The following is a 58,464-nucleotide window of genomic DNA, read 5'->3' as shown; positions in this document are numbered from 1 at the left end:
AAATCTTTTTAGTTTCCTGAGGGGGAAATCGCTTTGTTGTGCCCTCTTCACGACTGTCTTGGTGTGTTTGGACCATTCTAGTTTGTTGTTGATGTGGACACCAAGGAATTTGAAGCTCTCAACCTGCTCCACTGCAGGCCCTTTGAGGAGAATGGGGGCATGCTCGGTCCTTTTCCTGTAGTCCACAATCATCTCCTTGGTCTTGGTTATGTTGAGGGATAGGTTGTTATCCTGGCACCACCCAGCCAGGTCTCTGACCTCCTCCCTATAGGCTGTTTCATCATTGTCGGTGATCAGGCCTACCACTGTTGTGTCGTCTGCAAACTTAATGATGGTGTTGGAGTCGTGCCTGGCCATGCAGTTGTGGGTGAACAGGGAGTACAGGAGGGGACTGAGCACGCACCCTTGGGGAGCTCCAGTGTTGAGGATCAGCGTGGCAGATGTGTTGTTACCTACCCATACCACCTGGGGACGGCCCGTCAGGAAGTCCAGGATCCAGTTGCAGAGGGAGGTGTTTAGTCCCAGGATCCTTACCGAAGTGATGAGCTTGAACGCTGAGCTGTAGTCAATGAATAGCATTCTCACATAAGTGTTCTTTTTGTTCAGGTGGGAAAGGGCAGTGTGGAGTGCAATAGAGATGGCATCATCTGTGGATATGTTTGGGCCGTATGCAAATTGGAGTGGGTCTAGGGTTTCTGGGTTAATGGTGTTGATGTGAGCCATTACCAACCTTTCAAAGCACTTCATGGCTACGGACATGAGTGCTACTGGTCTGTAGTCATTTAGGCAGGTTGCCTTTGTGTTCTTGGGCACAACGACTATGGTGGTCTGCTTGAAACATGTTGGCTGCTTGCTGTTTGGGGCTTTAGGCTGGGTTTCTGTACAGCACTTTGAGATATCAACTGATGTTCGAAGGGCTATATAAATACATTTGATTACAGGCTTAAATCAGGGACATGTTGAAAATGTCAGTGATGACACATGCCAGCAGTTGGTCAGCACATGCCCGGAGCACACGTCCTGGTAATCCGTCTAGCCCCGCAGCCTTGTGTATGTTGACCTGTTTAAAAGTCTTACTCAGGTCGGCTACGGAGAGCGTGATCACACAGTCGTCCAGAACAGCTTATGCTCTCATGCATGCCTCAGTGTTGCTTACCTCGAAGCGTGCATCGAAGTGGTTTAGCTCGTCTGGTAGGCTTGTGTCACTGGGCAGCTCGTGGCTGTGCTTCTCTTTGTAGTCTGTAATAGTTTGCAAGCCCTGCCACATAAGACGAGCGTCAGCTGTGTAGTATGATTCGATCTTAGCCCTGTATTGACGCTTTGCCTGTTTGATGGTTCGTCGCAGGGCATAGCAGGATTTCTTGTAAGCTTCCGGGTTAGAGTCCCGCACCTTGAAAGCAGCAGCTTTACCCTTTAGCTCAATGCGAATGTTGCCTGTGGCTTCTGGTTGGGGTATGTACGTACAGTCACTGTTGGGACAACGTCCTCGATGCACTTATTGATGAAGCCAGTGACTGATGTGGTGTACTCAATGCCGTCGGAAGAATCACGGAACATGTTCCAGTCTGTTAGCAAAACAGTCCTGTAGTTTGGCATCTGCTTCATCTGACCACTTTTTTTTATAGACCGAGTCACTGGTGTTTCCTGCTTTAATTTTTGCTTGTAAGCAGGAATCATGAGGATAGAGTTGTGTTCAGATTTACCAAATGGAGGGCGAGGGAGAGCTTTGTTCACGTCTCTGTGTGGAGTACAGGTGATCTAGATTTTTTTTCCCGTCTGGTTGCACATTTAACATGTTGATAAAAATTTGGTAAGTTTCCCTGCATTAAAGTCTACAGCCACTAGGAGCGCCGCCTCTGGGTGAGCGGTTTCCCGTTTGCTTATTTCCTTATACAGCTGACTGAGTGCGGTCTTAGTGCCAGCATCTTAGTGCCAGCATCTGTCTGTGGTGGTAAATAAACAGCCACAAAAAGTATAGCTGGAAACTCTTAGTGTGGCCTGCAATTCATCACAATATACTCTACTTCAGGCGAGCAAAATCTAGACTTCTTTAGATTTTGTGCACCAGCTGTTGCTTACAAATATGCAGACGACCGCTGCACCCCCCGTGCCATTCTATCTTGCTGGTGCAGCATATATCCGGCTAGCTGTTAGCATTTGTGGCTAATGTTAGCAGATAATGTAGTGAGAATTCACGTATCGGTTAGGAGAATAAGGAAGGTTAGAAAACGGTTAGGTCAAATAATTCAGTTGTCCCCGACAAGATTCAAACACAAACTTTGTGTTGCCAGACAGTCACATTATACTCCCGACCATCATCCTTTTATTTCATTTGTAACGTAAAATACATTTTTTATACATCATACTAAATGGAGGTGCACAAATATCCAACGTATGGCACTGATTTCAGGCTGCATGAGCACAATCCTAACTAGAGATTTAAATTAAGGATTCTTCCCTACGACCATGATCCACTCACCAGTGGCTCCTGGCTTTTGAACAGGCTTATAATCTTCACAGAGTCCTCATCCTCTTCTTCAATGTTATCAGGTAGGGGTGGCAGCTCGGGGTCATAACCTTTCTGTGCTACTATGTCGTGAACAGAGAGAAGGCCCTGGACAGAGGACGTAAGAAAACAGCAAGAGTAGCTTTTCATATACAGCGAGGTCTGAATTTATTGACACCCTTGATAAAGATGAGCAAAAAGAACTGTATAAAATAAAAAAGTCAAATATTGAGCTATAATGTATGTTAAAAAAATTGTGAATTCATATTATTTTATACTAATACAGTTGCTCAGAGAAATAGATTTTGTTTAACAAGTAAAAAAATGATTGACACCCTTGTTTTCAATACCTCACCATGCGAGGTTAACGGCACTGAGCCTTTTTCTATAATGCATTCTTATATCGAAGTCAAACCCACCACTGGTGTGCATGGCAGAAGAGCTCTATTTTCATGGCATCTGACCAAAGCACCGGTTGGGCGCCAAAGACGTGGATGTCGATTAAAGCAGCCCTCGATTAAAGCAGCCCTCTGATTCAGAAGGGGTTGGGTTAAATGCGGAACAAACATTTCAGTTGAATGCATTCAGTTGTACAACTGACGAGGTATCCCTCTTTACCTTTCCCTTTATAATCCAAGTGCCAATGCCTTTTAGCAAACTTCAGGCTTTTACATTTGTTGGATGACATGAAAATAGAGCTCTTTAGTCACACACACACCAGTGGTGGATTTTGTGTGGAAATGAGAATGCATATGAGCAGAAAAGAGCCCCATACCTACTGTAAAATATGGTGATGGATCTTTGATGTTATTGGGCTATATCACTTCCACTGTTCCTGGGGCCCTTGTTTCAGGTCAGCGGCATCAATGGCTAGAACTTTACATAGTTCCAAGACATTTTAGCCAAAAATCTGGTTGCTACTGCCAGACGGCTGAAACTTGTCCGCAAGTGAATCTTCCAGTAAGACAATAACCCTAAGCACACATCAATTATTTGAATGATTTATTTTATACTTTTCATTTTGCACATCTTTGTCAAGGGTGTCAATCATTTTGCACCCTGTGTCTATTAGTGGCGGTCGGTCCAGGTAGGAAGAAAAGAATACACATATCTGTCTGTCTCTTTGCGATACGTCTGTCCATAGTGATGAAAATAAAAAGGCCAATACAATACTGGTCAGCTCATAACAGGTTTTATAAAAACAACATCCAGTAACGTTAACAGTAACAAGCATACGTGTGAGCCACCAAGTGAGAGCCAGGAACAAACAGGTCGTTAAAGCTATCCAAATAAATCTGCAGTGAAATCCTGGGTTGTCCCAAATGACACCTTTTACCCTATATAGTGCACTACTTTTGATCAGGGCCCATAGGGAGTAGGGTGCTATTTGGGACGCATTCCTGGGCTGCCAACAATCCCTCGTTAATAAAGGAGCTCCACTGCAGCCCTGGAAAACCAGGCACTCTGCTTTTTAATTAGACTGAACAGTTCCAAAATATTAGTGCTTCTGAGATACTGTCAATAGGATTGAATAGAAGCACATGCAAAAAAAGGGCAATATGGGATTCAAACAGGTTGTTATTTTTCAAGAATCAATTGGTATATATAATTAAGTCCAAAAATCGCTGCATCAATCCTAGATGGCCCCTTTATTCGCTCAGTTTCTTTCTCTGCCCGATGCAGACTGGCTGCAGTTGTAATGACAAAAATGAACATGTCTTGACAACATGAAACACAAATTTAGGCTGACTTCATCTAGTGTCCAGAAAAAGGTATTTCCGTAATGTGCAAATACCGTATATACAGATATCACCAAATACAACATTTCAGAAGAATTGCAATACCCAAAATTATTATATTTGTGTCCACATTCTGGTAAAAGTTGATTTTGAAATGATTAAGGTGGGAAAAAAATACCTTATTAGGGTGTGGTGCCTGGCCTTAATGTGTGTCTCTAAAAGAAACGGAATGAGGCGTGTGTTTATTTACTTTCATATCCTTTATGGGAGACTCACCTTGATGTGCGGGTTGGAGAGCAGGCTGATCAACTCTGAACATTCAGCACTAGCCACTTGAGTCCACAGCTCCTCAGCCAACTATGACACACAGACACACACACAGTATGCAGCCTCTGATATAACAATGAGGATGGCGTGTTGTCAAATCAAATCAAATTTTATTTGTCACATACACATGGTTAGCAGATGTTAATGCGAGTGTAGCGAAATGCTTGTGGTTAGATGTCTAGGGGGATACCGTTGTAACTTATTGCTTCAAGACAGTTGCAATGTTTCCCCATAGATGCATCCAAGGCAGATAAGAACAGCCTCCGGGGGGGGGGGGGGGGTATCTAGAACCTAAAAGGGTTCTTCGACTGTCCCCATAGGATAACCCTTTGAAGAACCCTTTTTGGTTCCAAGTAGAACCCTTTTGAGTTCCATGTTGAACCCTTTACACAGAGGGTTCTACCTGGAACCAAAAAGGGTTCTCCTATAGCAGTGGTTCCTAAACTTTTTATAGTCCCGTACCCCTTCAAACATTCAACCTCCAGCTGCGTACCCCCTCTAGCACCAGGGTCAGCACACTCTCAAATGTTGTTTTTTGCCATCATTGTCCTCATTGTAAGCCTGCTATATGATACATTTATTAAACATAAGAATGAGTGTGAGTTTGTCACTTCCCACGAGCCGGGTTATGACAAAGAGCTCTTATAGGACCAAGACACAAATAATAATAATATCAATAATTTTGCTCGTTATTCAGCCATTGTACATATAAACGCTTATTTGTTCATGAAAAATTGTGAATAACTCACCACAGGTTAATGATAAGGGTGTGCTTGAAAGGATGCACATAACTCTACAATGTCAGGTTGTATTGAAAAGAGCCTCAGTCTTAAATCATTTTCCACAAACAGTCTGTGCCTATACTTAGATGTCATGCTAGTGAGGGCCGAGAACCCACTCTCACACAGGTACATGGTTGCAAAGGGCATCAGTGTCTAAACAGCACGATTTTTCAAGGACAAGAAACTCTGAGCGCAGCCCTATCCAGAAATCTGGCAGGGCTTCTGATTAAATAACATTTTTACAGAACCGCTTGTTGCAATTTCAATGAGGCTCTCTTGATTTGTTTGATCGTAGCTAGCTACATAGCTAGCTACATAGCCGTCTGTGTATCAAAGATAATTGTGTAGTCTAGAGCGATTTTCTAGGTTAGCTAGCCAGCTATTGTCGTTCTTTTAACGCAACGTAACGTAATCAACACTGCTAGCTAGCCAGCTGGCCCCCGAATAGCAGCACTGTAGAAACTATTACACTCAACGGAACGACTTGATTAGTGTAGTGTCAACAACGCAGCCACTGCCAGCTAGCCTACAAAGTCAACAACGCAGCCACTGCCAGCTAGCCTACTTCAGCAGTACTGTATCATTTTAATCATTTTAGTCAATAAGATTCTTGCTACGTAAGCTTAACTTTCTGAACATTCGAGACGTGTAGTCCACTTGTCATTCCAATCTCCTTGCATTAGCGTAGCCTCTTCTGTAGCCTTTCAACTATGTGTCTGTCTATCCCTGTTATCTCCTCTCTGCACAGACCATACAAGCGCTCCACACCGCGTGGCCGCGGCCACCCTAATCTGGTGGTCCCAGCGCGCCCGACCCACGTGGAGTTCAGGTCTCCGGTAGCCTCTGGAACTGCCGATCTGCGGCCAACAAGGCAGAGTTCATCTCAGCCTATGCCTCCCTCCAGTCCCTCGACTTCTTGGCACTGACGGAAACATGGATCACCACAGATAACACTGCTACTCCTACTGCTCTCTCTTCGTCCGCCCACGTGTTCTCGGCACACCCCGAGAGCTTCTGGTCAGCGGGGTGGTGGCACCGGGATCCTCATCTCTCCCAAGTGGTCATTCTCTCTTTCTCCCCTTACCCATCTGTCTATCGCCTCCTTTGAATTTCATGCTGTCACAGTTACCAGCCCTTTCAAGCTTAACATCCTTATCATTTATCGCCCTCCAGGTCCCCTCGGAGAGTTCATCAATGAGCTTGATGTCTTGATAAGCTCCTTTCCTGAGGACGGCTCACCTCTCACAGTTCTGGGCGACTTTAACCTCCCCACGTCTACCTTTGACTCATTCCTCTCTGCCTCCTTCTTTCCACTCCTTTCCTCTTTTGACCTCACCCTCTCACCTTCCCCCCTACTCACAAGGCAGGCAATACGCTCGACCTCATCTTTACTAGATGCTGTTCTTCCACTAACCTCATTGCAACTCCCTCCAAGTCTCCGACCACTACCTTGTATCCTTTTCCCTCTCGCTCTCATCCAACACTTCCCACACTGCCCCTACTCGGATGTATCGCACCGTCCCAACCTTCGCTCTCTCTCCCCCGCTACTCTCTCCTCTTCCATCCTATCATCTCCCTCCCTCTGCTCAAACCTATCTCCTGATTCTGCCTCCTCAACCCTCCTCTCCTCCCTTTCTGCATCCTTTGACTCTCTATGTCCCCTATCTTCCAGGCCGGCTCGGTCCTCCCCTCCCGCTCCGTGGCTCGACGACTCATTGCGAGCTCACAGAACAGGGCTCCGGGCAGCCGAGCGGAAATGGAGGAAAACTCGCCTCCCTGCGGACCTGGCATCCTTTCGCTCCCTCCTCTCTACATTTTCCTCCTCTGTCTCTGCTGCAAAAGCCACTTTCTACCACTCTAAATTCCAAGCATCTGCCTCTAACCCTAGGAAGCTCTTTGCCACCTTCTCCTCCCTCCTGAATCCTCCTCCCCCCTCCTCCCTCTCTGCAGATGACTTCGTCAACCATTTTGAAAAGAAGGTCGACGACATCCGATCCTCGTTTGCTAAGTCAAACGACACCGCTGGTTCTGCTCACACTGCCCTACCCTGTGCTCTGACCTCTTTCTCCCCTCTCTCTCCAGATGAAATCTCGAGTCTTGTGACGGCCGGCCGCCCAACAACCTGCCCGCTCGACCCTATCCCCTCCTCTCTTCTCCAGACCATTTCCGGAGACCTTCTCCCTTACCTCACCCCGCTCATCAACTCATCCCTGACCGCTGGCTACGTCCCTTCCGTCTTCAAGAGAGCGAGAGTTGCACCCCTTCTGAAAAAACCTACACTCGATCCCTCCGATGTCAACAACTACAGACCAGTATCCCTTCTTTCTTTTCTCTCCAAAACTCGTGAACGTGCCGTCCTTGGCCAGCTCTCCCGCTATCTCTCTCAGAATGACCTTCTTGATCCAAATCAGTCAGGTTTCAAGACTAGTCATTCAACTGAGACTGCTCTTCTCTGTATCACGGAGGCGCTCCGCACTGCTAAAGCTAACTCTCTCTCCTCTGCTCTCATCCTTCTAGACCTATCGGCTGCCTTCGATACTGTGAACCATCAGATCCTCCTCTCCACCTCTCCGAGTTGGGCATCTCCGGCGCGGCCCACGCTTGGATTGCGTCCTACCTGACAGGTCGCTCCTACCAGGTGGCGTGGCGAGAATCTGTCTCCTCACCACGCGCTCTCACCACTGGTGTCCCCAGGGCTCTGTTCTAGGCCCTCTCCTATTCTCGCTATACACCAAGTCACTTGGCTCTGTCATAACCTCACATGGTCTCTCCTATCATTGCTATGCAGACGACACACAATTAATCTTCTCCTTTCCCCCTTCTGATGACCAGGTGGCGAATCGCATCTCTGCATGTCTGGCAGACATATCTGTGTGGATGACGGCTCACCACCTCAAGCTGAACCTCGGCAAGACGGAGCTGCTCTTCCTCCCGGGGAAGGACTGCCCGTTCCATGATCTCGCCATCACGGTTGACAACTCCATTGTGTCCTCCTCCCAGAGCGCTAAGAACCTTGGCGTGATCCTGGACAACACCCTGTCGTTCTCAACTAACATCAAGGCGGTGGCCCGTTCCTGTAGGTTCATGCTCTACAACATCCGCAGAGTACGACCCTGCCTCACACAGGAAGCGGCGCAGGTCCTAATCCAGGCACTTGTCATCTCCCGTCTGGATTACTGCAACTCGCTTTGGCTGGACTCCTGCCTGTGCCATTAAACCCCTACAACTCATCCAGAACGCCGCAGCCCGTCTGGTGTTCAACCTTCCCAAGTTCTCTCACGTCACCCCGCTCCTCCGCTCTCTCCACTGGCTTCCAGTTGAAGCTCACATCCGCTACAAGACCATGGTGCTTGCCTACGGAGCTGTGAGGGGAACGGCACCTCAGTACCTCCAGGCTCTGATCAGGCCCTACACCCAAACAAGGGCACTGCGTTCATCCACCTCTGGCCTGCTCGCCTCCCTACCACTGAGGAAGTACAGTTCCCTCTCAGCCCAGTCAAAACTGTTCGCTGCTCTGGCTCCCCAATGGTGGAACAAACTCCCTCACGACGCCAGGACAGCGGAGTCAATCACCACCTTCCGGAGACACCTGAAACCCCACCTCTTTAAGGAATACCTAGGATAGGATAAGTAATCCTTCTCACCCCCCCTCCCCCTTAAAAGGTTTAGATGCACTATTGTAAAGTGGCTGTTCCACTGGATGTCATAAGGTGAATGCACCAATTTGTAAGTCGCTCTGGATAAGAGCGTCTGCTAAATGACTTAAATGTAAATGTAAATGTAATGATCAGTGGATCAAGTGGACTGGAGGCAGGGCATGAAAGGGGTAACGAATCCAAATGTTTGTGTCGTCCATTTCAGCAAAGTACCTGAGTAATTGCGCACCCAGCTCACTCAGGTGCTTCGCTATATCACTTGACATGTCCGTTAGCTTGTGTTCATTTCCACACAAAAACAAAAAAAAAATCATACAATGATGGAAAGACCTGTGTGTTGTCCTTGTTAATGCAGACAGAAAAGAGCACCAACGTCTTAATCATAGCCTCAATTTTGTCCCACACATTGAATATAGTTGCGGAGAATCCATGTAATCCTAGATTCAGAACATTCAGGTGAGAAAAAACATCACGAGATAGGCCAGTCTTGTGAGAAACTCTTCATCATGCAAGCGGTCAGACAAGTGAAAATGGTCAGTAAAGAAAACTAAGCTAGATTATTTTTTCTTCTTTTTTTTTTTTTTTACGTGTCAATACTTTGCCCCTTGATAACCAGCACTTCTGTACATTGTAAAAGCGTTACATGATTGCTGCCCATAATGATTGCTGCCGTATAGTGCAGAAAATACGAGAGTGCAGGGGCCTTGCTTTAACAAAGTTAACCATTTTCACTGTTGTGTCCAAAACATCTTTCAAGCTGTCAGGCATCCCCTTGGCAGCAAGAGCCCCTCGGTGGATGCTGCAGTGTACCCAAGTGGCATCGGGAGCAACTGCTTGCACGCGCGTTACCACTCCACTATGTCTCCCTGTCATGGCTTTTGCGCCATCTGTACAGATACCAACACATCTTGACGAGGAAAGTCCATTTGATGTCACAAAGCTGTCCCGTACTATAAAAATATCCTTTCATGTCCTGGTTTCTAGTGGTTTTCAACAGAGGATGTCTTCCTTAGTTGACCCCCCATAAACGTAACGGACATATACCAGGAGCTGTGCCAGGCCGCTGTTGACTCATCCAGCTGTAACGCATAGAATTCACTTGCTTGTATGCGAAGCAGTAATTGTTTCAAAACAACTCCTGCCATGTCATTGATGCATCGTGAAACAGTGTTGTTTGATGAAGACATTGTCTGTATAGTTTTTTGGGCCTTTTCCCCCAGTACTGTCCCAGCCATATCCTCAGCCGCAGGAACAATTAAGTCCTCCACAATAGTATGGGGCTTGCCTGTCCTAGCCACTCGGTTGCTCACGATATCAGACGCTTCTAGCCCCTTCTTATTAAATGGTAATGGTTGCTTTCATACATGTCTTACTACTCGAAAGTCATCTTAATTCTCGCTCAAAAAACTCCTTTGGCTTATTTTTGAAATTGTCATGTTTCGTTTCTAAATGTCTGTGCATGAGTAAAGGTTTCCCGTGAGAGAGTAATGGTTAATGTGATTGGATGTTAATTATTTGACATTGTGTTATTTCGCTGAACACTAGGTGGTTTAATTTTATTTTTGGCTGTGAAACGAGGCAGTTCAGGCGAGGATAAAAAAAATCTCACCCAAATGTATAGCCAGTTAGAAAATATAAATGTACTGTTTGAAAATGTGAAGAATTATTTATTTTTTCCAAATGTGAATCACATTTTTAAGTTGGCATAGCCCTGAAGGCATTGTGCGTATCCCAGTTAGGGAATGCCTGTCCTATAGGGACAACCGAAGAACCGGTTTTGGAACCCTTTTCTAAGAATGTGCTTCAAGATGTAATGTGCACGCACACACACCAAAGAATCCATAAATCTGCCTGAAGGTTATTACTTTCCGCTGTGAGCAAACAGAAGCCATTTTGAAGAAAAACAGCTCTTTGGTTTGGCCCCTTCAGTAGACATTGACGATTTAAACCAGGCCTGGAGTGGCTTTCAGACAGGACCTTGAGTAAGGGGACTGGGAGGTGGAACAAGGACAGGGCATAAGGAAAGAGGAAACTATAGTGAAATTAAATGAAGAGTCACTGACCACAACTGTATCTTTTCCACCGGTTTACTGAACTCTGCATGTTAGACACAAGGATGCCCACATTGGACATACTACAGAACAGTGAGGTAGGGGAGTGAGATAAGGAGAGGTACTTAAAGGGAAGGGGTGAAGTAGAGGATTATGGGAGAGTGGGAAATCTCAGTGTCACTTTATAGAGTTGACATTAATGGTAGTTCTCAAGGCTGAAACATTACACTTAGGGTGAAATTATTTTAACACCTTAATGCTGAAAACTGTCCCATGATGTCGCTCTGTATAAAGAAGATAAAATAATATTACTGTAAAACAAGGCTTTGCCTCGGTTGCATAGTCCATGGATGTCATGAATAATATTCACTTTACTATTACAAAGTGTGATTGTTGACCAAAAAAAGACAGTGTTTTGTATAGATTCAAATTAAACTAACGTCAAAGTGCCAGAACAATACACAGAAAAACCCCCCACAAAATTCATAACTACAATATAGTGTCAGCCCCTTTGTTCTGAACTGAGCTACAGGACAGGAAATAAACTGCTCAGGGATGTTACTATGAGGCCATTGGTGATTTTAAGACAGCTACAGAGTTCAATGGCTGTATTGGGAGAAAACTGAGGATGGATCAACAACATTGTCGTAACTCCACAATGACAGAGTGAAAATACAAATATACAGAATAAAAACATATTCCAAAACATGTATCTTTAATGATACAAGGCATTAAAGTAATACTGCAAGAAAATGCTAAATTAATGAATAAATAAATGAATGCTGAACCTTATGTTTGGGGAAAATGCAGCACAACACGTTACTGAGTAACTGCCTCCTTTTTTCCAAGCATGTGGCGGCTGCATCATGGTATGGGTATGCTTTACGTCGGCAAATACCGACGAGGTTCAGGATAAAAAGAAACGGGACGGAGCTAAGCACAGGCAAAATCCTAGAGGAAAACCTGCTTTACACCAGAGATTGGGAGAGGGATTTACCATTCAGCAGGACAATAACTTACAACTCAAGGCCAAATCTACACTGGAGTGGCTTACCAAGAAGACAGTGAATGTTCCTGAGTGGCCAATTTACAGTTTTGAACTAAATCTGCTTGAAAAGCTATGGCAAGAAATGAACATTTCTGTCTAGCCATGATCCCCCAACATCTTGGCAGATATTGCACAATCCAGGTGACCTACCCAAGAAGATTTACTGTATTTGATGCCAAAAGGTGTCTAACATGTATGGACTCAAGGAGCTGAATACGTATGCAACAACTATGTTTTAGTAATTCCTTTGTTATTAACCTTAAATACAATTTGACATTACAGAGTTTGTGTAGTTGACAATTAAATCAATTTTAAATCGCACTTTGTAACACAACAAAATGTGAAGAAATCCAAGGGGTCTGAATACTTTAGCCAGGCACTGTATGTAGGGACACTTGTGCAAAATATCTCTTCCTTTATCTATATTTATATCCAGCCATCCATCCATCCTAAGGATGAGTGCAAAGAGAAAGACTTACGTTACAGGCCAGACTCTTTGCATTATCCCGGACCGGGACAGGATTCCTTGATCCAAACCGCCTCAACCTCGCATGGATCTGAGAAAGAGAACAAGTCAGGCTATGACACTGGGGGTTACTATTACAGTGCATCACCGGTAATGCACATCTGTTGTATTCATTAGTGCACACCACAGCCAAAAGTTCTGCAAGGGAAAATTAGGAAACAAGGCGACTATAATTTTGCCACTCAGGAACATTCACTAGGCGGCTTCCACCCGATTACGTAACCCTGCACCTTAGAGGCTGCTGCCCCATATACATAGACTTGAAATCACTGGCCACTTCAAAAATGGAACACTAGTCACTTTAATCATGTTTCCATACCGCTTTACTCATCTCATATGTATATACTGTATTCTAGTCTATGCCACTGACATTGCTCATCCTCATTTTTATAATACTTAATTCCATTATTTTACTTTTAGGTTGTGTGCATTGTTAGATATTACTGCACTGTTGGAATTAGAGACAAACACATTTCGCTACACCCGCAATAAAATCTGCATGTGTATGTGACAAATGAAATTTGATTTTGAAAAGTTCAGGTAGTCCCTCCCTGTTTCGGACCGTTTGCTTCCGGTTAGTTCCTAGTGAATACTACCCAGTACATTTCCATAGCTACACACTATGACATACTGTAATTGTACATGATAAACTCTCAGATATCATTACTATAACAGAACTGTAGCATTGCCATCACATCACAGTAGTTAAAGCCAGTTTCACCTTGACCAGTAGATGTAATCTCCTTTCCATGATCATGCTTTTAAGAAATGTAAAGTCCTCATTTCTGTCCATTATAGATTTCATCCCAGAGATCACCAAGGACATCAGCTCAAACACACCTGAAGTAGAGGAGAAAGGAGTTAAAACATGTGCACACAGACTGTACCAGCCAAAAGTTGACACACCTACTCATTCAAGGGTTTTTATTTTTTACATTGTAGAATAATAGTGAAGACATCAAAACTATGAAATAACAAGTGAAACAAATCTAAATATATGTAATATTTTAGATTCTTCAAAGTAAACACCCTTTGTCTTGATGCCAGCTTTGCACACGCTTGGCATTCTCTCAACCAGCTTCATGAGGAATGCTTTTTCAACAGCCTTGAAGGAGTTCCCACATATGCTGAGCACTTGTTGACTGCTTTTCCTTCACTCTGTGATCCAACTCATCCCAAACCATCTGAAATGGGTTGAGGTCAGGTGATTGTGGAGGCCAGGTCATCTGAATTGAAAATTGAGGACTGCGCAAAAATGCAAATGCTTTCCGTTTGAGTTATATTAGGTTTTATTTTCATCGTTTAACCATAACCAAGTTGGACAATATAATAATTATTTGGGTTGATATGAAGTGAAATGCTGTACAAAACTGCCTTTAAAATGTCTTTATTTTTAAAAGGCAAACTGATGTTAATAGTTTTGGGATTATATTGTTATTGTTATTCTAATAGTCTGTAAGATTGTAAAGAATGCACTTTGTTGCTTTTGTAAGAATTTGTATCCTATTTTTTTCCCCCAAACTTGTCTTCCAATATATGTCAGGTAGACATACTGTATAAGCTACACACATATATATATATAAGTGTGTTATCCCTATACACAGACTTTTTCCACATATTGTTACGTTACAGCCTTCTTATAAAATTGATGTAATATTTTTTTTACCCTAATCAAGCTACACCCAATACCCCATAATGAGAAAGCAAACACAAAATGTGTGCAAATGTATAAAAAAAAAAAAAACTGAAATATCACATTTTCATAAGTATTCAGACACTTTACTCAGTACTTTGTTGAAGCACCTTTGGCAGTGATCACAGCCTCAAGTCTTCCTGGGTATCACACTACAAGCTTGGCACACCTGTATTTGGGGGGTTTCTCCCATTCTTCTCTGCAGATCCTCTCAAGCTCTGTCAGGTTGATGGGGAACGTCGCTGCACAGCTATTTTCAGCTTTCTCCAGAGATGCTCGTTCGGGTTCAAGTCCGGGCTCTGGCTGGGCCACTTAAGGACATTCAGAGACTTGTATTGTCTAGGCTGTGTGCTTAGGGTCGTTGTCCTGTTGGAAGATGAACCTTCACCCCACTGTATGTACTGTATGCTCTGGAGCAGGTTTTTCCATCAAGGATCTCTCTGTACTTTGCTCCGTTCATCTTTCCTTCGATCCTGACTAGTGTCCCAGTCCCTGCTGCTGAAAAGTATCCTCACAGCATTTTGCTGCCACCACCATGCTTCATTGTAGGGATGGTGCCAGGTCTCCTCCAGATGTGTCTCTTGGTATTCAGGCTGGCCACTCTACCATAAAGGCCTGATTGGTGGAATGCTGCAGAGATGGTTGCCCTTCTGGAAGGTTCTCCCATCTCCACAGACGAACTAGAGAGCCCTGTCAGAGTGACCACAGGGTTCTTGGTAACCTCTCTGACCAAGGTCCTTCTCCCCCGAATGCTCAGTTTGGCCAGGCGGCCAGCTCTAGGAAGGGTCTTGGTGGTTTCAAACATCTTCTATTTAGGAATTATATAGGCCACTGTGTTCTTAGAGACCTTCAATGCTGCAGAAATTCTTTGGTACCCTTCCCCAGATCTGTGCCTTGTCACAATCCTGTCTCGAACCTCTACGGACAATTCCTTCGACCTCATGTCTTGGTTTTTACTCTGACATGCACTGTCAATTGTGGGAACCTATATAGACAGGCCTTCCAAATTATATCCAATCAATTGAATTTACCACAGGTGAATTCCAATCAAGTTGTAGAAACATCTCAATGATTATCAATGGAAACAGGATGCACCTGAGCTCAATTTTGAGTCTCATAGCAAAGGCTCTGAAAACTTACGTGAATAAGGTATTTTTCTTATTTTTCTACATTTGCAAAAATGTATAGAAACCTGTTTTCGCTTTGTAAATTTAGAATATTGTGTGTAAAACATTTTTTTTAATAAGGCTGGAATGTAACAAAATGTGGCAAAAGTCTAGGGGTCTGAATTCTTTCCGAATGCACTGTATATGGATAGGGCTAAATTAAATATATTCTTACTGAAGAAATATGAAAACCATATGCGCAACCATGGTAGCAATTGAAAGGGAACGGTTTGGAGACAATGGGAAAAAATATTAGACCAGTATACAACAGTTCACCTGACAAGACCTGAATCCAAACATTACACTGTTGATTTATGTGCATTTTATATTTACTGTACTTTGACGCATTTGTTGATAACGAAATCTGAAAAATATACTCTGCATACATTCAGTAACATGATGACTATTCCTGGAAAATGAGGGGTAGTCAAAACATATATATATATATTTACAAGGGTTTGAGTAAGAGGACTAACTGGTGTCTCCAAGTGGCCACAGATCTCTGCAAAATGCGACATTACAGTGTTAGGCTTTCACAAGGCAATTCAGAGAAACAGATCGTAATTGGGGTTCGCATAGAAAGGAGTCATGAGTGCATTCAAGTGTGTGTGCTGCAGCAAATTTTCGACACAATAAACAAACATATGCTCATTCTGTTCAGAACAACCTGTATGACAACATGTAATCTTGTAACTGTACATCAAACATAGTGTCAGAAATGTTGACACTGTATATGACACAAGTTTTATGATTTGGAAATGTGAAGAGCACATTTGGACTCATGGGTGTTTGGCTTTCTTTTATGACATCCAAGCGGTATTTATTATAATCCTCCGCATATTATCTTTCAAAATATATTGAGCCATCTTAATTTACAGCATTTTCCTCACTCAGACAACAAAACATTTGCAAAAGTTGCCTTATTTACCGGGAGGGATCAGGGCAACTTCTTGTCGCTCAGTTCTCAAGTTCAGATCAGCTGTCAGTCAAAACCCACACAGTGCTGTGAAGCGCAGAGCCAGGGCTCTGACGTCATGTACAGTATACAGTACAGCCACAACATAGGAGCTTATTAGTGCCCAAATCTGCCATTTTCAGTACGTAAACTGTATACGTGTTTAAATGTAAAGGTATACCTTATATGACATACACAATTGAATGATTGTGGTGCAATTCCTACAAAGATATGATATGACATATTTGAGACAAAATATATTAATTAAATGGGTAATTTATGAATATTATAAGAAGGTGGGGGGACTCACAACTTACTATTGAGAGTAGGAATAGTAGAATACACCAGCGAAATTTGGTTGTTCATCAGCTGTTTCTCTCTGTTGTCACAGTCACTCAATTAGCCATGTCAGGTAACAATGTTTTGTGTTGTTATCTGACATATATTTACAAAAAATATACTGTATATGGGGGATTAGAAATGATGCAGACAATTACTTTGATGGAAGCTACAATCTATCTGCAATATTAAAGCTGATCTACCCTCAAAAATCAAAACAGGTTTTGCTTTAAAAGTGCAAAACATTATCTCTGCCCCATGGAAAATTAGTATAATTGCATGAAATTTGTTATAATATTGCTAAATGTTCACTCCGCCCCATGGAGAAATGTGTGGAATTGCAGGATATTAACCTTAAAATGTTTCTCTCCACCATCAAGAGGGCAGCCACAAAAATGTTTTGTCACAAGGTGGGTGCCCCCCCAACCAAATCTCGCATAGGGCACCAAAAGGCTATATTATAAGAAAAGTTGATGTACTGAGTATGTTCTGGGAATGCATTCCTTATATGTTTCACATTGTTTTTTATAAATCAACACATGAAGAGAAACATGACAACATCTCGAAGAGAAATTAATTATTTGCATATACATTTAGATTTTTAGGTATGAGTTTCCATGGTTAAGGCTGGGCAGCTCCTCCTACTGGACAGTTGATTTATCTACAGCTATGCCTTTGATCTCCCATCCAGGGTTTTAACCAAGCCCAGTATTTTGACATGCACACTGTGTATTCTACTATTCTAACTCTCAACAGTGAGTTGAGGCCCCGACTGAATTCCTAAAATAAATGGCGTATGTCGCATGTGCCTGGAGCCACCTCTGCCTAAGATGGCTTAGCTTACATGGCTCTTGTATGTTTTTCATAAAATACATGCAACAGCTTGCTATTACTATGATCCAAGTGCTTGAAATTTGTATGTCTCATGTATGTGAGACGTTAGAAGGCACATTCAACATTTCTGTTATGTCTAAATGGTAACCACCCAAGTCAGGTATTACAAGAATCTTCTATGAATCTTGTAAGTGTATTTTCTGCCATATTTATTATTTGCAAGTTCCAGGTAGAATTTAAAAAAATTATTCTATAACTTTTCCATAATTGGAAAATAGCACTGCAATGTGAGAATGTATATATCTGCATACTGTAATGAGATTGGCCTGTATTCACTCATCCATTCATTCTCTATCAAGGCAGGCCCTTTTTTTAAATGATCAATTGGCTGCCTCACAAACGTATTAAATATGTACTGGTTTGCCAACTTGGACTGTTGCAGTGGCTGGCACGACATCCTAAACAAAGGACAACAGAATTATGATCTCACCTAGTATAAGAGACTAAAATTACTGGAGCATACACTGAAACAGTTCTGTATGTCTTGTTCTCAGTATTTCATTCTAGTGTCCAACAATCTTAAAGGCCCAGTGCAGTCAAAAACGTTATTTCCTGTATTTCATATATATTTCCACACTATGAGGTTGAAATAATACTGTGAAATTGACGATAATGCCCTTTTGGTGTAAGTGCTGTTTGAAAAGACCGCCTGAAATTTCAGTCTGTTTTGGTGGGAAGGAGTTGTGGCCTGACTTATGACATCACCAGGCAGTAAATTAGCTAATGGACCAATAAAAAAGACAGCTCCAAACCAGCTAGTTTTCAGTTTCCCCTCCCCACTCAGACCACTCCCAGACAGTCCTAACAAAATTATTGTTTGAGAAATTGCTCGTGCTAAGAAGCTATTTTGTTTATTTTTTAATTCAAACTTTTTTGATTGAAACCAATCACAGTAAGGTGCCCAGAAATTATTTGATATTGAGATTTTTTTTTAAATGGCTGCATTGGGCCTTTAATGGAGTAGAAAAAGAAAAGAAAACCACTATGGTCCGAAAACATGTTCTGTTATATGGTATTACTGCCACCAAGTGGATAAGATAGGTCAAATGTTTGCAATTTAGCAGATTTGACATGTCCTTTTTCGAAGATCTATTATGTAGTTCAGTGTAAGACCTGACTGATTTCAGATAGAAATGTGAGTTATAGATCTGTGACTCTCATTGAAACCAAATCTTTCATTAGTCCACATTCTTTCTACACTCCACCTAGTGCCATGTTATTGAAGTGTAAGTTCTCCCAACCAATTATACAAGTATATGCTCTCTCACCACAGAATCATAGCTTTTCTGTCCTTCATGTGACATCATTGATTGATGTACACAGATGTACAATGTACATTCAGTACATTGAAACCGATCAAGCAAATGCATCTGTGGGATACGTGAAAGCAAGTATATGGCTGCGATCTATATTCCTAAGCAGTTGACTAGCAAGCAACTGAGTCAGTTTGTGACTTTTGTTGACAATAAAAATATGAATATTGTACTGTGTGAGTGGAAAATGACTCAATAATTTAAAGAGAACGGAAACAACTAAAAATGGTGTTTGATAAATCAGATTAACTGTGTTGAATTTAAGGAAATCTGCACACTGTTTGTGACCAAAAGTGCTGAATTTATTCTTAATGAAAAGAACAGATGGCTTTTCCATCCCTAACAGTTTGTTTATTTATTTTTTACAAACCATCCTCTACAGCTATTGGATCAAAATAAAGTAAATAATGTAAATAGTGATGGTGTCAATATGCAATTCAGCAAGCTCAGCACAGTACAAATTAGGTAACTCACCAGAGAGAAAATGACTCCATGGACGTTTCTCCTTCTAAAGCGTGAGATGTTGGGTCCATTTGAACATCCACACGTGAACAAAATAAGAGACAAACATAGAGTAAAAGCAGTAAGAGCCAGTCTGATCCAGACAGTATTGGTCCATGTGACCTGTCACCAGCTCTGACCCAAATTTACCAGGCAAGCGTAAAGGTTCAATAAACTTTGGTGCAAATGTCCCCCTCGCCCTACACGTTTCTCCATCAGTTCTATATCACGAGGTCGGTTCATTTGGATCTGAGTGGACCAGATCAGGCATTGGAAAGCAGAGGCCAAACAAAGGCATGGTCTGATGTCTCCTTGCCATTATATAGATGAACAGACAGACATACTAGACAGACAGCGATACATAAAAACAGCATTGGTCCTGATTGGTAGGCTATCCAGATCAGGGTCAATCCATGCAAAATATGGGAAGTGTTCTTACTGGCCCAGAAGGGCCACCGTCTATTTAGGCTTTTGTCTCAGCCTAGTGCTGTGAAATTCAACAAACTATCACTTTGATTAGATTGGGCAATGCTTTGCAAAGCCCATGGATGAACTAAGAACACTAGGGGAAAGGGATAGTGATTGATTTATAATTGAATGTTGCATTGGGCACTGTGAGAGTTTTTTTTAGACTATCGAAATAGGCTACTGGGGTAGGGGAAAGTGCATATGCCTACCACTTTTATAATTACTTTTGTGAACCTTGCTTTCATCATCTCCTTTTCTTAGCCATTGTGCATTAGCAGTTAGGTGGACTGTGTTGTTGTTTCAACCACTGTATTTCATATGTGTCCACCTTTCTTGTGAGAAAGTTATTTGTAAGACTGCGTTGCAAACCCTTTATAAATTATGATTTGCGACTCTTTTCCGACATGGGAGTATCCCGGAAATAGCTAAGACATTGGAGGCGGGGCTGTTCGCATTGCTTCGTCTGTTTCCTTGCACTGCACGGGAGAGATTGTGCAGTTCAGGCGACCATAAAAATGTACCAAAGGCCGTTTTCAACAGAGTAGCTAGCCACTGTAAAAATTTTGTTGCTAGCGTCCCTAGCTGGCGAACTAAATACAGAGACATCGCCAAGATCAAGTCAAGTTACCCAAAGACGAGAATACTATTTTGTTGTCCATAGTTCCCCCCTCGCGCGCACACACACATCAACACGGCATTGATGGTAATGCATGCAAGGAAACAACCGAGACTCAGCGATGGGTAAACGACAATACATTTTACTGCCACTTCTCATTGACGGCTCCACCACTCCTTTAAAACAATGCTGCCAACTAGCATGTCTAGCTATTTACAGCTAACTCGATTCTCGCTAGCTAGCTACTTGTAGCATATTTTGCAGCGCGAGCAGAGACGGCATCAACATTTTAGATGCGTGCCCTATAACTTGGCTAACTTTATTTTCTTATATTTCAGGTGCAACGACCGAAGGGATTCCCAACCCTATCAGGTAAATGGTGAATACAGGCTAATTAGCTAGCTGCCTGGTTAGCAAGTAGGTTATCCAGCTAACTTAGTTAGCTACTATAACTGGTTAAAATAGCAACCTAACTAACGTTAGCTAACTTAACTCGTAAGCTAGGCAGGCCTCAGCCTGGCTTTGCAACTCCCAAGCCATGGCTCAGTTTTGTGCAAAATTACGTTACTCAAGATACGTTGGCCTACATCTAACATTAGCTATTTACACTAGCGAACTACGTTAATTTGTTTAGAAACAACTGATGGTTAACTAGCCAGCTAACTTAACGAACTGCTGTTTTCCCGTGACGTAGCTAGCCAACGCTAACCATGTTTACCTTTACGAGAGAGCTTGAAATTGCAGGCCTTGATACCCAGCAGGATAACGAATGTATCATTACCATATCGTAGATAACTAACTAAATAGCCAATTTGCTAGCTAGTGTAGCTGGGTAATTATCTTCTGATCGGTAACGTTATCTGGCTAACGTTAGTAAGAGTTAACTATAGCTAGGTCTTTATCAATAAAACATCACAAGGTGGAGAGCGCTGAAACCATTGACAACTACATTACGTTTTCAAGGGATTGTTAAATAACTATTTATAACTAACTATTTGGTTGTAATAACCCTTTGAAGAGCGTAGTCAGAAATACACATTTCCGATTATTCCATACACATCAATTGCGCCCATTTAGCGCGAATCCAAGTTATACAGCAAGTAACGGCATGTTTTAAACGATCAGCAAATATCAATTGATCATGTACTTTTAGATATACGTGAGGGTAGCCTCACGATATCTCGTATTGGCCACCATTAATTTGATATATGTGAACGATAGCTACCTGACAAGCCTTTGCGCTTTGCCTGTCAAGCAGCAGAAGGGCGCATTTGCCGATGTAGGCCTTACTGTTGGCTGATAATGTTTATTGTGCAAGCTACGGGTAGAAACGTACAGTTGGCTAAACAGTGTGGTAAGTAGACCTAATAACGTGAGTGTACTTTTCTCTCTCCAACCAACCAATAGCTCTGTTACCTAGCGAAGTTAGATAACGTTATCCCATTTTCAACATTGCTTTAAAGAGTGTTTAATCACAATTGCTGACAGACATGATGGACCACATCAAATTGGCTAGCTAATCACATATCACGTCAATATGTCTAGTTTAACAAGCCAACTTTGAGGGGATAAACAAGATGGCGATATCCAAATACTGTTTGATCTATGGTGGTGATGACAGTAGTCCGACTGACAACTTTTTACAAGGATGAGGAGTTTCAGATGTCAAACTCTTTTCAAAATTCCAATCGCTGATGAAGCAAGCGAAATGACACGTCGGTTGTTTAGCTAGCGACGTGACAAATGGATAGGCTACACTCACGTATGATGATGTTGATGTTTCGCTACTGACCATTAAAAAAAGCATTGTTACTTGCAATATAACTCTAAATTTGGAAATGTGTAGTCCTGACTATGCTCTTCAAGAGGTTATATTAAAACCGTAGCTGTCAACGGTTTTTGCAGAACTCGCCCCCCCCCCAACAGCCAAATCGAACGCTCTTCATCATGTTGTGGCGTTTTATTGATAACGACCTATACCGAAAGTTAGCGAGCCAACTACATAGCTTGCTAGTCTGAATACTGCACAAGGATTAACCCACCTGTAAGATGCTTTATAAAAGTGCAACAATTACAGAACCGTAATGACAAATGCAGGCAAAAATAATTGGGTTAAGGTTAGGGAATTTTAAAAAACATTACAAACGGTTGTGCATACATAGGCAGGAATGAGAATTACAGCACAATGTCAAGAGTGGGAAATAGGCCTACAGTATAATGTCAGGTTTCTATTATATATATATATATATATATGCCATTTAGCAGACGCTTTTATCCAAAGCGACTTACAGTCATGTGTGCATACATTCTACGTATGGGTGGTCCCGGGAATCGAACCCACTACCCTGGCGTTACAAGCGCCATGCTCTACCAACTGAGCTACAGAAGGACCACAATTGATATGTTGACTAACACAATTCTATTTGTATTGCAGACTCACAAATCCCAGCCAAAGAGTCAATCTACTACCACTCTTCACGGTCACGATAAAATGCGAGATGGGTTATCAGATCCTACACCGCCCTACAAAATGCTCCGGCGCTCTGATGAAAGTCCGGTCAATAAGTACAGCGACGGGCACAGCAAAACAAAAACATTTCACACACTCCGAGGCAAAGATGGTGGTAAGCCCAAAGAGAACCGAGCTACACACAAATGCAGATGTTCCCTTCTCTGTATGCTTGTCAACAGTACTGTGTGCACAGAGAAGCTTGCATGTTTGTTCAGCCAAATGAGCGCTTAACCTGGTCCTAGGTATGTTTGTGCTGTTTAGCCAATTCCTGTGGTCTTCGTTATGCCAAGCAAACTTTTGGAGTTGGCTTTATCTGGGACTAGGCTAGCGAGATCCTACATCAAATTAAAATAATCTGTTATCTTGTTCTGCTGCTTAAAATATATATACACTGTTGATTGGGCTATTAAAAACACTTGGACTTCTTCTGCACACGTCACCTGCTCAAAACATGCATAGATAGTCGTGTACAACAAGACATTTACCACTGGAAATATTTAAATCACTGAAGTCTAAATCACTGAAGGCCCAATTCCTGACTGAAGACATACACACACAACTGTTGGTCAAGTCTATATACACAGACATCAATGCAACATTAATATAAGAAGTTATGCAGCTGGTGTTCCACAAGTGCTAGTATATGGTAGCCTGGGTACCAGTTTATAGCTAGTTAACTTGTTACTGTCTTGCCAAATGAGCAAGCGCTGTAGAATGCTAAAACTGACATGCACCTAGGCGATATTAGTATTCTCTTGTGCACTAAAGTATACATTTTCGACATACAGTTCCCGGGTACTTCATAAAATGGATAGCCACTGTAAATTCCATGTTACTGCACAAATATTTTGTTCAATGGATGGGTAGCCTCACTTGTCATGTCTATCATTGCTAATTCTGTTTTATTTCTCATAAGTGTTCTCATGTTGTTTATTTTATAGGTACCAGCTGCTCTCCGCAAGAGAATGTGCACAACCACAGCTCCCACTCAAATCAAAGCAAGGTGTCAGACACAGTAAGACTTCTTTCTTCTTGAACAAATTATTTCTGAAAGTAGGCATTCACCAGGCTATGGCTATAATAATACATCATGGGCCCCTGAGCCACAGGACAAACTCATATACAAGTCATAGGCAAGTTCTATAGATGCGCTAATGAGAGCATCTTCACTGGCTGCATCAGCATTTCGTATGGCAACTGCTTGGCATCTGACAGCAAGGCGCTACAGAGGATAGTGCGGACGGCCCAGTACATCACTGGGGCCAAGCACCCTGCCACCCAGGACCTCTATACCAGGCGGTGTCAGAGGAAGGCCCTAAAAATTGTCAGACTCCAGCCACCCAAGTCATAGAGTTCTCTGCTACTGCACGGCAAGCGATACCAGTGCACCAAGTCTGAAACCAACAGGACCCTGAACAGCTACCCCCCAAGCCATAACACTGCTAAATATTTAACCAAAAAGCTGCCTGGGCTATCTGCATTGACGCCTCCCCCTTTTTGCACTACAACTCTTTTGACTCGACATCAAATTGTATTGGTCACATACACATGGTTAGCAGATGTTAATGCGAGTGTATTAAAATGCTTGTGCTTCTAGTTCCTACAGTGCAGTAATGTCTAACAAGTAATCTAACAATTTCACAACAGCTACCTTATACACACAAGTGTAAAGAGATTAATACGAATATGTACATATAACTATATGGATGAGCGATGGCCATGAGGCATAGGCAAGATGCAGTAGATGGTATATAGTAGAGTATATACATATGAGATGAGTAATGAATGTAAACATAAAGTGGCATTGTTTGATGTGGCTAGTGATACATTTATTACATCAATTATTAAAGTGGCTAGAGATTTGAGTCTGTATGTTGGCAGCAGCCACTCAATGTTAGTGATGGCAGTTTAACAGTCGGCTGGCCTTGAGATAGAAGCTGTTTTTCAGTCTCTAGGTCCCAGTTTTGATGCACCTGAACTGAACTCGCTGTCTGGCTGATAGCGGGGTGAACAGGCAGTGGCTCGGGTGGTTGTTGTCCTTGATGATCTTTTTGCCCTTCCTGTGACATCGGGTGATGTAGGTGTCCTGGAGGGCAGGTAGTTTGCCCCCGGTGATGTGTTGTGCAGACCGCACTACCCTCTGGAGAGCCTTACAGTTGTGGGCGGAGCAGTTGCTGTACCAGGCGGTGATACAGCCCGACAGGATGCTCTCGATTGTGTGTCTGTAAGAGTTTGAGTGTTTTTGGTGACAAGCCAAATTTCTTCAGTCTCCTGAGGTTGAAGAGGTGCTGTTGCGCCGCCTTCACCACACTGTCTGTGTGGGTGGACCAATTCAGTTTGTCCGTGATGTGTACGCCGAGGAACTTAACTTTCCACATTTTCCACTGCTGTCCCGTCGATGTGGATAGGGGGGGTGCTCCCTCTGCTGTTTCCTGAAATCCACGATCATCTCCTTTTGTTGAAGTTGACTGTGAGGTTATTTTACTTACACCACACTCCGAGGGCCCTCACCACCTCCCTGTAGGCATTCTCGTCGTTGTTGGTAAATCAAGCATACCACTGTAGTGTTGTCTGCAAACTTGATGATTTAGTTGGAAGTGTGCATGGCCACACAGTCGTGAACAGGGAGTACAAGAGAATGCTGAGAACGCACCCTTGTGGGGCCCCAGTGGGGTGGCTATTCTGTTTCTTTCCCTCGCTGCCTGGGGGCGTCCCGTCAGAAAGTCCAGGACCCAGTTGCACAGGGCGGGGTCGAGACCCAATGTTTTGAACTTAGTGGCGAGTTTGGAGGTAATATGGTGTTAAATGCTGAGCTACTGCTTATTATCTATCCTGTTGCCTATTCATTTTTTCCCCATCTAGTATGCACATTGACTCGGTACTGGTACCCCATGGATATAGACAAGTTATCGTAACTCATTGTGTATTTATTCCTTGTTATCTTTCTAGTTTTTTCTCTCTCTGCATTGTTGGGAAGGGCCCACATTATAAGAATTTGTTCTTAACTTGACTTGCCTGGTTAAATAAAGGTTAAAAAAAAAATTCAAAAAGGGGGGCCCATATGTAGGCATTTCACTGTTAGGTCTACACCTGTTTACAAAGTCACAAATAAAATTTGATTTGACGTAGACATTTGAATGTTTGTCCAGTTTCGTTTGACAAATGACCTCGATTGGCTATGTCCGGAACACAGAGACAATTGAGGTCATTTGTCACATGAAACTGCACTACACATTCAAATGTCTATGTAAAATCAAATCAATGAGATTTTGGTTGGTTGTTCTCTGGTGTTCATCTCCATCAAGATGTTGATGGTGATGATAATCAGTCTTTCAAGAGGAGATTCTTTCCACAGCTCACTACATACATACATACATACATACATACATACATACATATATATACATACATACATACATACATACACTTATACACTTCTGCAGAGAAACAATGGGGTACATTTACTTTTGCATCGAGATATCAGCCCCTCGAACCGAAGGGTTAGCTCTGCATGCATTTCAAGTCTTTCAACACTCTCAAGAAAACACCTGTAAATGACCTAAATGAATGCCTCGGAGCCTGGCCCACTAGCCGAGTATTACTGCTAGCCTTGTTGAGTATGTTCTCTGTGTAGACAGGAAAGGCAGTGTAACGGGGATAAGCAGAGTTTCAGCATATAGGCATACACCCCGACAAACACATTTGACAGAGGCAGACTAGCCTAAATAGTGTGCAGGTTTAGGTAACTTGCTCTTAACAACAGTGCAAAGTCTAGGCCTATATGCTCATATCCTGTACTTATTTATTGTATTGTATTTACTTGATGCCTTCTAACATTGCTTTTTGTATGTTGTAAAAGAAAAATGTATTGACCATTCTCCAAATTAGACTAAAATGTGTTTTCCAGATAAACCACATTGTTTCTTACATTTGAATCGGTTAGGCCCAATACTTTAAGCAAGGATCCCCACACAGGATTTTACATGTGAATCTGATCACTAGTCACCAGCCTTTCCCCTGATTTTCCATGTAGTGCTGATCACATCCCCAAATGTAGGCCTACTTGATCTTAAAGCTAGAATCCTTAGTTGGTGATACTGCCATGTCCGTTTGGGATATTACAACAACAATGAAGTTACTGCAAACAATGAACACTGATTTTATTCCATTGCATGCACGTTAGATCTTTACTGCAAAAAAAAAAAAAAACATTCCCACTGCCTGACACCCCTCTCCTCAGTTTCATCAACAAAATAAAAACAATTGGAAAAGTGCTAGGGAGTACAGTAGTGCTGTTTCCCCACATGCGGATTCAAACTTTGTTTGCACTCTGCAAAACCTACCCTAGAGTGTTAGTTAACCTATTTGTCGTGCCTTCTTCCCTCAGCCTCATGAGCCTGCAGACGACTGGTCCGAGCACATCAGCTCCTCTGGCAAGAAGTACTACTACAACTGCAGGACTGAGGTCTCTCAATGGGAGAAGCCCAAAGACTGGCTGGAGAGGTAAGGCCTTGAATCATGGGAAAAGTGTCACTCCTAAGCACCATAGTCTTCTCCTCTTTCCCCTCAACTCTTCCATTTCTACCCTAAAACTCAATACAGAATCCATAGCCGCGTGGCTGCCGTATTCCGACTGCCCATTCTAACATATTTATCAGCCTAATTTCATTGATTGAATTATTGTAGGGCCCCATCCCTGATGCGGAAAACGCAGATGGAATCTCTGAATCCAGACATTAAAACGTAATTCAACAATATTAAATGTGCCCAACATTTTCACAAGACAATAATCAAAATGCATCAGTTATTAGTATTTTCTTTCAACCTTCTGTAGAGCAACGTGGGAATTCCCCTGTATTTGTGCGTGCATCTGTCTACTTTGTGTATGCCTAGCCGTTAGCGATGATGCTAATGAGAACGGTCAACCATGGAAAGGCTTTCTCAAAACCCTTTTCAATTACATTTTCACTACAAAGTATCCCATGCCTACCTGGCAGAATGATATCATGATTATTGTAATCAATCCAGTGGCAATTTGTTTTGCAAACTATGCAATCACATGTGTGCTACAGAAACACCGCTAACCTAAGTCTCTGCAAGCTTTATTTAAATGGTTTTTCCAGATCTCAAAAGTGGTCTCCTGATGTCGTTTAAGCATTGTTGTGGACTTGGATTTTGTTTTTCTATTAAAGTGATTTTGGGAGTGAGAACCTGAAAACAGGCAACGAATAAAACTGAGTTTTTGGGCCCTATTATATATAGCATGCTAAAATGTCCCAAAACGGAGATTGGTAGATTACACATTCTGACAGAAGTCTGAACATGAAATTACATTCCCAATCTGTATTCAACCAGCAATTACACTCTGCTTAATTTAACTTAAACCTGACAGTGACCTTGCGTTTGTGTTTCATTGTGTCCAGAGAGCAGAGGCAGAAAGATCCATCTAAGAGGGAGTCCAACACTTTCCCCAAAGACCGGGACTACAGACGAGAGTCTGTCGACACAGCCACCACAAGTGAGTATAAAAACTACAGAGGTAGAGCGTATGGGAGGTGTAGTCTAGGTTTCAGATGCAGCAGTAACATCTGGATTTTGACTTGCCTGCCTATTTAAAGAGTACCATTTTTGTTGTGATATTATGACTATACTTGTATATGAAATCATCTACAGTCTTACAATATGGCCAATGTGTCAATAGTGAGAAGTGACTTATTTTCCATGTGTCCTCTCCTTCCTCTGCACTGATCTGAAAAGACTTGACAACTCTATGCATTATGGTGATTTTCAATGTGTGAAAAACGTTGAGGTGGAAAGGAAGTCACTATGAACTATAGAGGTGCATCCTATGTGTCAAGCCAGTGTCCGCAGCCCTAACTTGTTGTTCTTTTTGCCCCACAGAGAGCACTTCAGGGGACAAGTCCTCCAACTCTGCACCTTCTCAGTCCTCTTCCTCCACCATTCCGGGCCTGAACCAAGCCTCTGGCTCTAACCCCACCCCTTCATCTTCCTCCTCCATGGTCCCGGTGTCCCCCTCTGTCCAAACCCAGGCCTCGGGCCTGCTCCAAGACCCCGCCCTCCTGCGGCAGCTCCTCCCAGCGCTGCAAGCCACTCTGCAGATGAACAACGGCAGCATGGACATGGCCAAGATCAATGAAGGTGAGTTGGCCAATTCCACATTTCTCCTGCTTGATCTTTAGCGTACCTGAGTTCAAATGGCTCACCGGTTGAAATAGGCTTAATTGGCACGAGCCCCAAGTCGCAAAATAGGACTTTGGGCTCAAAGGGCAAATCTGAGTCATGTTTTCTATGTAAATGTTCATGGAGCATAAGTATTGTAAAAAATGGGAGTTACACCCCCCTCACACACACACACACACCGCTGTACTGAAATGTGAAACACACATTTGGATTTTCTGATGTCTGGAGTTATTATAGGACCACAAAACCAACGTGGATTTGATCTTCAGTCTGATCCCATTTGGTTTCTAGTTTCTCTTACTCCGACCAGATATTGAATCGGCTTAATTCACGATATAGGGAGTAGCTTAATCGAAGCGAAGGGTTGGTGGGTTCTATTGTTGTTGATGAGTGATCCTGAGAAAAGGGATTCTTGCCTACCAACTGGGTTGTAAATGTAAAATCATCAAATTAAACCACCCATTCAATGACAGTTTTGTATAGCCTATATCATGTCTGCTCACCTCCTTTTCACTGTGTCACTCAACAACCCCTCTCCTCTCTTGCTCTTTGTTAATGTATGTGTATGGGACCCATCTGTGTATGTGTTACATGCATGCATACATACACAAGTTTGTTGCCTGTTTGCGTGTGTGTACGTATCTGTATTTTTCTCATTGTCCTGTGTTTTTCCCTCCTCCAGTCCTCGCGGCTGCTGTCACCCAAGCTTCCTTGCAGTCTATGCTTCATAAACTCCTCACTGCTGGACCGTCTGCTTTCAACATCACTTCTCTGCTTTCCCAAGCTGCTCAACAATCTTCCAACCAAGGTATGACCGCTCTTACGTCACCGTTCTGGTGATCTTTTTGATGCCTTTTTTGTTAGCTAGACTGGTTTTCCAGATTTTTCAGTGTCTTGTGGTTGGTAAATAGAGCTGTGCTTACATTGCACTCTGACATGTTATTCAGAAAGAAATACATTGTAATCATTTTCCTATTAAATGTTTTCATGGAAGCTGTTATTGTTAAAATCTGTAACTGGAAATGTTAGTTATCTCTCAAGAAGGTGTATGGGCGTCCTTCAGTTCAGGGCAACATCTGATTTGGTTTTCTGTCGAATAATCTAGAAAATGTTGCTATTGGCGTATTTAACCAGGGTAGTCCTCAAAGCAACAATAGCCACTGAGTTTCACAAAGTTTTGGATGCTTAAGAAAAATAAAACTTTTAAAATGGTGGTCCTTATAGGCATATTTATAATTTATATACTGAACAAAAATATAAACGCAACATGTAAAGTGTTGGTCTCATGTTTCATGATCAGAAATAAAATATCCTACAAATTGAGTGGGCACCCCTGCCCACTCATGTCAAGTCCATAGCTTTTATTGAAATTAAATTATTTCCTTATATGAACTGTAAAATCTTTGAAATTGTTGCATGTTGCGTTTATATTTTTGTTCCGTATAATAACTTTTGTATGTGAGATTAAGGTTGCTATCATTAAAAATATTTCCTCCTTTGTCCTATTCCCCTCCTGGACATGAACCAATAGCGGCCCAGCAGGCGGGTCAGTCACCCATATCGCTAATGTCGGACACCTCCTCACCCCGCTCATATGTGTCACCCAGGAATGGCACGCCCCAGACCAACCTCCATAACCAGAAACCCCCACTCAGCATGCCTCCTGCCTCCTCCCAACCAAAGGTCAGCACCTCCGTGGAAACTCTAAACTTATCAAATAATATTATGATTGGGGGCGTATTGTTTTTTTTTTTTTTCGTTTTTTTTTTTCTCCATTTCAACCCTGTGATCTGTTTCTTTCTCCCCATGTCACCATTCTTTATCTCCATTCACCTCTGCTCTCTTCTCTCCTTCCCTGTTTCTTGCTTTAATTTTTTTAATTGTTTCCTTATCTTACACACTCCCTTTTTAATGGCTTACTCTCTCCATCCCTCCCTCTCCCCTCTGTGCCTCTGTAGGTTACCCCAGTGAAACCAGGACCAGTTTCTCAGCAGGCTTCAGCAGAGAAACATCCAGAGGACCCCCGAACTCTCCGACAGCGGAGGTAGTTTGAAATGGAGAGGCACTTGTGTATATCTGGAAGGATTGAATGTATGAAAGTGCTTTTGTAGTAGCCACCTATCCAAACCTTTCCAATCAACACAAGTGTGTAGGTGGTAGACTGGAGGTTGTTTCTGGATGGAGCCTTTACTCTCCTTATAACGACTCTGCTTTCTCTCTTGTCCAGCAGTCAGGGGAGTCCGCCATCAGGACCTAACGGTAACGCCACCGGCGGCCATTCGGTTCTCAATGTCGCCTCAGCCCAGTCCAGCACTCCCGGCTCCTTCACTCCCTCGCTGGCCTCTCACTTTGATGAGAACCTCATCAGGCACGTCCAGAACTGGCCTGCCGAGCACATCGAGAAGCAGGTAGGAGCTCCACTGTTAAGTGCGATAACGGGATGATCAACATATGAGAACACCGAGTTAGTAGTTTGTATGTTAATATCTGTCAACTGTATGACTACGATTTTAACGGGTTCAATATTCGTCATGGAAATAATACCATACTGTGTGGATATAACGGGAATACACAGAAGGTCATGTTAGTTGTTAAATTAAGATTTGTGATAGCAATTTAGTAGTCATGCATTGATGTTAGTAGGATATATGCATGTCATTGAGTTGTGTATATATTATTAAGTAACGGCAATTTTAAATAGCACTACCATACAATCACATTACGTACCTACAGTTGAAGTCGGAAGTTTACATACACTTTAAGGTGGAGTCATTAAAACTAGTTTTTCAACCACTCCACAAATGTCTTGTTAACAAACTATAGTTTTGGCAAGTTGGTTAGGACGTCTACTTTGTGCATAAGTCATTTTCCCAACAATAGTTTACAGACAGATTATTTCATAATTCACTATCACAATTCCAGTGGGTCAGAAGTTTACATACACTAAGTTGACTGCCTTTAAACAGCATGGAAAATTCCAGAAAATGATGTCATGGCTTTAGAAGCTTCTGATAGGCTAATTGACATCATTTGAGTCAATTGGCGGTGTACCTGTGGATGTATTTCAAGGGCTACCTTTGAACTCAGTGCCTCTTTGCTTGACATCATGGGAAAATCAAAGAAAACAGCCAAGACCTCAGAAAAATTGTAGACTTCCACAAGTCTGGTTCATCCTTGGGAGCAATTTCCAAATGCCTGAAGGTACCACATTCATCTGTACAAACAATAGTACACAAGTATAAACACCATGGGACCACACAGCCGTCATTCCGCTCAGGAAGGAGACTCGTTCTGTCTCCTAGAGATGAATGTACTTTGGTGCGTAAAGTGCATATCGATCCCAGAACAACAGCAAACGACCTTGTGAAGATGCTGGAGGAAACGGGTACAAAAGTATCTATATCCACAGTGATAACCTGAAAGGCCACTCAGCAAGGAAGAAGCCACTGCTCCAAAACCGCCATTTAAAAAAAAAGAATACGGTTTGCCAAAATATATATCTGCATATGGGACAAAGATCTTACTTTTTGGAGAAATGTCCTCTGGTCTGATGAAACAAAAATAGAACTGTTTGGCCATATGTTTGGAGGCTATCAAGCCAAAGAACACCATCCCAACTGTGAAGCACGGGTGTGGCAGCATCATGTTGTGAGGAAGCTTTTCTGCGCGAGGAACTGGTGCACTTCACAAAATAGATGGCTACATGAGGTAGGAAAATTCTGTGGATATATTGAAGCAACATCTCAAGACATCAGTCAGGAAGTTGGTCACAAATGGGTCTTCCAAATGGACAAAGACCCCAAGCATACTTCCAAAGTTGTGGCAAAATGGCTTAAGGACAACAAAGTCAAGGTATCGGAGTGGCCATCACAAAGCCCTGACCTCAATCCCATAGAACATTTGTGGGCAGAACTGAAAAAGTGTGTGTGAAGAGGGAGGCATACACAAACCTGCCTCAGTTGCACCAGCTCTGCCAGAAAGAATGGGCAAAAATTCACCCACCTTATTCTGGGAAGCTTGTTTAAGGTAACCCAAAACATTTGACCCAAGTTAAACAATTTAAAGGCAATGCTACCAAATACTAATTGATTGTATGTAAACTTCTGACCCACTGGGAATGTGATGAAAGCAATAAAAGCTCAAGTAAATCATTCTCTCTACTATTATTCGGACATTTCACATTCTTAAAATAAAGTGGTGATCCTAACTGACCTAAACAGGGAATTTTTACTGGGATTAAATGTCAGGAATTGTGAAACTGAGTTTAAATGTATTTAGCTACGGTGTATGTAAACTTCCGACTTCAACTGTAGATGGCAGTAGCTATACTCAGGTAATTTCCTATTTGGAGTTGATTGAATACAAAAAAGCCAAACTCTCGCTTTTCAATGATGAACCATTTCAGTTACACCTGCTCATGGAGACCTGATGGATAGAAAAGGGATGTTATAGTATATACACTGCTCAAAAAAAAGGGAAGACTTAAACAACACAATGTAACTCCAAGTCAAACTGTCCACTTAGGAAGCAACACTGATTGACAATAAATGTCACATGCTGTTGTGCAAATGGAATAGACAACTGGTGGAAATTATAGGCAATTAGCAAGACACCCCCAATAAAGGAGTGGTTCTGCAGGTGATAACCACAGACCACTTCTCAGTTCCTATGCTCACTGGCTGATTTTTTTTTTGGTCACTTTTGAATGCTGGCGGTGCTTTCACTCTAGTGGTAGCATGAGACGGAGTCTACAACCCACACAAGTGGCTCAGGTAGTGCAGCTCATCCAGGATGGCACATCAATGCGAGCTGTGGCAAGAAGGTTTGCTGTGTCTGTCAGCGTAGTGTCCAGAGCATGGAGGCGCTACCAGGGGACAGGCCAGTACATCAGGAGACGTGGAGGAGGCCGTAGGAGGGCAACAACCCAGCTGCAGGACCGCTACCTCCACCTTTGTGCAAGGAGGAGGAGTAGGAGCACTGCCAGAGCCCTGTAAAATGACCTCCAGCAGGCCACAAATGTGGATGTCTGCTCAAACGGTCAGAAACAGACTCCATGAGGGTGGTATGAGGGCCCAACATCCACAGGTGGGGGTTGTGCTTATACAGCCCAACACCGTGCAGGACGTTTGGCATTTGCCAGAGAACACCAAGATTGGCAAATTCGCCACTGGCGCCCTGTGCTCTTCACAGATGAAAGCAGGTTCACACTGAGCACATGTGACAGACGTGACAGTCAGAGTCTGGAGACGCCGTGGAGAACGTTCTGCTGCCTGCAACATCATCCAGCATGACCGGTTTGGCGGTGGGTCAGTCATGGTGTGGGGTGGCATTTCTTTGGGGGGGCCGCACAGCCCTACATGTGCTCACCAGAGGTAGCCTGACTGCCATTAGGTACCGAGATGAGATCCTCAGACCCCTTGTGAGACCATATGCTGGTGCGGTTGGCCCTGGGTTCCTCCTAATGCAAGACAATGCTAGATCTTAATGTGGCTGGAGTGTGTCAGCAGTTCCTGCAAGAGGAAGGCATTGATGCTATGGACTGGCCCGCCCGTTCCCCAGACCTGAATCCAATTGAGCATATCTGGGACATCATGTCTCGCTCCATCCACCAACGCCACGTTGCACCACAGACTGTCCAGGAGTTGGCGGATGCTTTAGTCCAGGTCTGGGAGGAGATCCCTCAGGAGACCATCCGCCACCTCATCAGGAGCATGCCCAGGCATTGTAGGGAGGTCATACAGGCACGTGGAGGCCACACACTACTGAGCCTCATTTTGACTTGTTGTAAGGACATTACATCAAAGTTGGATCAGCCTGTAGTGTGGTTTTCCACTTTAATTTTGTGTGACTCCAAATCCAGACCTCCATGGGTTGATAAATTTGATTTCCATTGATAATTTTTGTGATTTTGTTGACAGCACATTCAACTATGTAAAGAAAGTATTTAATAAGAATATTTCATTCAGATCTAGGATGTGTTATTTTAGTGTTCCCTTTATTTTTTTGAGCAGTGTATTTAGCCATCACTTCAACTACAAAGAGCTGAACTACCATGAAATTCTGGGGCTGGCTAGTCAGAAGCAGCAGATAAGCTGCCTGCCTTAGGGTTCTCAGACAACAAGGGTTCACTTGCTTTCACTTCTTTTGCACACATTGATAGCAGGTTATGGAACCAATAGGCAGGCCTACGACCCTATACATAGTGAGTGTAGGCTTTTCGGTAGTCTGATTAACCGGTACTGAAACACATTTCTGATTGGGGATTTCCTTCTGAAGAAGCTTATTTTTTACTTTCTGATATTTGCTCTCCATGCTAAAGGTTCATTTGTGTTTTGGTGCACTCTCTCAACCAGCTCCGCCTTTCTCTTTCAGGCAGCACGGTTACGGGAAGATGCCCACAACATGGGCAGTCTCTACATGTCTGAGATCTGCACTGAACTCAAAAACCTCAGATCATTAGTCAGAGTGTGTGAGATCCAGGCCACGCTGAGGGAACAGAGGTGAGAACAGGACAAGCGAGCACACACATCATAATTGTCTTGTGTAGTGATTGTGTCTACATGATAAATAGCTTATTTTCTTAAAACTGTCCTTTTCTTTCTCCCAGAATACTGTTCCTTAGACAGCAGAGCAAAGAACTGGACAAGCTAAAGAACCAGAACTCTTACATGGTCTGAGAACCTGTGTGGGAGACGAAGGACGGTGAACTACTAAAAAAGACTGCAGTCGAAGCCCTCAATGAGGTCCTCTGTGCCCTGGTCTGAACACTTCTGAAACGTCATGAACCAAAGGGCAAATGAGGAATACGGAAAAGAGTCTGGGCCTGTTGAAGACATCATGGGCCAAGCAATGAAGCGTACCATTGCCGAATCCCCTGAAAGTGTAGATTTTATTAGGCGTCCAAGATTTACATTTTCTGTGAAATTGCAGGCTGAAAGAATACGAAGCCTTGTTGAGCATTTCATGGACACGCAAACCGGTCGATTCTGAGGAACCTACAGGTCCTAACTTTTTCTTACCTGAGAAACAGCTGCCGCCTTTTGGAATCGTGGACTGTTTGTTGCACTGGAGAAACTGAGAATATCTGGCTTTTCCTCTGGAATAGCCCGTTTTGGTTGGGAATGCATACATTATGCATAATGCATTAACTGAAGTTTCTAGCGTGAACTCAGATTGGCTTGAGATGTATGACTCAACCGATTCATGAACACGTCTAAAGCATAGACTTGAAGGAGTGCAAAGAAGATTCTTGAATGAGCCAACTTTGATTCCTTCCAGACTCATATAGTTAGGAATCATGAATTTAGCAGTCCCAGGATCATGGGTTCATTATTAGCGGAGTACTTTTTTTAATGTGATCTGACAAAGATGCATAGCTGCTTGATGGAAGTTGTCTGTCTGTCCATGCTCTCTCCCCACTTTCCTGCTGAATGGAAATAGTCTGTAGACTTCCTAACTTCCCACCCCAACATGACTATGACCCCCTCTAACGTTGGGCCAGGTGACTTCTCAGAACAGGCTGCCCCATGGAGTAACCTTCCGGTAACCTCCCAGTCCATATCACTAAACCCTCAACAGAATCCTACAATAAAGGGCAACGTTCTCATCCGCCACACCCTCTGAATATCCTCCTACGCGCACCTGCATCTATACCCACATTTGATCTGTACTTGATTATTTTCCCAGTTTCTCCTGAACTTTGATGTTTTGTAAGCTTGTCTGTTTTGTCTAGCTTCAGTCTGCAGAATAATTCATTCCTTATGTGCAGTTTCTTAAGAAATTGTGAAAGGGTCTTTAGTTTTATGTGGTTATGTAAACCTAAATTATTGCACATTATTCATTTTGTCCTTGTGAACAAGATGGAATCATTTTTTTTCATGGGACTCACCTTTGTCTTGACTATACTAGCTAAGCCAGTACAGCAGTAGTTAAATGGATTCCGTAGTTAACGTTTGCAACATTTCGTTTTACCGAAGTTAAACTTTTTTAGGCCTCACTAGATAAAGTAACTATTTTACAATGAAACATTCACATGACAATGCTGTCTCACTCTTCCACATCCACAAACTTAGCTTCGCCTTCCTTCTCCTAAGACCCCTCTGATCGATCAGTGGCATGCTGAAATTGGGAAGGCACCGGCCAAAGCGTTGGTCTGTAGAACAGGAGTGACGTACACACTTATCAGATAGTGGGGGACCAGAGGTTTTTGTGAGGATGGGGCGAAAATAGCTTTGTATATTATTTCTTTAAAAGTATATTGGGATAAAATAAATTATTCTACCACAAATCTCTTGATATTCTCATTTTATTTATCACCATTATACTGATGTTTGCAAGAAGGCATATGCATAATTCCAGAGTGGTTCAAAACAAAATGGTATCTTGCATCCAACTGCAAAACCTGCCAAAGATAAAATAAACCAATCCTTTAAACCCTCCATGACAAAGCAGAATCTTTCTTCTTTCTGTATGTTTTAAACATGCTTCTCATTTAATGATTGCTGCATGAATTCAGAAATGTTGGTCGTACTTAACCTGCAAACATAAAAGTACAGATGTGCAATTTCAAACATAATGCTCAGTTGCTCCCGTCATGCGTCACTAGATGGCAATATACAGCTGGAAATGGCAATGATCATTCTGTTCTGTGGCTCGTCTTTTACATTTGTCTCCTCGATTCCCTTGTAGGCATTTAATTAACATTTAGCATATTTCTCAAAAATGGTTACTGAATACTTTCCTGTCATTACCTCTCTTACACCGCTGATTGCTATCTGTTCATGCTGTCTGATCTCAAGTTTTGCATTGTGATATTCCTCTGAATTTTGATGGGTGGTTTTAATCTAGGTTGAAGATATCTTCAACCTATGTTTCAATCAGGAAATATGAATCCAATCAGTGGACCAGTGTGAATCAGTGGAGCCACTGGATACATGCATGAACAGTGGCCCTTATTATTGATTTGATGGTGTCTAAAGCAAATGAATCAGAGATTCTTTCATAAGCATTTACATTCTTCACTAGCAATTGTGTATTTTTTTGTTTTTACTGTTTATGGTATGGAGCTATTTTTAGAGCACCATGATTTGAAGGTTGAGGTATAAAATACATATTTACATCTGTCTCTCATCGTCATAATTTTGTTCAAGAGCCTTAGCAACATTAGGAAGTGAGTCATAACATTGAACAGGAGATGGGTAGGTATTCATTTTCCAATGGGGCCTTCATAGGCAGGTGTTATGGCCAGCATTCTGTCATTGACTTGGTCTTTTTTTTCTTCTTCTCAACCAATAAGTGTCTTAACTAGCAAACCAAATCAAATTTTATTTGTCACATACACATGGTTAGCAGATGTTAATGCGAGTGTAGCGAAATGCTTGTGCTTCTAGTTCCGACAATGCAGTAATAACCAACAAGTAATCTAACTAACAATTCCAAAACTACTGTCTTATACACAGTGTAAGGGGATAAAGAATATGTACATAAGGATATATGAACGAGTGATGGTACAGAGCAGCATAGGCAAGATACAGTAGATGGTGTCGAGTACAGTATATACATATGAGATGGGTATGTAAACAAAGTGGCATAGTTAAAGTGGCTAGTGATACATGTATTACATAAATAAGGATGCAGTCGATCATATAGAGTACAGTATATACGTATGCGTATGAGATGAATAATGTAGGGTAAGTAACATATAAGGTAGCATTGTTTAAAGTGGCTAGTGATATATTTACATCATTTCCCATCAATTCCCATTATTAAAGTGGCTGGAGTTGAGTCAGTGTCAGTGTGTTGGCAGCAGCCACTCAATGTTAGTGGTGGCTCTTTAACAGTCTGATGGCCTTGAGATAGAAGCTGTTTTTCAATCTCTCGGTCCCAGCTTTGATGCACCTGTACTGACCTCGCCTTCTGGATGATAGCGGGGTGAACAGGCAGTGGCTCGGGTGGTTGTTGTCCTTGATGATCTTTATGGCCTTCCTGTAACATCGGGTGGTGTAGGTGTCCTTGAGGGCAGGTAGTTTGCCCCCGGTGATGCGTTGTGCAGACCTCACTACCCTCTGGAGAGCCTTACGGTTGAGGGCGGAGCAGTTGCCGTACCAGGCGGTGATACAGCCCGCCAGGATGCTCTCGATTGTGCATCTGTAGAAGTTTGTGAGTGCTTTTGGTGACAAGCCAAATTTCTTCAGCCTCCTGAGGTTGAAGAGGCGCTGCTGCGCCTTCTTCACGATGCTGTCTGTGTGAGTGGACCAATTCAGTTTGTCTGTGATGTGTATGCCGAGGAACGTAAAACTTGCTACCCTCTCCACTACTGTTCCATAGATGTGGATAGGGAGGTGTTCCCTCTGCTGTTTCCTGAAGTCCACAATCATCTCCTTAGTTTTGTTGACGTTGAGACCAACACGTATGCTACGCTCATGCCGATCATGTAAACACTTATTGTGTCAAGTCCCTGAACAAGGCAGTTGTCTACTCTAGCAATTCCTCAGCACACATCTATTGGTACTATTGACAGTACTCATGTGGCCCTGACTAGTCTCTTGTGGTTCCCTGACCATTTCAGTGGCCAATAGCAGTACGATACAATTTCATTACTATTTAGTCTTAGCAATATAGACCCTCCAGAATGAAGAGCTTAGTTATAATTGGTTCATGAGCAAGTGACTCAATGTACATGGAGGTCAACCATTGGTTCTGGAGGTGGGTTCCCTGAGTCACATCTAGAAGCCACTGCTCACATTACAACAATTTGCACTGATCTCCAGTTTTTATTTAAGCCTCAATGTTGGCATAGAGACAAGCACAGTGAAACTTCTTTCAGCAAGTTTTTACTAGAATACAGATTTATTCAGTTTGGGGATTGCATCCCACCACATGTAACTTTATCCAATGATAAAGATAAAAGCCCTAGTCATCAAACCATAAGTAGGCTATACTACTGACAAACCCTAACTGACTGTTTGGCTAAATGGGAGCCAGCAAATGTCCAAGGGGGGCCTGCCTGCCACACTCCTGAAGTGTTTTGGACCCATTTGTTCAAACCTACCCACGCCCCTATCGTAGCAGCAAAGCAAAACTCACTTGCTGAACTTGTTTACAAACCACTGCTATGTGAAATGGCTATCTGACAAAGAAAGCATATCTGATGACATTTTACATTTGCTATAACACATTTTATTATTTCACAGACACTGCCCAAATATGTGACACTGCCATAAAGCCATCCAGGCAATAAGCTTTTTGTTAGTGCACAACTTATTACATTGAATACTAAATGTCTCTAATGCTAGAATCCACCTAACAATTGAAATGGAACATGTTATAGATCATAGAACTAACACATTTAAAACATTTGGTGCACTCTTTTAAAACATACTAATTTAAGAAGTGACTTATTACCCCTCCCCCCACAGTCCCCAGTCAGAGGGCAATGTATGCATATAGAGCAGTCAGGAAAAATTCCCGACAGCCCACCCAGCTCGAAATATCACCCTTCAGGTCCTGCACAACCTCAGTGTCTACTAACTCCAACAGAGCGACGTCTCCTTTCCACCAACTCTCCCATGTCAGGATACAAAAGAAACCCGGAGAAGGTGGAGTCGTTGGTGTTGTCAGCATACACCCCCCCAAAATCCTCATCTCCGTAGATCTGCAGCCAAACCTCATCCCCAGACTGCAGCCTCAGTATGAGGGCCCCCGAGGCCTGGTCCACGTTGCCCTCGTGGTACTGGTCGTAGGTGAACATGACGGGCTTGTCGTTCTTGAACAGGCTCACCCGAGCATCTTTGGTGTAGACTGTGAGGTGGTATGTGAAGAAGTAGACCCCGGGGAGGAGGCAATGGAACTTTCCACTCACGTCATTGTAGTGGTGCTGCTCGTTGTGGAAGAATTTATTGAAACGGATGGGCACGTTGGTGGCGGGGACGGGATCTGTCAGGCCCACGCTGAAGGAGGAATGATACAACAGGGCGCTCTCGCCCTGTGCCCCCTTCAGACCGGGATTGCCCGGGAAACCGCGAGGTCCCGGAGCGCCTTTGTCGCCGTTTTCGCCAGGCTCTCCCTTCTCACCTTGTTCACCTGTACACACAAAGACATCACCAGAGTCGGGGAGAACTTAGAGGCCTGTACTGGTGTTCGTTGACTGTGCCTCATGCGGGTTACTGTGATTAGATTTACTGTGAACTTTGGATGATGTAGCAACAGCAAAGAACAGTTGGTCTTCTTACCTGTATCTCCTTTCTCACCTCGAGGGCCGTCGTGCCCGTCTCTACCGTCTCTCCCTAGGTGCCCACTGTGCCCTGGAGTGCCTGGCACTCCTACCATCCACATGGCACAAGGCTGCCGGTCATCAGTCATGCCGGCTTCTGTCCCAGGACCCTCAGGCACTTCCACCTCCACCGCCGCCTCTTCATTGTCTGCAGCTGCCTCTTCATCTTCTACAGCTGCATCCTCGGCTGGTTCCTCTGCCTCTTCTCCATCTTCCTCCTGAGCCACGCTAAAGCTCCCAGCCAGCAGCAGGCCCAGCAGCAGCAGGCTCCACATTAGCTTCATGGCACTTTTTATATAACCCCTCAACCTGTATAACCTTTGACACTGATGGAACAATAAACACATATCAGTATCACACAGGTTAGTGCTATCAAGGCTGTATCACAACCGCCCATGATTGGGAGTCCCATAGGGAGGCACACAATTGGTCCAGCGTCGTCCGGGTTTGGCCAGTGTACACCGTCATTGTAAATAAGAATTTGTTCATAACCGACTTGCCTAGTTAATTAAAGCAAGCGTTCTCTCACTTTGGGTCAAGGCCCCATGCCCAAGGCATGCAATGTCTCTGAGAGTGAGGGTTTGTAAATGGATATTGGATAAGGAGAAACCTCTGACAAGTTCTACCTTTTAGTATTTAGTTAAAACTGCATGACATATTGAGGTCACTTGGTGGTGAGTCCATCTGCAAAGTGCTTGCTTTGAGCAAAGGACATGTAATAGTGTTGAAGAAGCTTTACTGGATCTTTTTTTGGCAATATTACTGTAATCTGACCCATATTTGACCTCTGACCATTTTTTGACTGGCATTATAATGACAACATGGAATACTTCTAAGGCATGGTAAGACCCCAAAACTTTTTTATGCCTGCTACATGTACGCTAGAAAAACGTATTTTGGGGGTCTGGACATGTGCTAAATGCTGTGAAACATATAATTCCAGAGCGCCCGGCAGTTATTGATTGTAAGGCACACGCTGTACAGCCATGACTGGTTTTGTGCTAGGTACTTAACGTCTAAATGAAAGACGCTATTGCAGTTAAGAGGCGAATGAACAAATAGCTATACATATAATGAATGCTCTTGGCGGCCAAAATCATTGCCATCTACCAGCAAAGATACAATACAACTTCAAAGAAAATACCTCAAAAGTTGTATGAAATAGGATTCAATTACAAAATAGGTTCATATCAATTTGGATCCAAAATGTTTACAGGGAATAGGTAAACAGTGTTCCCCTGGACAGTTGACACCCTCTCCCTAGCGATAACATCACATGCTTTGCCAATACCTGTAAATCTGCCACAAAGGTCAGAGGTTACAGTCCCTTACCTTGTCTATGTTTTTCCCCCTCGGAGAGCCGAGTGTTCAGTGGTGTCCCCTAAGAAAACCACCCTCACTCAGAGGCTGCAGTGTGTCACAGTCCAGTTGTCCTGTGGCCAGTGTCCTTGGGGGACATGTGTAACTTATTACTGATTGCCTGTCACACTATATTTATCTCTGTCCTACTTTATTTATGGGCCTGCTGATCCAAAAGGGCAGTGGGGATTAGAGTGCCCCCTCCTTCCCTCCCCCTAACCATGGCTGTCCACTCTGACTCTGCCAGCCTGGTCACAGTGTCACTTAGAGGGGGAAGGGGGGGGGGGGGCTTAAGGTGACCGATTTCTCTCCAGAAACAGCATAATCTCTTTTCTTTACCTGGTGAAACCTTTGAGCAATGACGGCTAATGTTTTTTTGCCGTTCCAAATATGTGTGGCACAAAACTCCCTTGACGTGAATCATCTCGTTCCCAAGACAACCGATCCACAAAGCTATCTTTACTTGTTTGCCTTGTCATGTAGACATTGTCAGACACACTTAACACATTTGTGGTGGAAATTTTCATCTGAAAACATTTGTATCATTGTCCGCTATCAACTGGACATATTAACGCCAGTTATTTGAAAAACCTGAAATGTCAGTTTATTTATTCTCTGTGACATCAGTGTATTAGTAACTGTAAACAGATTGTTTAGGGCTTTATAATAATGTGGATACAAATCTCAAATGTACAACAGTCATGAGGACCTGAGAACTGATTACTCAGTCATCTGATTCACACCTGGAAGAAGAAGCCTCAACAAATACAAGTTAGAGAAATGTTACTTTGTCTCTTACAGCCACCGTATCAGATACACTCCCCTACAAATGTATTTGAACAGTGAAGCTAAAACTTTTAATTTGGCTCTATAATTTGTGCAGAATGTCACCTTTTATTTGAGGTTATTCCCATATCTGTTTTAACATTTAGAAATTAATGCACTGAGTCTAGTCCCCCCATAGAGTGCCACGGTATGAATCATAATGCCCATAAAACCTAGCGGTCAAACAAGGAAATGTTTGCAATCGTGTTTCCACCATTCATTTTTCCCATAGAGGATTTTAAAAACACTTAAAATAAGGGCTGTGTTATGTGTAGGCCTGGTGGGACGTTTTGATAACCGTGTAAATCTCTCTAGGACAGGGTCACTTTTATCAATATATTCGCTTGTATTTACCCCTCCAAAATGAAATGCTAATTCGTTTCTAATTTGAAGTGTTTCTAAAATTCACAATGGGGAAAAATTAATGATGGAAAAACGATTGGAACAATTTCCTTGTTTGACCACTAGGTTTTATGGGAATTATGACACCACCACTGTGGTGCTCTATTTGAAGGTGCCTTAAGTATTTGGACAAATTCACTTGGTGTATTACATTTAGTCAACTATTTTCTGCCATGTTCCTACAGTAGCAAGCAATATCTACATCAAGCTTGTGACTCTACAAACTTGTTGGATGCATTTGCAGTTTGTTTTGGCTGTGTTTCGGATGTGCCCAATATAAATAAACGCTAAATAACGTATGGTGTCATTTTGGAGTCCCCTTTATTGTAAATAAGAATGTAATATGTTTCTAAACACTTATACATTAATGTGGATGCTACTATGGTTACGGATAAACATGAATGGATTGTTAATAATGAGTGAGAAAGTTACAGATGCACAAAGAACATGCTAACCTCTCACCACTACAAATAACACTAGAGGATGGCATTTCTTGGGGGGGTATGATATTTATGCGTCTAACTCTCTCACTCATCATTATTCCCGATTAATTCAGGACTATCTGAAACATTTAAATTCTTATTTACAATAAAAGTCACTTCAAAATGACACACTACATTATTTACCATTCACCTTCTGTACTGTTGCCCTATAAAACATTTGGGGCTCTATTTTTGGCTGGCGCTAAGGAGGCGCAGGTGTGAAACAGAAGTTAGTTTGCAATTTCGTAATATAAAAACTGACACACTGGTATTTTCCAGCCCTTAACGCCAGGTTCGGCAATTTACCTGTATCATCAGCTCACTTGCGCTAAGGTAATGGCATGGTTTTTGAGAGTGGAAGCACAGCCTTTCCTGCCATGAAGCACAGTGCCCATGGAAGAGAGATGTGCCTTCTATGCCATTGAATCTCATATTTAGAAATGTATTGGTGCCCCCCATTCCGTTTAATTTGATTAAAAACCAAACATAGCCTACCCTCCCCTTAATCAAGGCTGGTTTAGTAGTATCGCATAAAGTGCTTATTTTTACCCTGGCCATTAGCCAAGTAGCCTATGAATAAAGGCATTTTAAATGGTCTACTTTAGAGTGCCTTGAAATATTTGAGGTTTTTGCATTCATGCGTTTTCATTATTCACAATTCACATAACTGCTATCCGTCCCCGTTTTCAAAGAGCGCCCCTTGTCTGATTACCAAAGGCTCCTCCAAACTATTCAGTCCTCCCTCTAATGGCATATCAACTGCAGATTTTTTTAAATAATCTGCCTCGCACATAGGCAACAATACAATTGATAGAAGCCTAGTATCTGGATTCCTTGGGATGTCCTTACCCCATTTGAAGTTGATATTTAAAATGGTTAGGGTTTAGGGTAGGGACGTCCCAAAGATCCAGGTGTTGCACTAACCCAGCCGAATAAGAGTTGATGACAACACAAAGACCGTCAATAACCTACAGAACTTGAGACAAACACATTCAGTATTAAGCCATGGAGCTCATTAATTGGCCAGCCAAGCCTTCATCAGACCTACAACTTGTTTATTCATCAAAACCCAGTCCTTTCGCGGCACTGCCAGCTACTGCACTTATAATTTCGGCTGTGAAAATAGCAAAAATATTTCCGGACCTATAGAGCCAGTGCTTAGATCTACCATTCGGTTAGGTTTGTTAAAATAGAGCCCTTGATCTCAAATCCAAAATGCTTGACTATAGAGCTAAATAAAATGTTTAGCTTCACTGTCCAAATAAATACATAGGGAAGTGTAGATGGCCCACCAGGACAAAGACTATGAAGCACCCTCATAAACCTTATCTGCCAATTATAATCATTGAACTCTCATATTTGCTATTCATCCAACACAAATATTCTCTGATACACCATTCAAATCACAACCTCTCCTCTGTGGGTAAAGGAGCTGCTCCAATTGCAAATGAATGCACCCTCACTGTCTGAATCGTTCATTTATTTATATTAATTTCTCAAACCAACCTTAGCCTCAGTAGAAAAGTCATCTATGAACATGTTGATTGCTCCTTTTCTAACTGACTGTTGATAAATAAGCAAAACTTTTACTTTCCTCTAAATTCGCTAAAAATAATATCTCAGCACAATTCACTGAGGAGCGCTAAAGAATTGGTTAAAAACAAGTTTCACTCAAAGTTTTATCTTAATCATTAATCTAAAACATCACCATCATGGTTTATATACCAGAAAGTATGAAAACCAATTGACAATTCCCTGGGTACAGAGATGGGTGGGATTGATTCCTATTTCATTTCCCCCAAGTGGGCAATGTAAGTGAATTCAAATAATACAGCAATTTACTGATGTAGAGGAGGAGGGGGGTGCTGAGGAGTATTTCTGTCTGTAATAAAGCATTTTTATGGAGAAAAACTCATTCTGATTGGCTGAGCCTGGCTCCCCAGTAGGTGGACCTGACTCCCAAGTGGGTGGGCCTATGCCCTCCAAGGGCTGTGCTCCTGCCCAGTCATGTGAAATTCCATATATTAGTGCCTAATTTATTTATTTAAATTGACTGATTCCTTCTATGAACCGTAACTCAGTAAAATCTTTGAAATTGTTGCATGTTACATTTATATTTTTGTTCAGTATATATATATGCTAACCATAGTAAAATTGCACTAACACAAAATCACCACAGGGGTATGCTCTCCGCTAATAAAAATACCCCTTGCACACTTGTTGCACTCTTTTAAATTCACAGTCTCTTACTCACTCCTTTCACTGGTCCTGACCAACAGGTGGATGGAGGTCAAGGCATTTTCACATAGGGGGCAAAGCAGTTCTGAGAAATGCTATTTGCATACGTTATCAACAAAAGGCTGGGATGAAAGAGTAGCGAGGCTCTTATAAAGATGTAAAACCTGTTTGTCTGTAATTACATTTATTAAGGCAAGGTTGTGTACAGGAAGTGAATATGGGCAAGTAAATAACACAGGCACATTTACTGACCCGGGGAGTCTGCAAGATTGTTCTGCCCTCTTCTAATAAAGGTCACCTGTGAAAACTTCCAGACAATATTACGAATGTGATTAATCGAAGGTGAAATATGTGGCATTTTTATAACCTTTCCAAGGGGGTCATTAGAGGCCACATAGTTTATGTAAAACATAAGGCGATTTATTGGCTTGTGGCCAAGGTTCCCCCAAGTGCCAATGAACTGGGGTGACCCTCTCTATATGACAAGCTCAACACATGAGACGTAGGCTTTCCTTGTGTCATTGATTCAGCGATTTGTATTAACATGTTAGTTACATATTATAGTAATTGCATAGCATAGGAGTTGAGCGATTTGTGTAATTACACAAGACAAAATAGGTAATGTTATTCCAAAACCCTTGTCCCATTACTATGCAATTACAAAAACAAATTGAACATTAACAGGGATGTAAACCAGTCACCATTCAACAAAATGTGCCGTTTTGAATCCAAATTAGGGGAGGGGGGGGGGGTGGAACAAGTATTAGCATTGCTAAGTGTCTTGCTAGCTGGATTGAATTCACATTTAGCTAGCCAGAGAAATGTTGAGCAACATTAGCCAACTTATCTGATCGAATAATCGAGTTTATGGTGTGAAAATCAGCTTGCTATAATAAAGTCAGACAGCTAACATTAACGTTACAACATCAGATGAGCTGACATTAGTAACCGAACCAATTCGCTATAACTGGTATTCGACTCCTTGCCGTTCCTCAAGTTATAACGTGTTAGGTGCTTACTGGACCCTGGCAATCTGTGTGAAATGTTAACTAGTTCATTAGATAACGAACTAACCACTATCTGTTAAGCAATGTTTCCCTCTACAGTATGTGGTTAATTTTTAGAATGAGAGGATTAAGCATCCCTGATTGTATAAGTCCTCATCTTATATGACCACAAATACACCTGAACTATTATGGTGATCTTCGTTAACCGGGAAGTCCCAAGAGATTAAATATCTTAACTGAGACTTGCAAATATATATTGGCATAACATTATAAGGGGTGAAGCAATGTCTGTTTTCATTAACCTCTGGTGTAAAACTGTGGTGGAATTACACTTCTTGCCTTGGGAAGGAGTGTGTGTGAAAGTCATTTAGAAAACCCTGAGCTGACAACATTCAAGAGAGGTGTTTTAGAACTTACAGTGCCTTCAGAAAATGTTCACACCCCTTCACTTATTCCACATTTTGTTGTGTTACAGCCTGAATTGAAAATGTATTAAATATATATTTTTCTCACCCATCTATGCACAATACCCAATAATGACAAAGTGAAAACATGTTTTTAGAAATGTACCAAACATAAGAATTCACACCCTTTTGCTATGACACTCCAAATTGAGCTCAGGTGCATCCAACTTCCTTTGATCATCCTTGTCACTACAACTCGATTGGAGTCCACCTGTGGCCAATTCAATTGTTTGGACATGATTTAGAAAGAAACACACCTGTCTATCTAAGGTCCCACAGTTGACAGAGCAGAATCTATACCATGAAGTTCAAGAAACTGTCTGTAGATCTCTGAGATAGAATTGTTGTGAGGCATGTACCTGGGAAGGGTATAAAACAATTTCTAGAGTATTGAAAGTTTCCAAGAGCACAGGTCTTCATCATTAGTAAATTGAAAAAATATGGAACTACCAAGACTGCCTACAACTGGCCGTCCGACCAAGCTGAGCAACCGGGAGGTGACCAATGACCACTGACAGAACTACAGAGTTCCTTGGCTGAGATAGGAGAACGTGCCAGAAGGACAACGGTCTCTACAGCACTTCACTAATCTGAGCTTTATAGGAGAGTGGCCAGACGGATGCCATTCCTGAGAAAAAGGCACATGACAGCACACCTGGAATTTGCAAAAAGACATATGACCGATTCTGTGGTCTGATGAGACAAAAATGTAACTATTTGGCCTGAATGCAAAGTGCTTTGTCTGGAGAAAATCGGTCTCAGCTCATCACCTGTCTTAACACCATCCCTACTGTGATAAATGCACCATACTATGGGGATGCATTTCAGTGGAAGGGGCTGGGAGACGGGTAATGGTAGATGGAGCAATGAATGGAGCCAAATACAAGCAAGTCTTTGATGAGAACCTGCTTCAGAGTGCAAACATCCTTAGACTGGGGCGAAGACTTACATTCCAACAGGACAATGAGCCTATGCATACAGCCAAAGCAACGCTGGAATGGCTTCAGAACAAGAATGTGAAAGTCCTTGAGTGGTCCAGCCAAAGCGCAGGCTTGAATCCCATTGAAAATCTGCGGAAAGACATGAAAATTGCTGTTCACTGCCGCTCCCCATCTAACTTAACAGAGCTTGAGAAAATCCCCCAAATCTAGACGTGCAAAGCTGATACAGACATACCTCTTTGAGGTTACTCAACGCTGTAATCGCAAAAGGTGAATAATTACGGAAATAATATTTTGTTATTTAATTTAATACATTTGCTAACATTTCTATAAACATGTTTTCACTGTCATTATTAGGAAATATTTGGGATTTCTCTTCACTTTTTTCCCCCTTTATTTAAGGGAAAAGAACAAATTCTTATTTTCAATGACAGCCTAGGAACAGTGGGTTAACTGCCTGTTCAGGGGCAGAACGACAGATTTGTACCTTGTCAGCTCGGGGGGTTGAACTTGCAACCTTCTGGTTACTAGTCCATCACTCTAACCACTAGGCTACCTTGCCGCATTTGACCGTTTGATCTTTTGCAGAAGCATCCGCTACTCTTCCTGGGTCCCACAAAAAAATCCACAAAACATGACAAGTAACAAAATGCTGATACACTGATAGACAAGGACAGTCACACAAATAAAAAATATAACGATGCACAAACAATACAACAAAGTGTCTGTGTCCCATCTCGGTCCCCGCTGTTCCATTAGATGTTAGATTTTTTGTAATATGTAATGTTTTAAAATAAGTTTGCTTGAGTAATTTGAGATGGAAGGGAGATCTGTGTGATCATGGCTCTGTATAATACTGTGCGTTGACGTTTCGTTTTGGAAAGAAGAGACCCCTAGTGGCATGTCTTGTTGGGTATGTATGGGTGTCTTGAGCTGAATTGTATTTTATTATGCAGACAATATGGAATTTGTCACAGTAATATTGCAAAAAATTAGAAGAGAAGTAGTGCACTATAGTGCGTTTTGGTGGCATTCATTGAAACGTTTGGCCTTTTTTAACATGCAGTTTACTTTGGGCACTGCCCCCTAGCCCTAAGAGACTAACTCCTAAAGCTAACAGACAGGCTCCAATTCAATCAGATAGAATCAGATAAAGGAGTACCACAGTGCGTTTACTCAAAGGTCGGAGGCCAAGTTAAAGCCAACACACCCTGCAAGCTGTGCCTTTCGCAGACATTGTCATTGGATATTGACGTAAAACCAAACCTCCTTAAAATATTTTCTTTACTTGTTGTGTCTGGGTTTATATGAAGTTACACTGGTGCTTGTGACTCAGGGTGGCTGCTGTAGTGGAGGTCAAAGGAGGGTGATGTGCGATGCGTGTTTCTGAGCTATTTTCTAACCTTGAAAGATCATATGCAACATTTACTCAAATGAAAAGCTTTTTGCCATCAATAACATAATTATTAAGATTATTAAGAGTAAGGCATCCGCTAATTTGGTGCACTCAGTCCGCTGCAGCCTCACATACTAAGGTGACTTAAAGGTTCAATACAGACGTTTTTATCTCAATATGAAATCACTTCTGGGTAACAATTGGGTAACTTACCGAGATTGCTTTCCATTAAAATGGTCAAAAAGAAACAAAAATAGCTTTCTCAAACAAGAAGTTAGCTAGGACTGTCTGGAAGTTGTGGGGAGAGGGAAAACTGAAAACTAGTTGTTATTGGCAGACAGGTTTTGGAACTATCTTATTTGTCTATTAACTCATTTACCACCCGGTGATGTCACCAGGCAGGCCAAAATTCCAAAACATTTGAAATGTCTCTTACAGTGAAAGGGAATTTTCACAATTTCACAGTAATATTCCAAACTTGTAGTGTGGCAATATACACTGCTCAAAAAAATAAAGGGAACACTAAAATAACACATCCTAGATCTGAATGAATGAAATATTCTTATTAAAAAAGTTTTTTCTTTACATAGTTGAATGTGCTGACAACAAAATCACACAAAAATGATCAATGGAAATCAAATTTATCAACCCATAGAGGTCTGGATTTGGAGTCACACTCTAAATTAAAGTGGAAACCCACACTACAGGCTGATCCAACTTTGATGTAATGTCCTTAAAACAAGTCAAAATGAGGCTCAGTTGTGTGTGTGGCCTCCATGTGCCTGTATGACCTCCCTACAACGCCTGGGCATGCTCCTGATGAGGTGGCGGATGGTCTCCTGAGGGATCTCCTCCCAGACCTGGACTAAAGCGAGATATGATGTCCCAGATGTGCTCAATTGGATTCAGGTCTGAGGAATGGGCGGGCCAGTCCATAGGATCAATGCCTTCCTCTTGCAGGACCTGCTGACACAATCCAGCCACATGAGGTCTAGCATTTTCTTGCATTAGGAGGAACCCAGGGCCAACCGCACCAGCATATGGTCTCATAAGGGGTCTGAGGATCTCATCTCGGTACCTAATGGCAGTCAGGCTACCTCTGGCGAGCATATGGGGGACTGTGCGGCCCCCCCAAAGAAATGCCACTCCACACCATGACTAACCCACCGCCAAACCGGTCATGCTAGAGGATGTTGCAGGCAGCAGAACGTTCTCCACGGCGTCTCCAGACTCTGTCATATCTGTCACGTGCTCAGTGTGAACCTGCTTTCAGCTGTGAAGAGCACAGGGCGCCAGTGGTGAATTTGCCAATCTGGGTGTTCTCTGGCAAATGCCAAACGTCCTGCACGGTGTTGGGCTGTAAGCACAACCCCCACCTGTGGATGTCGGGCCCTCACACCACCCTCATGGAGTCTGTTTCTGACCGTTTGAGCAGACACATGCACATTTGTGGCCTGCTGGAGGTCATTTTGCAGGGCAATGGCAGTGCTTGCACAAAGGCGGAGGTAGCGGTCCTGCTGCTGGGTTGTTGCCCTCCTACGGCCTCCTCCATGTCTCCTGGTGTACTGGCCTGTCTCCTGGTAGCGCCTCCATGCTCTGGACACTACGCTGACAGACACAGCAAACCTTCTTGCCACAGCTCGCATTGATGTTCCATCCTGGATGAGCTGCACTACCTGAGCCACTTGTGTGGGTTGTAGACTCCGTCTCATGCTACCACGGTGAAAGCACCGCCAGCATTCAAAAGTGACCAAAACATCAGCCAGGAAGCATAGGAACTGAGAAGTGGTCTGTGGTCCCCACCTGCAGAACCACTCCTTTATTGGGGGTGTCTTGCTAATTGCCTATAATTTCCACCTGTTGTCTATTCCATTTGCACAACAGCATGTGACATTTATTGTCAATCAGTGTTGCTTCCTAAGTGGACAGTTTGATTTCACAGAAGTGTGATTGACTTGGAGTTACATGGTGTTGTTTAAGTGTTCCCTTTATTCTTTTGAGCAGTGTATATAAAACACAGGAAAATGTTTTTGACTGCACTGGGCCTTTGATATAGAGACAAATCATTTTTTTTTTTTAATCTCATTAAAAGATTGATATGCAACACATCGTCGTAGTGCACTTCTGGCCCAAGTTCTTTTTTTTAAATGGATCACCTCAATGTCTCTTTACTCCCTTTACTTTTGCGAATGAGGAGCCTAAGACACCAGTAACATATCGAAATGAAGAGGCAATCAAGCAACTGCAGAAACCAAAGCAGCAATTGCAAATGAGGCCCACGTTACTCAAGGAATTGAAATGAAGTTTGTACTCTTAAAAGTTGTTTCAATGCTAGACTTAATTAAGTATTGATCTCCCTTAGATTCTGAGAGATGAAGAAGAGAAAGTGCAAGGTAGGAGAGTGAGAGGATGCGGCTATCCCTGGTGCTCTCACTTCTCCTGTTTTCCCTTGTTTCCCTCCTGAACCGTTCCAATCCACTTCAACACCCTCCTGATAGAAACTGAGCAGCAGGAATGATGCTCCGCAGCTCAGAAAACAGCTGAATAGGAATTTATTTCCGGTGTAATTTTCTCGATAATCTATTTTGATGACATGGCCAAACATCAATGTTCCCGTCACTTGTAAAGGCAGTTAGCGTAAATTATGTCGTATTTATGGCCCCAGGCCACTTGAGGTGAGATTTCATTTCCTACTTATCTCACGAGGGGAAGGGGAAATAATTGATTAGGAACGGAAGGTAAACCCTGGGCAGGTAAATCAACACGGCCCAGAGTATGTGTGAAAAAGGAACTCCACATTTTTTTATTTAATTATGGAACTCCATTACTCTTCTTGGGGTCCAAGCACATTAAGGCAATTATATTACACATACAACAAAATATTAAACAGTACATCATTATAACACTGTCACACCACCACATATCCACAACACAAAATACATGATATCACTATGCAACAATATTACAATGTATGTGTAAAGTGTGTAGATTGTGTGTGCTTAGCGCTCGTATGCATGTGTCTGTACTTGTGTGTGTCTCTTCACAGTCCCCACTGTTCCATAAGGTGTATTTTATCTATTTTTTTCTGATTCTACTGCTTGCATCAGTTACCTGATGTGGGATACAGTTCCATGTAGTCATGGCTCTAGGTAGTACTGTGTGCCTCCCATAGTCTGTTCTGGACTTGGGGATTGTGAAGAGACCTCTGGTGGCATGTCTTCTGGTGGCATGTAAATTATGCATGGGTGCCCGAGCTGTGTGCTAGTAGTTTAAGCAGACAGCTCTGGGCATTCAGCTTGTCAACAGCTAAAAACAAGTAGTGATGAAATCAATCTCTCCTCCACTTTGAGCCATGAGATATTGTCATGCATATCAAGAGGTTAACCTCTTGAAACTATTTTCATTTTTGGAAAAATAACGTTCCCAAAGTAAACAGGCTATTTTGTCAGGACAAGATAATAGAATATGCATATAATTGACAGCTTGGGATAGAAAACACTCTAAAGTTTCTAAAACTGTAAAAATATTGTCTGTGAGTATAACAGAACTGATATTGCAGGCGAAAGCCTGAGAAAAATCCAATCAGGAAGGGACTCTTATTTAGAAAGCTCTGCGTTCCTATGCATCCCTATTGAGCAGTGAATGAGATATCAACCAGATTCCCTTTTCTATGGATTCCCTAATGTGTCTAGTGTCACAATACATAGTTTCGGGCTTTTATTTTGAAAAATGAGCCTGAACGTCAACATTGCGTCAGTGGTCAGCTGAAGTCTCTGAGTGTTTTGTGCGTAAAGGACAAATGCGGCCATTGTTTCTCTCGCTCCTACTAAGAAGCCACCAGTCCCGGTTGATATATTATCGAATAGATATTTGAAAAACACCTTGAGGATTGATTATAAACAACGTTTGCCATGTTTCTGTCGATATTATGGAGCTAATATGGAATATTTTTCGCCGTTGTAGTGACCACAATTTCCGGTCGATTTCTCAGCCAAATGTGAAGAACAAACGGAGATATTTTGCCTACAAAAATAATATTTTTGGAAAAAAGGAACATTTGCTATCTAACTGGGAGTCTCGTGAGTGAAAACATCCAAAGCTCATCAAAGGTAAACTATTTAATTTGATTGCTTTTCTGATTTTCGTGACCAAGTTACCTGCTGCTAGCTGGACATAATGCTATGCTAGGCTATCGATAAACTTACACAAATGCTTGTCTTGCTTTGGCTGTAAAGTATATTTTCAAAATCTGAGATGACAGGGTGATTAACAAAAGGCTAAGCTGTTTTTCAATAAATTTCACTTGTGATTTCATGAATAGGAATATTTTCTAGTAATATTTATGTCCGTTGCGTTATGCTAATTAGTATCAGTTGATGATTACACTCCTGGACCCGGCATGGGTAGTATCAAGAGGTTCAAGAGGCTCGCACACGCCTTTTCAGTTCTGCCCACAACTTTTCTATGGGATTGAGGTCAGGGCTTTGTGATGGCCACTCCAACACCTTGACTTTGTTGTCCTTAAGTCATTTTGCCATAACTTTGGAAGTATGCTTGGGGTAATTGTTCATTTGGAAGACCCATTGGCAACCAAGCTTTAACTTTAACTGATGTCTTGAGATGTTGCTTCAATATATCCACATCATTTTCCGTCCTCATGATGCCATCTATTTTGTGAAGTGCATCAGTCACTCCTGCAGCAAAGAACCCCCACAACATGGTGCTGCCACCCCGGTGCTTCATGGTTGGGATGGTGTTCTTCGGCATGCAAGGCTCCTCCTTTTTCCTCCAAACATAGCAATGGTCATTATGGCTAAACAGTTATATTTTTGTTTCATTAGACCAGAGGACATTTCAAGTACGATCTTTGTCCCCATGTGCAGTTGCAAACCGTAGTCTGGCTTTTTTATGGTGGCTTTGGAGCAGTGGCTTCTTCCTTTCTGAGCGGCCTTTCAGGTTACGACGATATAGGACTGTTTTACTGTGGATATAGATACTTTTGTACCTGTTTCCTCCGCATCTTCACAAGGTCCTTTGCTGTTGTTCTGGGATTAATTTGCACTTTTCGCCCCAAAGTATGTTCATCTCTAGGAGACAGAATGTGTCTCCTTCCTGAGCTTTATGCCGGCTGCGTGGTCCCATGGTGTTTATACTTGTGTACTGTTGTTTGTACAGATGAATGTGGTACCTTCAGGTATTTGGAAATTGCTCCCCTCCCAAGGCTTATGGAGGTTTACAATATTAAAATATTTATTTTAATATTCCCATGATGTCAAGCAAAGAGGCACTGAGTTTGATGGTAGGCCTTGAAATACATCCACAGGTACACCTCCAATTGACTCAAATGATGTCAATTAGCCTATCAAAAGTTTCTAAAGCCATGACATTATTTTCTGGATTTTTCCAAGCTGTTTAACCTGTTGCGTCAAGCAATCCCGTATCCGGGAGCGTAATTATAGCCTCAAGCTCGTTACCATAACGCAACGTTAACTATTCATGAAAATCGCAAATGAAATGAAATACATATATTGGCTCACAAGCTTAGCCTTTTGCTAACAACACTGTCATCTCAGATTTTCAAAATATGCTTTTCAACCATAGCTACACAAGCATTTGTGTAAGAGTATTGATAGCTAGCATAGCATTAAGCCTAGCATTCAGCAGGCAACATTTTCACAAAAACAAGAAAAGCATTCAAATAAAATGATTTACCTTTGAAGAACTTCGGATGTTTTCAATGAGGAGACTCTCAGTTAGATAGCAAATGTTCAGTTTTTCCAAAAAGATTATTTGTGTAGGAGAAATCGCTCCATTTGTTCATCACGTTTGGCTATGAAAAAACCCTGAAAATTCAGTGATTACAACACCAAACTTTTTTCAAAATTAACTCCATAATATCGACAGAAACATGGCAAACGTTGTTTAGAATCAATCCGCAAGGTGTTTTTCACATATCTATTCGATGATAAGTCATTCGTGGCAGTTTGGTTTCTCCTCTGAAGCAAATGATAAAATACACGCTGGAGATTGCGCAATAATTGCAACGGAGGACACCAAGCGGGGCACCTGGTAAATGTAGTCTCTTATGGTCAATCTTCCAATGATATGCCTACAAATACGTCACAATGCTGCAGACACCTTGGGGAAATGACAGAAAGTGTGTAGGCTCATTCCTTGCGCATTCACAGCCATATAAGGAGACATTGGAACAAAGCGCATTCAAAATCTGGGGCATTTCCTGTTTGAAATTTCATCTTGGTTTCGCCTGTAGCATCAGTTCTGTGGCACTCACAGATAATATCTTTACAGATTTGGAAACGTCAGAGTGTTTTCTTTCCTGTCAAAGCTGTCAATTATATGCATAGTCGAGCATATTTTCGTGACAAAATATCTTGTTTAAAACGGGAATGTTTTTTTATCCAAAAATTAAAAGCACAGTCAACTTAGTGTATGTAAAATTCTGACCCACTGGAATTGTGATACAGTGAATTATAAATGAAATAATCTGTCTGTAAACAATTGTTGGAAAAATTACTTGTGTCATGCACAAAGTAGATGTCCTAACCGACTTGCCAAGACTATAGTTTGTTAACACGTGGTCCTTCTGTGGCTCAGTTGGTAGAGCATGGCGCTTGTAATGCCAGGGTAGTGGGTTCGATTCCCGGGACCACCCATACGTAGAATGTATGCACACAGGACTGTAAGTCGCTTTGGATAAAAGCGTCAGCTAAATGGCATATATTATATATATATATTAACACAAAATTTGTGGGGTGGTTGAAAAATGAGTTTTAATGCCTCCAACCTAAGTGTATGTAAGCTTCTGACTTCAACTGTACATTTAGGTAGAGGGAAAGTGACTATGCATGGATAATAAACAGACATTAGCAGCAGCGTAAAAATGTGGGTGGGGGGACAATGCAACATGCTTGCCTGTAAAAGGAAAATATATATGTTGGTAAAGGTTGACAGTTACTCCAAATGGATTGATGTTTTCCCGACCTCAGTGATTCAGTGGTTCTTCCTTTAAAAGTTGTGGCGTACTGCAGCACAGCTTGTGGGGTGACGCATAATTCTTTGGCACGTTATTTAGGTGTCAGCCATTGTTGACATGAATGGTAGTTAGTGCTAGTTAGCCCACCAGAGGGCATCTTTGAGAAACTTAAGTTATTACATTTTTCATTCATTTGTGCATGACATCACACAGCATACAAGTCATCCATGTCTTTAAATTACAGTCAAGCATTTTAGTTATAAAACAATGATCCTTGAATAATTAAACAATGAATAAACCGCAACATGTCGGCTAAAGCAATTGAATTCACGAATGCATTTGACTGTTTTTAATATTGGCAGTACTAGAGACTAAAAACATGTTTTTTCTTTTGGAGAAATGTAGCTTAATTAAGTTGATTAATATGATGGTGTTTCCATTCCAAGAAAAATGAAGTAGCCTACAATGGTTCCTCCTTTAAAAGTTGCGAGCTTGCACTGCGGGACATAGAGGTACCGAGCGTCACGGCTTCATTGCTCCAGACCACCACAAGGGGAAGTTAGAGCACTCATTATGCATTTGGGTCCCAATGTTTTTATATGACCAATCATATCGAGTGGTTGCAATGATGAATTTTGATGTGAACCACTCATCCCTGGGTGAAGATGGCTGACAAAATGTACAATTGAGAAGAATGTGTTAATGTAGACATTTGTGCATATATTTTTGTCATAAAGTTAATTTACAAAAATCGCTATTTAGCAAGTTATCTGACTAGCTAACATTAGCCAG

The 58,464-nt window shown here is 42.2% G+C and overlaps 3 protein-coding genes across 4 annotated transcripts; 1 reads left to right on the top strand and 2 right to left on the bottom strand.

Annotated features, from left to right (window-relative positions):
- Nucleotides 1–2,403: 2,403 nt before the first annotated feature.
- Nucleotides 2,404–13,483, bottom strand: LOC127911052 (MAGUK p55 subfamily member 7-like). Its single transcript, XM_052477187.1, has 4 exons — nucleotides 13,357–13,483; nucleotides 12,589–12,666; nucleotides 4,522–4,602; nucleotides 2,404–2,614 (listed from the first exon to the last, which is right to left on the bottom strand). The coding sequence occupies exons 1-4, from the start codon at nucleotides 13,459–13,461 to the stop codon at nucleotides 2,459–2,461; spliced, it is 420 nt and encodes a 139-aa protein (XP_052333147.1). The 5' UTR covers nucleotides 13,462–13,483; the 3' UTR covers nucleotides 2,404–2,458.
- A 6,566-nt stretch (nucleotides 13,484–20,049) lies between these two features.
- On the top strand, nucleotides 20,050–38,417 carry LOC118402295 (WW domain-containing adapter protein with coiled-coil-like). Of its 2 annotated transcripts, none has more exons than XM_035800386.2 (13): nucleotides 20,050–20,705; nucleotides 20,919–20,952; nucleotides 23,015–23,204; nucleotides 24,034–24,107; nucleotides 27,480–27,595; nucleotides 28,516–28,610; nucleotides 28,994–29,251; nucleotides 29,976–30,101; nucleotides 30,825–30,976; nucleotides 31,252–31,337; nucleotides 31,524–31,701; nucleotides 35,666–35,793; nucleotides 35,901–38,417. In XM_035800386.2, exons 1-13 carry the CDS (start codon nucleotides 20,665–20,667, stop codon nucleotides 35,968–35,970), a joined length of 1,548 nt encoding a protein of 515 aa, XP_035656279.1. In that variant the 5' UTR covers nucleotides 20,050–20,664; the 3' UTR covers nucleotides 35,971–38,417. The 2 variants fall into 2 exon arrangements, with proteins under 2 accessions (XP_035656279.1, XP_035656278.1); XM_035800385.2 differs by having other exon boundaries at nucleotides 20,054–20,705; nucleotides 31,521–31,701.
- A 1,702-nt stretch (nucleotides 38,418–40,119) lies between these two features.
- Nucleotides 40,120–43,055, bottom strand: adipoqb (adiponectin, C1Q and collagen domain containing, b). The gene is made up of 3 exons (XM_035799287.2): nucleotides 42,897–43,055; nucleotides 41,524–41,890; nucleotides 40,120–41,374 (listed from the first exon to the last, which is right to left on the bottom strand). Exons 2-3 carry the CDS (start codon nucleotides 41,846–41,848, stop codon nucleotides 40,809–40,811), a joined length of 891 nt encoding a protein of 296 aa, XP_035655180.1. The 5' UTR covers nucleotides 41,849–41,890; nucleotides 42,897–43,055; the 3' UTR covers nucleotides 40,120–40,808.
- Nucleotides 43,056–58,464: the final 15,409 nt, after the last annotated feature.

The sequence above is a fragment of the Oncorhynchus keta genome, chromosome 23 (assembly GCF_023373465.1).
Source record: "Oncorhynchus keta strain PuntledgeMale-10-30-2019 chromosome 23, Oket_V2, whole genome shotgun sequence".
Taxonomy (NCBI): domain Eukaryota; kingdom Metazoa; phylum Chordata; class Actinopteri; order Salmoniformes; family Salmonidae; genus Oncorhynchus; species Oncorhynchus keta.
The sequence above is the reverse complement of the archived record's forward strand: the minus strand, read 5'-3'. Positions and strand labels throughout refer to the sequence as shown.

Coding starts and splice junctions, on each gene's coding strand:
- LOC127911052 (XM_052477187.1), bottom strand. CDS start 13,461: ATGTCCTTGGTGATCTCTGGGATGAAATCTATAATGGACAGAAATGAG. Junction 12,667..13,356: donor GATTACATCTACTGGTCAAG/GTGAAACTGGCT, acceptor TCTCTTTCTCAG/ATCCATGCGAGGTTGAGGCG. Junction 4,603..12,588: donor CAAAGAGTCTGGCCTGTAAC/GTAAGTCTTTCT, acceptor TGTGTGTCATAG/TTGGCTGAGGAGCTGTGGAC.
- LOC118402295 (XM_035800385.2), top strand. CDS start 20,665: ATGGTAATGCATGCAAGGAAACAACCGAGACTCAGCGATGG. Junction 20,706..20,918: donor CAACCGAGACTCAGCGATGG/GTAAACGACAAT, acceptor CTTATATTTCAG/GTGCAACGACCGAAGGGATT. Junction 28,611..28,993: donor TGTCGACACAGCCACCACAA/GTGAGTATAAAA, acceptor TTTGCCCCACAG/AGAGCACTTCAGGGGACAAG.
- adipoqb (XM_035799287.2), bottom strand. CDS start 41,848: ATGAAGCTAATGTGGAGCCTGCTGCTGCTGGGCCTGCTGCTGGCTGGG. Junction 41,375..41,523: donor AGGTGAGAAAGGAGATACAG/GTAAGAAGACCA, acceptor TTGTGTGTACAG/GTGAACAAGGTGAGAAGGGA.